The sequence below is a fragment of the Chanos chanos genome, chromosome 4, assembly GCF_902362185.1.
Source record: "Chanos chanos chromosome 4, fChaCha1.1, whole genome shotgun sequence".
Taxonomy (NCBI): domain Eukaryota; kingdom Metazoa; phylum Chordata; class Actinopteri; order Gonorynchiformes; family Chanidae; genus Chanos; species Chanos chanos.
The window spans coordinates 3,072,000-3,124,499 of record NC_044498.1 but is presented as its reverse complement, the minus strand read 5'-3'; the positions used below and the strand labels follow the sequence as shown (position 1 = coordinate 3,124,499).

The window sequence follows — 52,500 nt, the reverse complement described above, 5'->3', positions numbered from 1 at the left end:
TTCCATAAAATGTCAAGTTATCGTTCCTTCATTCATTCTCCACATCCACTGTAAATTATCCGTTTCATAAAGTTCTATTGTACAGTGACATGAGGCCCACACGCTGAGGTGTGATATGATTGTCTTTGTCCCCAGTAAGGAACGCCCCCAAACCCTGGCCTCGAGGGTTTGACTGGAGACCTCATTCACAGTCACAGTGCATTCATATCAGAGTTGAAATTGGGTTGCTAAAAAAGGTTAATTGGGGCATTTTGTCTTTAATAAATGCCATGCCTTTGGGCACTGATTCATTTGTTCCTCTGACATGAACATGGACACAAATGTGTAACGTCAGCTCATTTCTGCAAACCAAATCACTGTCATCACTGGTGTGTGTGTGGACTGGAGGGGCATACATTTGCATACCCCAGAAACGCGATAATAACTAAGACTTATGCTACCATCTAGTGGCTGAAAAGTAGATTGCTCTTTGTCCGAGGAGTTCAAGGCAGTGAGTGCTACTGACTTCGCCACTGGGAAAATCGTGTTCTCAGCTGCATTCAGCAGAATATAGCAGAATATTTTGACCATTGCACACCTCACATAGTACAAATTTCTCTTCAGGAGCAGTCGGTTTGACTCTGAATATAGCCTCAAGAATCCCAAGTTCATTGGTACTCCCTTAAAAGTCAAAGTCTGCAGCCACTCATCTGAAATCATTCAACCCCCCCCCCCCCTCCTACAACACAATGCATCTGTGGAAAGCTCCTTCAAGCAAGCAGACACGGCGGGGCGGGGTGAATAACTGCAGCGAGAATGAATGTCCTGACTTTGGAAGCAACTTTCTCACAGACTTCTGGTGAAACATTGTTTTAATAATGAGTTTAAGCATGTCCAAAGAGCTCAGGGAACATTTCCCTTTATGAGAACATCTCACTGTCATAAAACCACTGGGAGTCAGCCAGATGACTGACCCTCACGTCTGACCTCTGGCCCAAGTCGGAGGGTGGAGGGTACGCTTGGCTGGCCACATCGCTAGCAGACGCTCAAATTGGGTCATGTGGAGTAACCGTCCCGTCGCGTGAGACGGTTTAGACAAGCGTGAATGAATGAGATGGTAATTCAGTGCATACACAAACGAACAGAGCTCAGCGATGATAATTGGCCACTGAGTTTAGTGCCGCACTGATCGGAATAGAGAAAATAGGAGCCATTGCATTGTGTTGATCCTGTCTGATCTGTGACGAGAACACAGAAATATGTTCAAAAACAAACACAGACACAGATAGACACGTGTAATCGTTCATTACCATAACAACAATTCCTCCAAAGGACATACATGCTGATATATTTCCAACGCATTATTTTACATGCAATCTAAATTAATTCTTTTAACTACCCCTGGAACATTTTTGATCCAACAGCGGCAATAGGTCCTCTGTCCAGAATACATTTGCTGTTTGTAGTTTCGTACAGCGCTGCTTAAAAAGAGAGAGAGAGAGGAGAAAAGAAGAGAAAAGAGAAGAACAAGAACGAGAAAAAAAGAAAAGAAAAGAAAAGGTAAGAAAAAAGTACAGTAGGCATTTAGTGATGAACATTGTAACTGCCATTGCTCGTCCCTTATCTGCATCCATTTATCATAATGGATGCAGATAAGGTATTACTGTCAGTTTCATCATGTCACTGGTAACTGAGTGAGCTGAGGTCACTGACGTCATATTCTGAGGTCACCAGAGGTTTAGATGCAAACACAGCCCATCTAGAAAACCCACAAGATTAGAACGAATATATTTGATGTCATTTTACTGCTAAAATGCGAGCAAAAATATTCAAATATTCAGTCTCTTATGTTTTAGGAGAACTAGTGGGTGTACAGTGGAACTAAGTAATTGTTGGTACTAGAAACATTGCTTACAAGATTCGCTTGAGCTGTAAAATTTCCTTTACAAAGAATGACATGCACACTAAGGGCTTATCACAATTCTTGTTTTTACAGGGCAGGGTTAGGGCCCAAAATTTTGAATGTGCCATGAAGAAAGAAAGAAAGAAAGAAAGAAAGAAAGAGAGAAGGAAAGAAAGAAAGAAAGAAAAGTGCTTCATTTCTGATTTTCCGTACAATAACAATATTGAGAGCACCCATACAACTTTCCAGAAACTTCGCGTTTCCCGAGGAAACGAAACGTTGTACAATGCAATTGGTCTTCTTTCTTTGCGCCAGTAGATAGCGCATTTTTCCCATGTCCTCTGGCGAGGAGGAGAATTATAAATTTGTCCAGTAGATGGCAGAGAAAGCCACCTGAGAGAATAATAATTAATTAAACCGATTCTCAGCTAATCGTAGCCTTAAAAATTGTGTTATTAGTCCCCAAGCGAGATGATTAGATATTCTGCCAAAGGCCTATAGATTAAAAATGTTAATGGTGAATTAAGTAATATATTTACGAATGCCTCGTCTGTTTCGAACTGAAGCACTGCCTAATCATGAAAGAACGTGAGATGCTTTTCCCGCTCAGCGGGGCTGTTTATCATGTCCGCATTTATCATCATTAGAAATATTTGTCCTTCGCCTCTTTGAGAGTGCAAGAGAGAGAGGCTGATCCATTTCCCAGCGTCTTAACGGAAAGCCAGTGCTTCTGTGACGAACAAGCCATTTGTAAACGAATAAATGATTGAATTGGGCAGCTAAGGCACCCAGGAGAGCTCAAGGGGCAATACTGCCTGACAGTTCACTTGCGGAGCTGTCCAGCGTGCCGAAAACGAGTGCTCAGATCTTTTCAACATATCGTGCGGGCTGATCTGATTTAAGTGCTTGTTGCAGCAGAGTCCTTTATGACACAGTGGCCACCGCCCACAAGTTTTAGACATAAAAGCCACGGATATTACTAAGCCAATTAAGTGCTCTGAGTAATACGACAGTTGCCGCATAATTACATGAGGCACTTCCTAATCAAACGACTCGTCTGATTTCTAATTTAGTCTGCCGTTCCCAGGAGTTCATCATTGCCACAAGAGTTAACAGACGTGCAGTGAAAATGATAGCAGGGAATTAACAATCATCATTACTTATATGAGGATAGCTAGGACACACATTTACAGACCACTGGGAAAACTCAGTTACATTTTTTGCACATTTGGAATTTCCGTAGTGCACAGGAGATGTTGTTGTTTAAGACCTTTACGTGGTGTGATGCCTCCATGGAAGCTTTCGAGTTCGACATAATGATGTAATTATGTAAAGTGAAGACGGTGTGGTGGTAGGAGAGCCTTGGCGCGTGGACCACTTACTGCCAGTAAACTGCGTCTACCTTATTCAACCTCTTCCGTACGACTGAAGTCCGTCAGTTCAACCTATAGGCCTATATATGGGGGACATCTGAGGATACTAAGGAGAGTGAAACTTTCAAAACCTTATGTATACAATTCTAATTTACTCGCTGCGAGATTCATCTTGGGTGTACTTTCGCTGGCATGAGTGATTTCAAAACTATTCGCAGTAATTTCACAGCACCATTTGGCGCATCCAGCTACAGAGTACGTACGCGTGAGGAGGAGGTGGTGCGACGTGTCAAGGCAATATACAGGGGCCCATTGTGTAATAGTTCGGTCCATCTGAGTCGTGTTGTACTGCAGATATTGGCAGAGCCATTCCAGACGATGTAACCGTGAAGATCACCATCCCCGCTCCGCATGGAGTTCACACACACGCTCTACCACAAAGGAATCGGCCTGTAGAGTGCGGTGCAACTGGCAGTGGGCGGTGTGTACTTGCTTTCCTGGACGCTTCCATCAGGAGACGAAAGCACAGTACAACCAAATTATCAAGGTTTGCATCCCGTCTGCCGTGAGCTACAAAGCCAGAGGGGGAGAAAAAACAGGATGAAGCTGCGTTTTTGTTTTTTCCCGCTCACACCACTGTCTCGTTTAAAAACAAAATCCCCGGGGACACGCGCTGCGTAAGGACAATTTTATTGCGTTCAGTTCTGGGCACCTGTTTGTCGTATTGAATTTTTGAAAATGAAATTTCCCACGGAAACCCCGAGGAAACCTGGAAACTGGAACCCAGCGCCAGGTTTGTATATCGTGAATACATAAATATATAAATATTTGTATCTGTGTGCGTGTGCATGGACATCTGTTCACAGAAAATCTGTCTGATTTCATATTGAAGCGTTTTTTGTAGATACTGACCACCGGTAAAAGCTTTGGGTGGATACTGAAAAGTTCTCTAGTTGTCTAATTGAAAACAACGCCTTGAGTCACTTTCTCGCCCTCTCTACATGATGTGGCGCAACTCACATTAGTGCTGGTTCACACGGCGACACGGTCTGATAATAAGACAAGTGACACTGTATCTGTTCTGAAACGGCAAAAGTACACGAAAACCAAAAACTTGATTAAATTTGACCGTATATTTCTCTTACTGTTTATTGTTTCATCTTCAATGTTTTATTGGGATGTGCGTTGTTCGTGTTCACATACGAGCCAGTGGAAAGCCTGCAGATGTATGCATTTCCCTCACGTATGGGATAATAGCTCATTATTATTATAACTGCGTTTATGCAAGCGCCTTGAATTTATCGCTCCATCGACTTCATTGAAATTCATATCAGCGTTTTCGAAGAACGACTCCTTGCTACTGTTGTGGCGACGGTGTATCCCCGTTTAAATGTCACAGACAACGCGTGCAGAACGTTCCTCTCCCGTGTACGCTAGACTTCAGTGATCTCGTTTGTCAGGCGCATTGTATCATGGCCCTTGTTGCTGTACATAATTGTCTGTCATATACAAACCAATAACGTAAACGCCTAAGACAATATAGGAGAGGGCTGAGGGGATCCATCTGGATGTTCGTACACCATTCGCTGAAATAAATAACAGGACTGTTAGTGAACTGCAGTATTACGGTTGTCGAATCGTGAAGCGTGGAGTTCGGCATTACCTCATCGTGTTGTGGTGGAGGACTGGGGAAGGTCCCAGAAATTCTACATGTTTGGCACGTTTATACCGCTCCGCAGGTGTGAGCACGTTTTTCTCCTGCTCGCTCGCAGTCTCGGGTGTGATCTGTCGTTTTAGATGTGGTGTGACCTTCCGAGAAACTGGCAGTATATGTTTTATTACACGTGTGGTTGTGATTTATTTTCCTGTCCTGAGACGTGAATCCCTTTGGTTAAATGCACTGCACCTTGGCATTGGCGAATCATGACGGTCCGCTCCCTTCAATCCATCCGACTGACTGCAATGCATTTCAGAAACGCATCCGAATTGGACAAAAACAGTTTGAATAACGCAGGTGTCTATGCAGAAATCTATTTGATTTCTCTGCCAAATGCATTTAATTCCCTTTTACAAGAGCTGACGCGTAATTACACACAGAGACAGCGTAGTATCATGCAACCATGCTGCAAGGTTCGTATGATTACACAGTTCGACTCCAGAGTAAAGGCTTGTACACACCAGTGGAAAGAACAAACTACTTGTGAGACAAACAATATATAATGAGACGGTCACAATGTCGAGAGTTGTAAGAGGCAAAAACACAATTTGTTTTGGAGAAATGGGGTTAAATAAATACGGTCATAAGCATCCTATGACATAACTGCATTCCAGTGTTGTAAGATTAGATGTGGTTTGTCTCCTTGAGTTGTATTTCTGATGTCAGTGTGAAGAGGATAGTATCTTGGCATTGTAACTCTGAGCTTCCCTGATTCAGGCTTCTAATGGGTTTTCAGACAGCCCACAAAGTCATTATGGATTCACCTCTCTGCCAGTCTGTGTGTGAGGGTATGTGTGTGTGTGCGTGCGTGTGTGTGCGTGTGTGTGCGTGTGTGTGTGTGTGCGCGTGTGCAGGAATGGGAACTGCGGCTCAGAGCTCCATTACTGTAAAGTGCTATTAGTAGTTGCCTGCCTGATAGAGAGAACGTAATTCTGAAGAGGACCTCTGCTTTACAAGTAGGATCAGCACCGACTCCACAGCCCAACACTAACTGATCCTCCCTTAACATTATCGAATGTGAACTCAAACCTATTTCCTTACATGGATTCTGTTTTCTCTCACATACCGTTCTTTAGTTGGATGTCTGGGTCTATTTCTCCGGTTCCACAGGTCCTCAGCGTCTGTGTGTCTCGTGTCATTTTTGACTCGAGAATAATAGTTTTTTTTTTCTTCTCTCTCCTCAGTGGCTGTGCAGACCAACCTGGTTCCTCCGAAGAAGATCCAACCGGGGATGCTCCAGTCCAGCCTGGTCCACGCCAGCGTGGCGACCATGCAGAACCCCATGGGCTGCTCCATGCCGAGGCTCTCCGTCTGCTCACGGCCGGCCAGCATGGTGGCCAGCATGGAGGCGGTGGCCGACGGCTCGGCCGTCTTCACCGTGATGAAGTGGAAAACGGTCTTGGCCGTGTTCGTGGTGGTGGTGGTGTACCTGGTGGCGGGCGGCTGGGTCTTCCAGGCGCTGGAGCAGCCCTTCGAGAGCAACCAGAAGGACACCATCACCATGGAGAAGGCTGCCTTCCTGGACAAGCATCCGTGCGTGACCTCCGGCGACCTAGAGCAACTCATTCAGGTAACTGACGTTTATGGCCGAGGAGCGTTCTCCTTGTTGCGCCGAGACATCTTAGGAGAAATCCCCAGGGGGGGTGTCAGGTCTTGCGTAACGCGAGTTCTAATCGATCTGAAGACACCCGAGAACCGCCCCGCCCCCCCCCCCCCCAACCCCTTGATGAAATCAGCTTGGGATAGGGGTGAACTGTGAGAGACGAAAATAGAGACAGAGGAGGAAGCATAGCCGCCTGTTAGAGTCGATGAGAATCTGAGAGACAAACTCCAGGAAAGGAGACAGTGCTGGCAGGAGACAGTCACTGACTGCTCATACCACTGGATTAGGGACTGGGAGTGATCCTTAAAGTTGGTTCTTTGTGAACGATTCTTGTGAACACTGTATGGTGACCGAATCTTGTGTTAAATTCCATGTATCCACGTATCGTTAAGGGATGCCAGTAGGCTATCTGCAGAGATGTGCTTAGGTGTATAGTGCATTGAGTGTGTGTGTGTGTGTGCGCGTGTGCGCGTGCCTCTGCATGTGCATAGGTGTATAGTGCATTGAGTGTGTGTGTGCGCGTGTGTGTGTGTGTGCGCTTCTGCATGTGCATAGGTGTATAGTGCATTGAGTGTGTGTGTGTGTGTGTGTGTGTGTGTGTGTGTGCTTCTGCATGTGCTTAGGTGTATAGTGCATTGAGTGTGTGTGTGTGTGTGTGTGCGCGTGCTTCTGCATGTGCATAGGTGTATAGTGCATTGAGTGTGTGTGTGTGCGTGCTTCTGCATGTGCATAGGTGTATAGTGCATTGAGTGTGTGTGTGTGTGTGTGTGTGTGTGTATGTGTGTGTGTGCTTCTGCATGTGCATAGGTGTAGTGCATTGACGGGGTATTGACAACAACAACAGAGTTGAGTTGCATTAAAAGAGAATCTATGATGCTATGATGCCAAATAATGAAGGCAGGAGAACCGGCGCTCCCTGTTATGAAGTGTGCAGAGCAGAAGTGATTGCTCCCTAATAGAATGAGGGAGGTATTCTGCTCAGGTGTCGGAGAAGGAGAAGCGTTTTTGATTCCTGTCAAGCCGCAATTGATTTTCCTCACCCTCGTGTCAAGAATGTAACATTTGACAGAAGGATACTGTTGAGGTCATTCCAGCTCTTAGTACATTAAGCTCTGTATTCTAGCGGTTGTTGCCTTATTTAGCTTTGATATAGAGGGCGGGATGATGAAACAAAACAAAAAAAAATCGTTCTCCTTATTCAATCTCAGTCAATTTGTCCTGGAGCATATGTACCTGTTTAACGAAATTATTGCTCTCGTTTTATTTGTGATGAAGGAAAGGCACAGACATTGCGGTTCTGATCAGGAAGCTCTGTTCTGTCTGGTCTATGTGATAAGGATCTTCACGGATAAAGATCATGATTTTTAACTCACAGAGCGCTACTTCTTTAACTTGGCCTTAACTGATCACAGTTCTCTTAGGTTTTTGGGGTTTTTTTCTGCTAAGGCCAGTCTTATTGAGGACGAGCTTTCATTAGGTCTCATAAAACACGCACTATGATGCCCCAAGTGCTCCTTTCTGCCAGTTATTGACCCTGCAGCTGCCGAGGTCGGCACTTTTATCAGCCAGGAAAGCTGGACGTCATGCCGAAGTCACCCAAGTGTGACTGGAAATGCAGCCAGTGCAGAGCTGTTGGGAGCCGAGCCATTCCAACATGCACAGGCCAGCTTTTTGTCTTACAGTCAAAAGAAAACAGTCTTTCTCTCTTTCTCTCTTTCTTTCTTTTGTCAATATCAAAAACAAAACAGACAATATCAAGGTTAGCTCAGCAGAGAGTAAAACAGAGCGAGAGTCCCGAGGGTCTTTCCATAAATTGTCTGGAATTTATTTTTTGTACCAAATGACAACTCGTACGACTCCCCCTCAACAGTGCATTCATCAAGCAACCAGGGCACGTGAAATGGGAGCAGTGATTATTTTAGTGCTTTCCACTCGGTAAAAAAACAAAACAATAACAAAACCAAAAAAACAAACAAAAAAAAAAAAACGATCATTTATCTGAGTGGATGGCGAAGAGAAAACATCGCTCTGTCGCATGGCAGATCAATTTCCAATCAGAAGCTGCTGCTGAGCGATGCCGGTCAGAAAAAAAACCAAAGGTGTCTGGTCTCAGCACGTCCACGAGGGAGGATGAGGGCGCGCGTTCTCTGAAACGATGAGAAATTATGGGATGCTCTCAAGGGGAGACATTAACAGAACATTCTTTCAAAAAAAGGACAACTTGTTTTGGGCTGACATCCTATCTACCCAGGCAAAAGTGTTCCAAAAATATAGTTTCTGAGCACATCACAATCACGAAGGGCATTTTTTCTGTCCCCTGCTGTTCCGGCCAGCGCTTTTTTGGCTTGGTCCAACACCTCAGCTGTTTGTAACTGGTACAGCGCCAATGGCTCTCCTTAAGTATGCATTCACAATACCCTGTCCTCTCCTCAGAGGCAGGACGAATTAAGCCTAAATAGCATCTGTTGGCTTATAAATTATTCATCAAACAGTCACGCGGTGCCTCTCCAGAGGTAGGCCGCAGCCGCGGGACGGACGACCTCCGGTCCCTTGCTGAGGCTGAGGGGATTTGAGGGAGGTTGAGATAAGACAGAGCCTCCTGCCAATACAAAAAGTCCTAATCTAATAATCTGACTGAAACGAGATCCCCGTGTCTACTGCCGGCCCTGAAAAGATGGCCGAGTTTGTCTCACATCACGGCATCCTGCAGCGGGCCGACTGTTTGACTCATGGAGTCTCCAGCAGGACAAACATATTGCGCGGTACAAACGCAGAGCTGACCTCTACCGCCAGCGACACCGAGTCCTGCTATTTGTTTCGCGGTCCGCCATCTTGCCGCCGCTGAGTTTTGTCGTGAGGAGGTGGAGAGAAAAATCGAGCTGCTAAACAATAAAGAAAGGCGTGTGTGCCCAGTGTGTGTGTGTGTGTGTGTGTGTTTTGATAATTAGTGAGACTGTAATCTATGGCCTGCGGAGTGCCACGGTCTCCGGGAGTTTGACATTAACAGCTTTCAGCCATAGCTCCACAACAGTCACGTTCTGCTTACTCAGACTCTTACATAACCTCAGGAAAACAAACTTCACTGAACCTCAAGGCTACCCCTGTGGCTTAAATGCAACCCTTGTAGAAATTACAATAATAATAACAAACAAAAAAAAAAGAAAGAAAGAAAAAACGGTTGCAGAGGAGCTCGAGCAAAAATGGTTATATCTGTTAAGCGTTTATGTAGGAAGGAATAACTGAGTGGTGCCTTTTCAGGTCTAAGATCGTCCAAAATATCAATCACCTTAGTCATCAAAATGTTCTGTGCAGATTGTTTGTGTCAGCTCTCTGCATTATGTAATAAGGTTTTTATAGACTCCAGTCTAAGAGAGAGAATGAGAGAACCGATGGTTGCTGACAGAAAGCGAAAACGGGACAAGTGACAAACAGCACTGGGACTGTGCCAGTCAGGAACGGCAGAACTGGAAAATCCAGGAGAGGTTCAGCCAGAGGGGTGGACGCAGGGTGGGGGGGGGGGTGGCATCTACTGTGAGATTTACTCAATGCCCTGACTCACGGTGGCATTTTTCTGGCTGAGACGGCGACGGCCGCCAGGGACACGCAGCTGGACTTTGGCTGTTAAACAGAAAAATGAAAAACTGAGCGCGCTCTCTCTCTCTCTCTCTCTCTCTCTCTCTCTCTCTCTCTCTCTCTCTCTCGCTTTCTCTCTCTCTCGCTCTCTTTCTCTGTGCCAATAATATCAGAAAAAGAAAACATGTAGGGAATCGAATGGATTTATCCAGTCATTAAACCTCGCTTTGCTTGCTTTGCTTATTTTAATATCAGACTTACATACGTAAAGAGGACCTGGGCCTGAGAGTGGGAGTGGTTAAAATGTGGACCAGATCAGCTGATAGAACATCAGTGCAGTGACACAGCCGTGAGCCAGGCTCCGGACTCACACGGTTCAATGAACGTTCTATGAATGTTAGAACGTCAAATTAACAGACTCAGGCAACAACTCATTCAATGGTTCACTGCTGCATACATTCACTGAGGTATCCGGGGGCACTCCTCTGACGTACTGGCCAAGGAAAAACTCACCGTCGGCGCATTTTGACAGCGTGCGGAAACTCCTCTGTGATTATGCAGGCATTCCTTTGGAGGGGGGGGGGAAACCCTTCCGGAGTGTTTTATTTATAACATTTGCATACGTTACATATGTATAACTTAGGCTACCGAGGGACAGACGTAACTCACTCCAGACTTCAGCTACGGTGACCTCAGTAATATTAATCATTTGTGTAACTGCAGAGGGGATTGGAGAAATCCAGGAGGAATAGCTAATGAGCATGTACAGAATGAAAGATAGACAGCGGTTTGTATGAGACTGGTTTAAGATACCAAAGCATTGCAGTTTTCACCAATGGCACAGTATTGTATATTACTTTATAAGATAAGTCTTTGATTTTACCGTTGATCTTTCAGCACAAGTTGTAGCCTTTCAGGTGAGCAAGGATCTCATTCAGAGAGTGCGGTGTGGTCCCGCCCACGCAGTCGTTGATCGTTCTGGGGCCATGGTTACCAGACAGCCTCGTTTCTCTTGGCTTGACCTTGCTTGCTTGCCCTTCAGCACCAGACTGCAAACACCCATCTCTCTCTCTCTCTCTCTCTCTCTCTCTCATACACACCTACACACCTGAAGCAGCTTCCTGTTGCTCGTCGCGCCTCACTTCCATCTGCTTGCGCGACGTCCTGTCGGGCAGAGCCAATGAGAGACAGCCTGGCTCCTGCCCCGCCAGCCAGTTTGCCCCTGTCCGTGTCCCGGTAATGATGAATCATCTCCGTGAGAACAGATTAAGCATGGCGGCGGACGCACGACTCCTACCACGCAAATACACTCAATGACCATCTTACCAATCAGTGCAAGAGTCTACTGGGGGGGGGGGGGGGGGCACAGCCTCAAAAAGAAACCAACACTCTGCACCATCAAAGAAAGCTTGAACTGGATTGGATTGAATTGAATTGAACTGAATTGAATTGAATTGAATTGAATTGAATTGAATTGAATTGAATCGATTTGCTCTGATTGTGTCTCACCGACTGAACGAATCAATGAATCATTCTAACCTCTGTCCTCGTGTTTCACTTCACAGCACTCCATTGACGCAGCGAATGCTGGAGTCAGTCCAATTGGGGACACGTCCTATAACACCAGTCACTGGGACTTGGGCAGTGCTTTTTTCTTCGCAGGAACAGTCATCACCACAATAGGTATTCCACCCGTTTCTTACATCCACTCAAAAAAAAAAAATCTCTCCGTTATTATCAATCTCTTTAAGGGGCACAATGCACCGTTCCAGTCATTAAGGCTAATTTGTATTCCTTGCAACCCAACTATTAAAACGGCAATCACGCAGTCAGGCTCTGTTTGTTGCAGCTGTTTGTTTGGGTCCATTTCTGAGGAGGGTATGAGACAGGTTCGTCGTCATGGTATCGGTCATCCGTCAAGTAAAATGAAATGGGGTTCACAGCAGTGGGAATTCATTCACCTCTCGGAGATGGCCCACGTCAGCCTTAATGAGAAGGAGTAAATAAATAATTAAAAAAAAGACATCGCTGCATTGTGTAAAACAGTTGTTTTACAGTACAGCAATTCGAACATGTCTATTGATTTTTTTTTTATTGCTGGGGAGAGATTAGTGTCTAAAACACTAGTAGGAAATGTGTGTGGAAGTGATCATTAAAACGCCTCAGGCTTTTCATACGCAAACGTTTTCACGCCTAAAACGTGGCAAATGTTCCATCTTGATGATCTCTGGCGTTTCTTCACCCTGTCTCTCTCTCTCTCTTAGCTGAGAACAATCACTGTCACGCTCAGGTCTGAACGACACACAGAAACACTCAATGCCATCGATACACCCTGAGCGGTCTGAGAGGGCAGGGTTTTTTTTTTCTGTAGGCACAGATGGCAAACTAATGCCTTATTTTGCTGATTATGAAGAGATGCCCATTTGAGGAGAGCTGACAGAGCTGAGAGAGAGAGTCGTTCCAGACTGAACGTGACATCCGACAGGCAGCGGACAAAAGACACAGACAGGATTAACCATTAAATCTGCATGAGGTCCAATAAGTCTGCCTTTTCTCAGGAGTAATGGGGAGCGGAGAGGATGTGTAAGGCCATAATTAAGTTCTCTACTGTGGCAGAGGATACGTTTAATGCAGTGGGTATTTGGTCAGACTTAATAGCTCTCTATCCCAGACTCTGAATCTACCACTATTATTCGAAAGCCCCGATCGCAAAAATGAGGGATGATACGCAAGTCATGTCACAACAGTCAAAAAATACCCACCCATAAAACAAACAAACAAATAAATAAATAACACAGGTCTTTTTTTTATGTGATCAGAATGTGATCAGCACCACGTTTAGTTTTCAAATCGACGAACGCTGTCCCGTTTCGTTTTCCCCCCAGGATACGGGAACATCGCCCCCAGCACGGAGGGAGGGAAGATTTTCTGCATCCTCTATGCAATCTTCGGCATTCCTCTTTTCGGCTTCCTGCTGGCCGGAATCGGAGATCAGCTCGGCACCATCTTTGTCAAGATTATCGCACGAGTGGAGAAAATGTTACGGGTAAGAGTTGTGAATAAACAAAATAACCGTGATAAACAGAGAGCCAGACGTTTATTGGACATTTATGAGACGTTTTTGTGGCATTTATGTTGGGATATCATGTCCAGCATAGTTTGGTAACACACAAAAATAACTTTTGTATTACACTTTTGTAGTTACTCTTTGTTGATTTATTAAATTACGATTTATACATTTAAAATCATTACTCTTATTACTATTAAAACAAAAACAGGCACCAGCCAGCTTCAATGGAGAAAAATATCCGTAGGAGCATAAGCTCATATTGGCAATGACTCAAAAAGGGAAGCAAGCCTTTTTGAGAAGAAATCTTTTAAGATGTGCAGTTTGGTTCTAACTTATGATGACTCACGCAGAAGCGTAATAACAACAGTCAGCAGAAATCAAATCAACGTTCCAGTCCATGCAATACAAACACAACACACGCGCTTATGTGAATAAGCGAGAGAAAATTCTAACAGAATTGTATAATTGAGAGTCGTAACAACATCACAAGTGCAAATCCGTCCAACAAACTGTGACGTAAAGGTCGTCTGTTAGTCATCACAGTTTCTACTGTATGGTGGGTGTATCCAAATGACAAGGACAATGTGTAGTCTACGGAGGAGCTGAAATACACCACACATGGCAGTGTTGTGATGGAGAGACAGTTTTGCTGTATTTACGGTCTGGCTGATGGACGGGTCTAGATGCTTCTCTTGCCAGGAGACAGGAGACACCAGACTGTCAGATCCAAATCTGGAATCATGGATGATCGACAGGGTATATATGCATCCTTCCAAGTCCTTTGCTGAAGGTCATTTCAAGATCGCTTTCTGTGGCCTGAGACTGACACAGTATTAGACAAGTGCAAACGGAGAAAGTTCCAACGTTTGCTTCAGCTGTAGTCTGTTTCAGGTGTTATCAGCCGGACAAGTATGCTAACTGCTGATATGTCTGAATTATGCGTATGTTTAGTGACTTAGTAAAGTAAACAGACAAGTGTTTAGAAAATCTATCCGGGCACTGTTGTTTTGGATAGATACAAGAAAGACCCTTTGCCTCCATCACTCTCCAGTGCTAGAGTAAAACAGTAAGTGGAAAGGTCATAACTCAATATTTGATAAAGTGACATTTCTGGGGTGTATTTAACGATACCTGTCACGAATGGAGAATTTCCAGTAATACTGAGCAAGCTGAAAATGTCACAGATGAACACATTACACAAACAAAGCATCGGGACCATTTTATATCTGCTTTTCAGGGTAAAACATGGGACATAGTCTTTTGTCACATACATCAGTCTGCTAAAATGTCAGTGAAATACAGGAGTCATTCGTATGTAACAAGCCTTTTCTTATAGTATGTGTCTCTGGTGCTAATCAGTGTCATGAAGGTTCCGTGAAGGTTCAGGGACATTCTAGAACTCACCAGCATTCCTGAGAAGTTGAATGTCTTCATGTGGGTGGTCTGTGTTCTAAGCTTGGTCAGCCTGAGTAGTCCACATAAAAAAAAAAAAAATTCTTTTGTGTAATTTGAGACATTTTTAGTGCTTCTTTATTTGTCAGCATTGATCTGAGTCATGCCGGATATGAAAAGGGTGAGATTTGAATGGAGGGGGTTAAGCGTCTGGTGCCCCGTAGCACAGCACATGTGACCTGTACCATTCATCATCTCCTGCCGGCGCGGTCGGCAGGTGATGCCACAGCGCTGCGTTCTGATTGGTGGACTGCTGGTGTGTGCAGCTGGTCTGGCGAGCAGGTAAACAAACAAAACCACCAGGGGTTTCCAAAAGCCAGCAGGAGAGAACTGGCATCGAACGCGGCCAGCGCGACTCTGCAGGGAGTCATAACTCATTAGATCGAATAAAGTGTCATAAAACATTCATCCGAACGGACACCGCCGTCGTGGCGACAGTCACGGGGCATCGGCCCCACTCACGCCGCAGGCCTTCCGCGTGCCTCTGTCATCGTAGCGTTTCCATCTCTCACCCAGCCTGTCTTCTGTCTTCTCCTCCTCTGCCTCTCACCAGCGCAAACACAGCCAGATCAGCCTGACCAAGTTCAGGGTGGCCTCCACCCTGCTCTTCATCCTGGTTGGCTGCGTCGTCTTCGTCGGGATCCCGGCCGTCATCTTCCAGCACATCGAGGGCTGGACCGGGCTGGACGCCATCTATTTCGTGGTCATCACCTTGACGACAGTGGGAATAGGGGATTATGTCGCAGGTGAGAACTATGGTGGGGGTTGGGGGGCTCTGGAGGGATGGATTTTCTGTTCAGTCATCTTGATGACGACTGTCAGTGTCTTACAGAATGTTAAGCAAATCATGACGCTATTACCATCATTGCCATGCCATCATGAACCTACGATTCTGTGGCTTTTCTCGCCTTGTCACCATGCTGTCAAATGACAAAGTCTGAGTTTACTGTAACAGATCTGAACTGCTTGGTGTGTTTGGAAAATTTTCACCACTAGTTGCACCAATCACAAGTGTTTTCCTGTCCGTGTGACAACCGTAAAGATGATGGAGGTTGTGGTTTTACTGTGGTTACACATATCACTTGCATTGGACTGGGATTTCCACTTCAGTTCCTCTTATCGTTGTTTCTCGGGTTGTAATTTTTTTTTTTCCTGCTGAGGCTAATTTCGTTGGTTTTGGGCGTGTCTTGGTTTGTGGCAGGAAGTGGGATTAATGGATTCTGGTATTGTTTACCGTTGTGAGGCATCAAATCCATTAAGGGATTTGATGCCTCGTATTGTACTGATAAAGCCAGCAACTCATAGACAATTGTGTGTGTGTTTTTTTTTTTTTCTTTTGATATGTGAATGCTTGTCATAGGAAATGAACTGAGAAGTATCCTGCCCTCTTTTGTAAATGCTTACAGTGTGAGATCTGCAGGCAGACAGTGTTCTTGTATCCTTCAGAGAGAGAGAGAGAGGTGGGGGGGGGCGGGGAGTACTGGTTCTTCAAAATGAATGTGTCACTCAAACTTCTTTCTCTTTCAGGGGGCAACCGTAAAAAAGAGTACCGCAAATGGTACAGGCCGTTAGTGTGGTTCTGGATCCTGGTGGGGCTGGCTTACTTTGCCGCCGTCCTCAGTATGATCGGGGATTGGTTACGAGTGCTGTCCAAGAAGACAAAAGAAGAGGTGAGAGTTCACGCGCTGTACTGTCCTGTGGAGGAGCACAGCTGTCCAGTTTCAATGAAGTTCTCACTTAAAAATGAGATATAACCATAGAGGTGTATCGTAGACATACGTATGGACACATATGCGTATTTACACAGGGCTACATCATTTCTATGGAATCTTACACTGTGTACAGATATGCTGTGCACAGCGGATATTGCAGCATTCTCCTTTAATTACTGTAAAATTACTGCTTATCCTAAGTCATCAGTTTTGAGGCACTTTCATTTTTTTCTGCTCTTTGTATGTAGAGTGACTCTGAAAGGCAACATCTTCCTTCTCAAAGCGTACTCATATTTAAAAATAGAAGTGCTAATATTCTCTGTGCTAGCGTGCGTGTTTGTGTCAGCGATGTTTCTCAGGGTGCGAGACTGGCTCTATCGATTTACATAATTCCCAGCCTGAGCTCAGTATCAGCTGTATGTCACATCCTGGAGAAAAAAAAAAAAAAGAAAAAAAGAAAACTGTTTGATGAAGCCACCTTTTGACTTAGGCTCTGCTGTCTCATAGGTTGGGGAGATTAAGGCCCATGCAGCAGAGTGGAAAGCCAACGTACGGGCGGAGTTCCGTGAAACGCGGCGACGTCTGAGCGTAGAGGTCCACGACAAGCTCCAACGGGCCGCGACCATCCGGAGCATGGAACGCCGACAGCTAGGTCTGGATCAGCGTGCCCACTCCCTGGACATGCTGTCGCCCGAACGACGCGCCGCCTTCAACAGCCTGGAAGCCAACCACTACAAGACCTCCTCGCAAGAGAGCATCGACTCCAGCATCATCAACAACCTGCGGCTTCGGGCCGAGGCGGGGGACCGACGCAGCGACCCGAACCCAGCCTGCTCCGAAGACAACGTCTTCAACCGTCTCGGCTCCGTCACCAAACTGGCCAAGCGGAACAAGAACCGGGAGCTGAAGAAGAACATCCCCAGCGAGGGGCGAAAGGCGTTGGACGCCTTCGGCTGCGGAACCCCGACCATGGACGAGGAAAAGACAGAGGAGGAAGAGGAGGAGCTGGAGAAGGAGGTGAACACCAGTATGACGGACCTGCCGCTCTTCGTGGAGAACCCGAAACCTCAGAACGGTTTCTTGCTCACCCAGACCAAAGAGAAGGACGACGGGAACAAAATCGATGAGGAGTTTACGATGGATCTGCAGATGGATCCATAAACATGGCATAGACCTCTCATAAATGAAGAATTTAAAAAAAAATATATATAATAATAATAAATTGAATCACTCGTGCCTTAACTTCACCCTCTACCCAGATCTCAAGTCTCAGTTTGACGCTTTGAGACTTTGAATCTTATTTTTCCTGTGTGTTAAACTGTTCACTGTGCTCTGAACACTTGAGACAGCGTTGACATCGTCAGACTGAAAATCTGAAAGGTCCTAAGGGCCAACTGATTAACTCACAGAATTGTAACTATGGCTATATGCAATGACAAGAGACAGAGAAACCCCGAAAGAAAGAGAGACATCATCTTATTAAAAAGAAAGAAAGAAAGACAGAAAGAAAGAAAGAAAGAAAGAAAAAGAAAAGAAAAGAATAGAAAAGAAAAAAGCAATTAAACTCTTCTGTAGCATTGCAACGGTGAGTCTAATGATCAACAAGGATGGCCGATTCTGTTTGCTATCTTATTCAGTAATTGAGATTCGTATACGTGAAAACGGAAACATTAATTTTGCTGCTATAAAAGAAAAAAGAAACCATGAACAAATCATGAGATTTGATCTAGAGATTCTAGAAGATTCCCCATTCTAAATGAACATGGACCCACAAGGAGGCTGTGTGTGCCCATTTTAAACCAATATATAGATATATATAAATTTAAAAAAAAAAAATATTCCTGAACGTGAACTAACACAATTTAAAGAAACGACATGTTTTATGTGCATGGTCTTGGAGCTATACTGTTGTCTGACCAATACAGCGTGTCGATATGCTTTTCAGTACCAATAGAACCTCAGGGCTTGTGGTCCTACTGTGGCTGTTGTAATGTCTGTTTGTCTGAAGTATGCTGCATTCACAAAAAAAAAAAAAAAAAAAAAAAAAAGAAAAGGAAAAAAAAGACGCATTCGTTACACTCTTGCTTTCTGCATTATAACAGCTTCTCAGCAGTGGAATGGAAACCAAGCCATAAGAGCTGGAGGCACGATTTCCCGTCATGCCGAAACGGAACTGGGGGGCGTGTCCAGTCCCAGGTTTTTACGACGGCCATCACATCTAGGGACCATATAAAACATAAGAAAGAGGCGATTAGACCGGAAACCCATTTATTACTTAACATCACTCAATGAACAAACGGAGAAAGCTGTACACATGATCCCCCATGACTCCCCGTTAGCCATGAATTCACAGATTTGGATTTTAGTGCAGATCTGCATTATAAATATATTAGGATTGCTCATCAAATGATGGCACAGAATTTTAGTTAGTTTAGTTTTGTTTTGGTCTAACCAGTCATATACAGTATTCTCCTTCCCCCTAAGGACGTGCCCTGCTGTCTATCTTTACGATGTTTCATTTCTCAACACACACACACACACACACACACATCCCCTCCACCCCTCCATCCCAACCCCCACTCCCGCTCCTGTGCAATTTTTATTAAAAACATTACACTCGCCCCTTAACAATTATTATGTGAGACAGGCCAGTGAATCATGGTGAAATGTGTCAAACAGATGCGTGCGTGCGTGTGTGTGTGTGTGTGTGTGTGTGTGTCTGTGTGTGTGTGTGTGTCCAAGTCAAGTTTGCTGCATTAAGTCTTCTGTGCTACAGAGTGAAATGAGAACAAATCCCTGAGTGCTGTCGTACCTCGCTAACTGGTCCCCACTTTTCTGCACAAACGCACATTCATTCATTCAGGCATTCACTGTGTATCCTCACACGTTCGGCGTGGGTCCCGTAGCTTTCATTTGCAATAGTTCAGTGTGAATGCAGCAAAAACGGTTCAATTTTTGTGATGGGGAAACCGCTCTAACAACTAAACACTTTCAAAACATCAAAAGAATTTTGAGACGTGGAATCAATTTTTAGAAAAAAAGCATGCTGTTGTGCAAATGTATGATCATGGTTTGGTAATGACTGTACCTCTACATGCTTCTAAAGACTAGCGTTTTAAAAATGTCTATGTTTAAAGCTCAGCTGTTGGTTGCACATGCTCAGTATGTGGAAGTTGTTCTCGGTATAAATTTGTGCAACTATTACATTCAGTGTAGTGAGTGCCTTTTGGAATAAACAACCACAAAACCACCTTCTGTGTGAACTTGTCTTTCTTAAGGTAACAAAGTGATTCCTGCAGCCCTGTACAACTCTCTTCTTTTCTTTTTTCTTTTTTTTTTTTCTTCTCACCACCGAGTGTTAAAATGGCAACCTCATCTGTGCTTTTCATCCAGCCAGAACAAATGCTGTCTTCACCAAATCTTTTTCTTCCTCAGAGGCGTCAACCTTTCTGAAATTGACGTGTCTTGTCTTTTTTTCCCCCCTTTCGTTCTCTTCATTTTTTTGACATGCTCGTCTTTGTAAGAGCCTTTTGCCTTTCAGATAACCTGAGAGAGAGAGAGAGAGAGAGAGCGAGAGAGTGAGAGAAAGAGAGACAGAGAGAGAGAGAGAGACAGAGAGAGAGAGATAAAGAGAGACAGAGAGAGAGAGAGAGACAGAGAGAAAGAGAGAGAGCAAGAGAGCGAGAGAGAGCGAGAGAGTGAGAGAAAGAGAGACAGAGAGAGAGAGAGAAAGAGAGACAGAGAGAGAGAGAGAAAGAGAGACAGAGAGAGTGAGAGAAAGAGAGACAGAGAGAGCAAGAGAGCGAGAGAGAGAGAGAGACAGAGAGAGCGAGATAGAGCGAGAGAGTGAGAGAAAGAGAGACAGAGAGAGTGAGAGAAAGAGAGAGAGAGAGAGAGAGAGAGAGAGAGACAGTGAGCAGCTTCAGGCGAGCTTTCTGCAGCTGCGTCTGCTGATAGCTGACCGACCTCTGGTACACCTCAGCTTTATTTGGGAATATTTCTCTGGAAATAAAAAAAAACAACACATCATAAAAGGGAGAAATCAAAGACTGAAAAGCCTTTGTTTGTTCCTCAGCCCTGAGCCACAGACGAAGCAGTGCCAACATCCCAAGTTTCTGAAACCATTGATCAGAGGTTAATTTAAGGGCACGTATGTCAATACCGGACTGATTAGACTATTTTCAGGCCACTCCACAAGGAGCCTTTTTTTTTTTACCTCCGTCTTGGCAGGTGTTAATGTTTTTGAACAACGACGACTGCTTGGCAGCGTTTCATTTCTCGTTCACAGAGGGACGTGCTTGAGGTGAACGTCAGTGGAGCGGATCTCTCCGGAAAAACTTAAGTTTGAGCTGATATATTGTGTTAAGCTCCGTATGAGCCAGTCTGTAAAACCTCTGTTGTGTGGTTTCTGTGTTTAGACCCAGAAGGCAGAAATCCATCATCTCTCTAGCAGCCTGGCTCGATGTTTTGTGTCCATTAAGCACTTTTGGGTTGCTTGCCATGCCATGGATCATTCTGGTATCATACACTGACATTTTCTTAAAATGTCCTTATATTTGTTCCCTCGCTGTGGCAAAGAAAACCCATATATATTCCATATATATGGGAAGATGAGTCTAAAAAATAAACATGCTTTAGTGAGGAAGAGGCGGCAGAAATTTGTGAAACTAAACTAAAATTTCAGTTCCTGAGGTATTGCTGTCTGAAGTCAATACAAGAAATAACAATAGGAAAAAGGGAGAGAAATAAACATTTTCAAAACGTGTGGTGTGATGTGACTGGACCAGACGAAAAATGACTGATGCTGTCAGTACGATTTCAGGGGGAACGCTGAAGAAAGAAATGGATTCTTCTGAGTGTGAAGGGATTAAATAAATAAATGTTTAAACGTTTGTCTGTAATAGAGTCAGTATGACAGCCACAGTGGGGAGGACAGCGCAGTCCGGAATGATCCGACATTCATCTGCACACTGGAGAGATCATAAGAGAAACTGCTCTTAAATTCTCTTCAAAGAAAAAAAAAAACCATTAGTCCTTAAGCATTATGTATCTCATGCATCAAACCCACCAGTTCTGTCTGGTCCCATGTGATCACGAGAGGCAGTTAAAAAAAAACCACTCTGCTGTGCCATTTGGTCCACACCAGATGCTTTGATGTTTCTCTGACCTTCGCAGAGACTTTGGCGACTGCTCCCACACCCCTACAGAGGTTCTGGCAGCCCCCCCCCCCCCCCCCCCCCCCCCCCCCACACACACATACCCTCTCCTTGGCCTGTTGGCATGGAAATGTTGGTAATAACTTTCAAGACTTTGTGAAACTAGTTCTGTGCGTCTTGCAGCTGTGGCACAGTGGGCTGTTCCCTTTGCTGCTAAGACATGTCCCTCAGTGTGCGTCCGGAGCAGAACTAAAAGCCCAGCAAAGCCTATACCATCTGTTTTCTATTTACACTTCTCAAGAATTGACTGTTCAATGGATGATGATGATGATGATGATGGTGATGATGATTACTAATATTGTTGTTGTTGTTGTTGTTGTTTGTTACTTTTGTCTTGTTGTTATTTCCAACAACAACAATAACAATCATTTTTACCATAATCATTATCGTCATCACCATCATCTTCGTCATCATCGTCATCCTTGTGTTAGTTAAAAGCCATTTATGTTCTTTCTTGTGTACTCGGTGACTGATGACAGATATAACAACATTTATTCACCTGCCACAATACAAAGGTCACAATACAGTTTCTTGGGAATGAGACTAGCTTTAAAAAGGGGCAGTTTTAATTCAGGGCAATTTTATTTCTCTTGGGAATCATCGGTGGTTTTGAATAATTACGCCACATACGTACTCGGGCAAAGTTATGAAAATTAAGTTCGTAACAGTTTTGTGCATCAGTTTAGTAGCCATTTGCAAAATTGGCATAAAACGGCATGATTTTCAAATTTCAGCATAAAATACCATTAAGAGGGTAAATCAGTTCTTGCGTATTAGTAATGATGGGGGTTTGACATGATTGTTGTCCATTTGCTTGATTTCAGTCGTTTTCTGGATGTCTGTGCTTTGTCACTGAGTAAGGGGTGAAATGAGAACATAGAAGAGAACATGTTTGTCCCTTTGATTTTACTGCAGATTTGAACCGGATTTCATTCACCTCGAGCAAACACCTCTCATCTCTCCCGTCTCGCTCTGTGTCGCTTTCCGTGTGTTCAAACAATTAACGGCTGAGAAGCTGCAGAGACGCCTTCACGGCGAGAGGAACGCGTTCGACACCAGCTGAGATACCAGGAAACAAGTCTACAGCTTCAGCACAACTTGACAAAAGATAACAGAACTCTCACAAACGTAATTACCACCTTGAGAAAAAAGCCTCACTTCTGACGATCAGTTCTCAGAGAAAGAGAGGCCAGACTGATTTGGTCAAGGGTGGGCTAACTCAAACCACGAGACCCTAGTGTTTGTTAAGGATGCCAGTGTCTGTCATGCAAAGATGAACATTAACATCAAGCAGCTGATTTTTTGGACAATTGGCACAGTGTCGACTCTTCTGTCTGTTTCAACTAATCCCGACTCAAAATCCCGCCCAATTTCCATAGACTTAAGTCTGACATCTAATTATACAAGAAATACTCATTGTAAATATGGATGTATGGAAAGTTTGTGACTTTACATAACTATGTGATGTATTTAAAAAATATCTTGCAATAACAATATATTTGCTTCGCTGTATCAAGTAGAACCTGTGTCTGATTCCATTGTGCATTTATTTATTTATTTATTTATTTTCTGTGCTCTGCTCATCTGTGGAGCGCACAGAGAAAATGATTGTTGGATAACCCAATTCTCTGACTAATGCAATTCTTTTAAGTGCTTTTCAGATGGCTAAAATCATATCAAATGTCTTCTGGGTAAATATTTCATAGTATTAGGGGCTTCATATTTCTGAGTTGGGATTGATCATTATTTTTTTTTTTGGGGGGGGGGGGGGGGGGGGGACTTCTCTCACTAAAAACAAAATACTGCACAAGTTGGAGATGGGAGAAAGTTTACACCAGTTATCTTTCGTAGGCTACGTTATAACCCAGAGGTGAAGGACAGGTAGACCACAGAGGTTGTGTTAATTGGACATTATTCTTTATGTAGGTTTGCATTAACCCAAGGGTATAGAGCTAAGTTCAACTGTTAGGATAAAACATTTAGGATTTGCATTCCTTGTACGATACCACGATGCCTCTACACATTGAGAAACCAACCATTATACATCATGTCATAAGATGGTCAGGCTAAGTGCTTAGTAACCCAAAAATTCCATTTTAAATGTACTAGCGAAACAACTGGCTAAATAACAAGTTAAGAACACCATCAGCTAGCTTCATAAGAATACAAAAATAAAATTGTTTTTAATAGGAGGCTTGAAGGTGATGACAGTTTATTTGTGAATGAAATTAATTGATTTGATTAAGGAAATTTAAGGTAACGTATGCCTACGTTAATCACTTATTTATTGACTCACTGCCTTGGGCCAAACTGTACTTACACATTCACATTCATAAAGACATTGTAGATTAAAATCTGCATTTGGACCAAAACATCTCTCCAACTGAATCAGAAGGGCACTGCAAAAGAGAGCCATCTTGTTTAGAATTAGAATGTGTGTTCATTCAACTCCCTCTCTCTCTGTACACACACACACACACACACACACACACACTCACATAAATCTTATTCTAAACGTAGTCTAAACAAGTATATATACATGCAAACATATATACCGCTTCGCCCGTCATATGTGTTTTTGGGGGAAATTTTGGAAACTCACTGGGCCTGATAATAAAGTGTATGCCTGTGAGTCAAACAAGCTTTCATATCCATGTTCCAATTACCATTCCTGTTGTATCCATGTTCCAATTACCATTCCTGTTGTTGGTGGTCGCTCTTAACTTGTGTCATTTTTGTGATATCTTGAGTGACATGTTCTCTCAGCCACGTCACCAGGTGGAAGTCTGTGATTAAGATGTCTTATGCTCCGCTGCAGCGGCGGCTCTGACTGTCGCCGGGCACCTGTTCCTGCAACTTTAAAACCGCTCTGTGTAATCACACCTCGTCTCTGGTGTTGATGCCAGCGTCTCGCAGCTTCTTGGCTGTTTAGCATGTTCATCTGTGATTTACCTGTGGGGCTAACACCCTGCTAGCCCAGGGGAATATTCATTTTATAGTCTTGTCTTTCATGTTTATGTTGTTTTAGGGATAATCATTTGGTGCTGCTCTAAGCTAGGTGGTAAATACTCTCTTGTGTCTATTTGTTCTATTTCTGTTATTTCTGAATTTTCAAACATTCAGTTCCAAATTTGTCTGTTGTACTAACCCTGGTCCAGCACAGGGCCACGTTAAGCCTGAGAGAAAAAGCACATTTCTCAAAGCTAAATGTGAAACTTAACTTAGCCTTGGGGTCAAAGCTAGAGAAATTCACCAAAGCCAGAGAGATAAAAATCCCCTTCTAAGATGAGTAATGGAAGAGAAACTTCAATATTTCTGCCGTTTCTGAGGAGCAGGTGAGCGTAACAGGGCCGAAGAGGTAGTTCAGCGTCCTGGTGGGGTCTCTGACGTGTCAGCGTTGGGGTTAGCGTTAGGGAGGCATCCAAACACACTGGGATTTTTCCCAGGGCCCGAGTTTCAGTCAGGCTCCTCTCAGAGAACTGTGTGAGGCTCAGGCTGTTCGTGGCGTTGTTGTTGTCGTTCTTTTCGTCTGGCCCTGAGCATCAACCGTCCTGTTCCTTACATTTCTATCCTTTCTCTCATCTCTTTTTCTTCCCTTCATTCCACACAGGGACATCTCTGCACGCGCGCCCCCCCCCCCCCCCCCCCCCCCCCCACCAGCACAATCTGAGAGACCGAATTCTGCGTAAAATGGTGCCGAATTTCTCAGGAACTTTGTATACACGCACCTGTGAATGCTAACACTTTACACAGCGACACGCAGACAATCGTTAGACAAATCCTTGAGATGCGAGATGAGATATTAGAAAAAAAAAAGAAGAAAAAAGAAAAAAAAAAAACCCTACGAGGCACGATGCGCCGCAGCACAGTTGCTGTGGTAACCGTCGTCTGAACAAAAAATCTCACCATGTGGACCTCAGCCAATGGGACAGTGAGTGGGAGTGAGGAGTGGGGGCAAGAGGGGAGGGTGTTTATTTAAGCAAGACACTCTGCAGGGTCTTGACACCCACCCCTTTCACACACACACACACACACACACACACACACACACACACACAGTTAGTGTCTCATCTATGGTAGGAGCATCTCTTTATGGCTTTCTCTCTCTCTCTCTCTCTCTCTCTCTCTCTCTCTCTCTCCCTCTCTTTCTCCCTCTGTCTCTCTCTCTCTTTCTCTTGCTCTCGCTCTCTCTCTCTTTCTCCCTCTGTCTCTCTCTCTCTCTCACACACCTGCTAATGTATGCGGCTCGATTGATGTGCTACTCTTTCTCATAAGGCAATCAGCAACAAAGACAAAGCACTTGTCACAGTTACTGTGATCCTAAACTGATAACATTACCATAAACCATGATGCTTATTTAATAACATGTTCCTGTAGACATAAATCATGTTCTTTAGCTCATACAATGATCCTCAACCGTGATCTTAACAAATGGTGCTCTTTCTCCATAGCTTTGGTTCTAGTTGTGGACTCTAACTGAAATTAAATATGTCCCTCAGATATTCTGAACATTTTTTCTGCTGCGGGCATGTTCTTCACACTGGGAGAAGACACAAAGTAATGCCAAGGAAAGCATCTGACTGAATGTGAAACTGAACCTGCTGGGAGTTGACTATATATATGAGATTTCTCTGAGAGAAGTTATGTTTGCAAATGCCTGGTTTATCCGCCAAGAGTCCATTCAGCTCATTCCACATTCAATGAAGCCTGCATCCTCCGTCTGAGCCTTGACAGCCTCCATAGACACGCCCGTGTGCCCCTCTTCTCTCTACATCATCTCTCAGACACGCATCTGTGTCTCTCTCTCCTCTCTGTTATTCCTCAGACATGACTCTGTGTTTCTCTTTCTCTCTCTCTCTCTCTATCCCTCTCTCTCTCTCTATCCTCCTCTCTCTCTCTCCCCCTCTCTCTCTGTATCCAGCAGACATCACTCTGTGTTTCTTCGCTCTCTGTTATTCCTCAGACATGACTCTGTGTTTCTCTTTCTCTCTCTCTCTCTATCCCTCTCCCTCTCTCTCTATCCCCCTCTCTCTCTCTCTCTCTCTCACTTATTCCTCAGACATGACTCTGTGTTTCTCTTTCTCTCTCTCTCTCTCTCCCTCTCTCTCTCCCCCTCTCTCTCTATGCCTCTCTCCCCCTCTCTCTCTCTATCTTTCTCCCTCTCTTTTTCTCTCTCTCTCTCTGTACCCAGCAGACATCACTCTGTGTTTCTTCGCTCTCAGTTATTCCTCAGACATGACTCTGTGTTTCTCTCTCTCTCTCTCTCTCTCTCTCTCTCTCTCTCTATCCCTCTCCCTCTCTCTCTATCCCCTTCTCTTTCTCTCTCCCTCTCTCTCTCTCTATCCTCCTCTCTGTCTCCCTCCCTCTCTCTCTCTATCCCTCTCTCTCTCTCTGTATCCAGCAGACATCACTCTGTGTTTCTTCACTCTCAGTTATTCCTCAGACATGACTCTGTGTTTCAAATGACTCTCTGTGCTTGTCCTGTCTCTCTGTGACTCTCAGACATGACTCTGTGTTTCAAATGACTGTGTGCTTGTCCTGTCTCTCAGTTATTCCTCAGACATGACTCTGTGTTTCAAATGACTCTCTGTGCTTGTCCTGTCTCTCTGTGACTCTCAGACATGACTGTGTTTCAAATGACTGTGTGCTTGTCCTGTCTCTGTGACTCTCAGACATGACTCTATGTTTCAAATGACTCTCTGTGCTAGTCCTGTCTCTCTGTGACTCTCAGACATGACTCTGTGTTTCAAATGACTGTGTGCTAGTCTTGTCTCTCTGTGACTCTCAGACATGACTCTGTGTTTCAAATGACTGTGTGCTTGTCCTGTCTCTCAGTTATTCCTCAGACATGACTCTGTGTTTCAAATGACTCTCTGTGCTTGTCCTGTCTCTCTGTGACTCTCAGACATGACTCTGTGTTTCAAATGACTGTGTGCTAGTCTTGTCTCTCTGTGACTCTCAGACATGACTCTGTGTTTCAAATGACTGTGTGCTTGTCCTGTCTCTCTGTGACTCTCAGACATGACTCTGTGTTTCAAATGACTGTGTGCTTGTCCTGTCTCTCTGTGACTCTCAGACATGACTCTGTGTTTCTCTACTCTGTGTCACATCTCAGACATGAATATGTCCCTCTCTCTCTCTTTTCCCTCACATATGTCTCTGTGTCTCTTCCTCTCTCCTTGTCATCTCTCAGATATGTCTCTGTGCTTTTCTACTCTGTGTTATCCCTCAGACACGACTTTCCGCCTCTCTATACTGCTTGATCCCTCACAAATGAAACAGTGGCTCTGTCTGCTGTTTTATCTCTCAGAATCGACTCTGTGTTTCTATCCTCCCTGTGTTGTCCCTGAGCTATGACTCTGTGTCTGCCAAACATAAACCTGTCCCTCCCTCCTCTCTATGTTTCTCTCAGACATGACTCTTTCCCTCTCTCTTCTCTCTCAGACATGACTCTGTGTCTGTATACTCTCTGTGCTCTTCCTCAGACATGACTCTGTGTCTGTATCCTCTCTGTGCTGTTTCTCAGACATGACTCCGTGTCTGTATCCTCTCTGTGCTGTTCCTCAGAATTGACTCTGTGTGCGGGTCTCTTTTTTCTCTTCAGTTCCTGAGACTACACACATTGCTGGGAACCTTTCATGTGCTGATATAAATGCAATGTGATTATGAGCTGCAGCGGTGAAGAGCTCGTTTTGAGTTCGGGGGATCACACACCCATTTAGACGCAATTTCTTACTTTGATATTCACACGCAAACAAAAGCTTTTCTCGACTGTGATCTCCTTTGGTAAGCCAACAAAGGCGTGCTTGTCTGGGGTTTGTTGTTCGGACAAGGCTGGAAGAGAAAAATGATTTGTGTTAGACATTCAGATGAAGTTTGATTGGAGGAGGATTGCCATCTGCAGGGCGTGTAGAACAAGGCGAGAGTCCAGAGGTTTTACAGACAGTGACATCAGAGGGGAAGAGAGGAGAAGAAAAAAAGGTAACGAGGGGGAGAGAATGAGACAGAAGAAGAATGGATGTAACAGCAGGGCCTAAAGGGGGTGGGGGGGGGGGGGTGAGGAGCAGACACCTCTGAATGAAGGAGTGAGGCGACGAGGGAGATGAAAACCAGCCTTGGAGAGAAAGACGGTATGAAAGATGAAGAGCAGTGCTTTAAAGTGAACGTTAAACCATGTGCAAAACCAGTCCATCCATACACTGGAAAACTGGAGAATCCGTCAAAACATTCCCCCTGTGTTCATGCTTGTTTTCAACAGACCTGAAACAAGTCCTTGTCATGAATTTACACGCATCCTGACTGACCAGATCAAAGACCTACCTGTCTCATGCTGTGGTGATGAGAGGTTGGAAATAAACTTTCCTGTTTTTCCAATTTAACCTTTTTATTAGAAAACAAAACAAAACAATCTCTTTCTAAATAGCACCAGAATTTTTCGAAAATGTACATGAAGGACAGATTTTTTTTTTTAATCTATGAACACAACACTCATTTTTAGATGCCTTCTTGTTGTGGTGCCATCGTGTTGAACATCTCTTCTGAGATTTACAGACTCCCTCTTTTGAAAGTGAAGCAAATATCTGCTGTTTTTGATTGGACCTATTCAAAAAGAGGAGAGAAAAAAAAACGCTTTCATCGCTGGCCAGACAAGACGCTGCTGTTTTTACTCTACTGAGAGTAAAGCATAGGAGACAAGGATGAGTAACATGTGTGCATGTTGTAATGTCTGAAAACAAGCACGGCCTCCAGGTACTGAGTCATAACACAAACCACCGAAAACAGTCTGGGAGCTGGACTGATTCGTGCTAAAGCCGTCTGCTTTGACATCTGGACGTGAATCAGACGGCTCCTGTGCACCGTCTCCAGCTCGTTGCCAATTAAAGACGATCCCAGAACGAGGGAAACGGATCCACTGGGACCTCTGAAGGCAACAGGAAACACACAAGTAACACAGAGAAGCCTGATGTGTGGGGGCGGAGTCATGTTTATGTGCAGAACTGGGGTTAGCGTTGAGATGCTAACATGGCGTAAGGCCTCACTCGGGGTATGAAGAAAAAGAGTAAAAGAAGAAGGTTTTTTTTCTCTCTCTCTTTTTCTTTTGAGTCTTTGCCAATCCAAACGCTAAATTATGGCCAGCGACGAGGCCGTGGTGACGAGTTACGACATTCAAAAAACGAGACATTCATTCAAGTGTTCCGATCCCTGGTAAAAATGAATGCACAGTGTAACAGCACAAGACGCTGATGTAATCCCAGCTCCCTTGTTGTGCTCTGCTCCTCTGTGAGCTGTTTTAAATCATGCCAAAGGTCTTTTTCGTCCGTGCCGTTACTCCAGAGGATCGGCGTCCCCACAGGCTCGGGATTTGGATGTCTGAATGGATCATTAGCGGTGTTTTTGTCGAAGGGGCGTCTGTGATGGTTCTCTCTTGCGTGGATAAGGGCGTAAAACACATGGGTGCAGTCCGGACTTTTGATTGGCTGTTCCGTTTCGGGCTTCCAAACACGGCCTGAGGCTAACGTTCCTCGCCGCTCCGAACGAGATCTTCAGCGTGACTCAAGACACCATCAAACGAAACAAAAGTGACGAAATGCAACGTAAAAACCTGACTGGACGCTTGATGTCGAACATTTGAAATGAAATTCAGTTGGGCTGTTTATGGGAAAGAAGGGTCTGTCAGTGGAGGTCCACAAGAACATCACCAATTAACAACTAACCACAACAACACAAAAGTAAGAACCAAAACAGTTCTTTCTCAGAAGAGAAGAGAACAAGTGACCAGAATGAAAAGACTGTAGCTCCAAACTGGTGGAATGAGTTGCCCCTCTCTATCAGATGCTCAGACACACTGTGCACATTACACACACACACACACACACACACACAAAAACGCACTTCTTTGAAATCTGTCAGACCTCTTAAGCTCTAACTTTATATGTCTGTATTTCAGTCGTGAAGAGAACTGTGGAGAACAACAAAAACAAAAACATACCCCTGCAGTCTTTTGCGCTGGTTTTCGGCACTAGTTTTGCTGACTTACGCGTAGCTGCTCGGTAAGTTCTTCTGTAAGCTGCTTTGGACAAATGCATCTATCAAATGATTAAATGTAAATTTTACAGATGAAGGAGCAGATATTAAAATGGCTCACTGTGGCCCAAGGTCCAGAGGTGCAGAGAACGCGTTTGCAGATCACGACAACTACTGAATGTGTCCACGACAAGCAGAATGAACCGGGTACAAATACTACAGCGAACGGGATTTAGACAGGGACATGTCTTGATGCCGGTGTTGAGAGGGAGAATTTGGCTGCTCAAACGCGTGTTGTGATTGGACAGGCGGGTCAGACGATTGCACGTTTTGATTTGCTGAGCTCTGTTGATTTCTGAAAGGTCTTAACCTTTTTGGATAACCTCTGCTTTAATTTTTTTTTTTTTCAAATTTCTGTATCCAAGAACTCAAATTATGACGTGGGAAATTTCAGTAAAAAGCGAGAAAAAAAAAGTTTTTAATAAAGTTGTGTTCTGCTTTGATCTCGTTTCAAAGTTTCTTTACAGCTGTGGCTTGCGCGGACAGAGCGAATCAGAATCTTCCTATGACTATTAGATAATTACATAGACACAGCACTATGGTTTCTTGTGTAGTATTAAAAATCCACGGTCTGTGGGGAGCCAGCAAAACCACAAAAACCTATGGCACTTCGCTTTCTTGGACTCTAGAGGGCGCTGAACGTGCAGTCAACCGATGGTTCACATAAGCTTCGCCAGCAGAAACAGATGATGTCTGAGCCTCAACGGGAGTGAGACTTCACCTCATCTCCCACAAGAAATGGTATTTTTGTTCTCCTTCCATTCGTTACAGTTTTGGTATTGTCTAGCGCTGAGCATCATTTTAAATAAATTAGAAAATCACGGGAGAGATGTTACGCCACATTGTTTTTCAGGGTTTATTATTTGCCTAAGGTTGACGATTTTGTCGAATTTGTCCAGTCGTAACTTAATCGGTTATAATTTATAAGGACAGAGTCCACTGATATTCTACATCTTGCCAGGAAGAGCTGAAAAGATAACACCTTGCCATCAAATAGATATGTATTGTGCTATACTGCCCCCCGCTGGCCAAAAGCACGTAGTGCCTCTACACCACAGATTATACCATCAGTGAAAGGACTCGACTACAACACACTATCCATCGCAGCATTATGTAATCTGCCATAATGCTGGAAGTGGTGTTGAACCACATAGCTAATAGATGCGAAAGCAGATCTGCGCTAATTACAGGGAATCCAGGAAACAAGAAGGTAACGGGATTACAGTATCTGTATCTGAATAACCAGATGCCAATTAAGGCTAATGGGGCGAGCCCCTAACGGAATAATATAAACAATGTTAACGGAAGACTTGACAGTGGTAATTGCCCAGGGGTAAAGAGCCGCAAACACGGAGGAAAACTGTCTCCCTGACTCAAGTCATACTTAGGTGAAGCGCGATAATCGGGACCAGACTGAAGCACCGTGTGGTTCATCTTTTTGAGCGATGATATGCTGAAACCGCGTCAGCTGCTCAACAGGCATGGCGAGCATCAGTCTGTTCTTCATGCCAAATTGTTTCCTGTAGCCAGATAAACACGAGCGAAAGACGTCAACAGTTAAAATCGGCAGAGACTGTCTTCTAGTCTTCTCAGCGTGTTGCCGTCCTCACTCTCCAACAAGTCTTTCATGCTAAGCCAAATTCCACTCTTTTCTTCGAATCAAGTCTCCTCTTTCCGTTCATACCTGCGTTCGTTCCAAAAGTCTTTTACACCAAGAAGCGACCCTGAGGAGTGCGTACATCAGCGAGACGTAAATAGCAGGTCAACGAAACAATTACATCTCTGGTCACTGCATAGAGTAATCGGAAAGTTTGCTAAAATAGATAGATAGATAGATAGATAGATAGATGTGGTTTCTCTTGAGTTGAAACGGTACGCTTTATTTAGACAGATACATAATGGTTGCTCCTGATAAAAATGTATCTCTGAATCTGTCAGTGTTGGTGGAGTGCCCTTTCAGCCTTCAAAACTAAAACAGTGTCTCCATCAAAGACTCTGGACACAAACAGGTGCAGCCCTGAGACAAAAAGCTGTTGAATTGGAAGAGCTGATGTTGGAGGAGAACTGTCAAACCTCCAGGCTCTTTTCCAAAAACACTTGAATGTCTGTTTTTCTGAAAGTCTTGAACGTGTGTTACTCTTTTGGCCAGAACTGGAGAGAGTAATGTGGCCATTTATGGAGTAAAAGCAGGAGAAAATGAGGGGCTTATGATTAATTAGATTATTTAGACAGTGATTAGATTATTTAGACAGTGTGCTCCAACAGAGACACCTCATACATCAACATCAGATTCAGGCAAACTGAGAAAGTGTGTCTGGATGGCTGTGATAAACGCAAGAAAACAGAGAGACAGAAGTGGCAGAAATGTTTTCATTAAACATTTCATGATAGAGGAAACCTTTCTGTCTCTCTCTCTCTTTCTCTCTCTCTCTCTCTCACACACACACACACACACACTAAATTTAAGGATAAAAAAAAAACCATGAATAACCCTAAGTAAATATTTTGATGCTTTTTGTTTAAACATCTGCATCTTTTTGCCCAAAGTGGACGTTATCAAAAAGAAACCATCCACACTAGGACATTTTCGTCAGACATTTCGGGAAGTTTGGTTCCATGTGATGCCATACGAACGTAAACCACACACTCACACACTCTCTCATTTCCAAAGAAATAAATAAAAGAGGAGCCAAAGAGGGGCATAAGTCAAAAGAGACGCCTCGTACATCAACATCAGATACAGTCACACTGAACAAGTGTGTCTGGATGGCTCTGATAAACACAAGAAAACAGAGAAATGCTACGAAACTCTAACAGAAGTGACAGAAATGTTTTCATTAAACGTTTTGTGATAAAGGAAATCTCTCTCTCTCTCTCTCAATCACACACACATACACAGGCTTAACGATAAAAAAAAAAAAGATTGATAACCCTAAACAAATAAATGTTTTGCCACTTTTTGTTTAAACAGACAGATCTTTTTCCTTCCCAAATGGTTATCAGCAAAACTGAAACATCCAACTAAGCCAGATTTGTCAGACATTTTGGGAAATACAGATGACATGATGTCCCAACACACACACACACACACACACACACACACTTGCTCACTCACACTCTTACTTTCAAAGATGACTAATACTTCACTCACCTAATGTTCAGTCTGTGGCTGTAGTGTGTTACAACAAATAAGGAATTTTAGAAATTTCTGGCAATCTTTCAAACTGGAAGACTCATATCCTGAACTCAAAAAGATGCTGTATGTCCAAAGTCCAGAGACTGTATGTCTCTGTGACGGCAGCAGATCACACTGATTAAACCCTTGAGTTGAAACAGCACACTTTTATTTATCAGGCTCCGTTTCCTACCCAACGGAAAAAGATACACAGAATTTAAAATGATATTCAGTCTTCAGAATTACATTTTTTTTAAACCTAAATCTCCAAGTTTACATGATTATGACCAATAAATAGATTTTAAAAAAACAGTCAAGAAAATAACCATAAATACTCTAAAAAAAACAGGAAAATAATGCATACGAAATGAACCTCACTTTTTTCAGTCAAATCACTATACTGGAACTGTTAAACAGTGCAAAATTTGTGTGATGTGTTTTCCCTGGTACACACACACATGTTTAAATGAATTTCAAAGTCAGACAAAAATGTTGGATTTACCATAAATCTCCCTGAGATGGCTCAATACTGCTCAATGATTTATACAGTTATACACAGCTACACGGCAAACAACACAAACTCTGGTCACGAAAAATGAAAAGTTTAGTCGACAATAAAAGACAAACAAAAGTACAGATATGATTCTACACAATCAGTTTACTGGCCCTCTCTCTTTAAAAACAAACAAAAAAAAAACCCCACCTACGTTTCAAGACCAACAGAAACTCAACAGTGTGGAACAGTAAGTCTGAACAGAGCAAACCAAAAAGACCAACAGAAACTCAACAGTGTGGAACAGTAAGTCTGAACAGAGCAAACCAAAAAGGGGCTCTTAAGCGTCCGACTGGCCCCGAGGTAATATTCTGATTTCATTTTCCCTTGATCCCTTCCTGCTCTCTGGCAGTTTACTGACTGTGGTTATATTCCCCTGCTTCCAGTCCATACCCAGCACGCGCCTGAAGGCCCCTTTCACCCTCTTCCTAAAGTGCTTGCCCACGATCACGTACAGGAAGGGGTTCATCGAGCTGTTCCCGTAGGCAAAGTAGCTGGAGACCTGCTCGACAACGTCCAGTACGTGACCCCACAGGCATCCAGGCAAGACCTCAAAGTAATCCAGCGTGTCCAGCAGGCGGTAGACGTGGTAGGGCGTCCAGCAGATCACAAAAACGGCCATCACAATCAGCACCAGAACCGTGGCTCTCTTCTCTCTCCGGACCCCTGGCAGCTCGCCCGCCCGGTGGCGGCCCCCGAGGGCTTTCACCATGTGGTACGTACAGAAGACCAGGACTGGGAGAGGGACCAGGTATCCCAGTACAATGATGGTGAGGTTTCTCGGCACTTTCCAGCCCACGTGCGGGAATACCAAGAAGCAGGCCTGTACGTCCAGGTCCGGGATGTACGAGACGGATCGGAAGATCAGCGTGGGAATGCTGAACAGGAACGCGAGAACCCACACGCTCCAGCAGGCCCGCTTGGCCCAAACCACGCGCCTCAGCCTGCTGGGGTGCATGGGCCGCACCAGCGCCAGGTAGCGGTCCACGCTAACCAGCACCAGAAACATGATACTGCAGTAGTAGTTCATGCTGATGACTACGTTGACCAGCTTGCAAAGCGGCACGCCGTACGTCCAGCTGTAGTCCCGCGCGATGGTGACCGCCCAGAACGGCAAGCAGGCCACCATGGCCAGGTCGGCCGCCGCCAGGTTACCCAGGTAGACGTCTGCCACGGAGCAGAACTTGCGCTGAAGGCAGAAGACGGCGAGGACAAACCCATTGCCCGCCACTCCGACCATGCTGACCAGGAGTATGTAGGTTGGCTGTAGAGTGGACAACCAAAGCCATGCTGTGGTGTAGCTGCAGTTATCCACATCCAGGTATGAGTCCAGAGTGGAAGATCCCTCTTCAGTTGAGTTAGGAGCCATCAGGGCTGGCAAGAGCAACAGAAAAAAGAAAAGAAAAAAAAAAAAAAGTAATGAATTCCGCGTGCCATTTCTAAGCTCCCTGTAACTATGACTACTACAACAACATCATCCACGCTGACTCTCCATGAGCTTCAGTATGTGATCTGTGTAAAGACATTAGAGTTAAGGTGTTCTGTCGTGCATCATAATGATTTTTCATCTGATAGACCGTAACTTTGTATAATGTGAAAGGAATTGAATGGGCTGAACATTTTCACAAATATAGTGTGAAGATATTTCGACATGAAATTCAAAGATACAGTTTAAAATGTAGTGTTTTCTTCACAGTTAGGTTTATCTATCCACTCCTCTACTCAGATGTATTTCAGACTAATGATGTGGTGCTCTGGGACAGTCTTCCCTTAACTCAGACTTAGGTCAGAGAAAGTCCAGTCTATTCACTCTGACTGGTCTCATATTAACACAGGAGTACATACTGAACATTTACAGTAAAACTGTGTAAATCAGTGATTTACAGACAAAATCCAAATGAACTTAAGAATGTGATAGATAGAGAGAGAGAGAGAGAGAGAGAGAGAGAGAGAGAGAGAGAGAGAGAGAGAGAGCTGTTGAGAGTGTCTCTAAAATAAATGATGACATCTTCATAATACTTTTTGTCGGCTGGTTTTCTGTTCTGCATTTTTCTTCCTGACACTAAAGAGAGCCATCATGATGGTTGGAAGCATTTAACTGAACAGCTGAAGTACAATGTTTTTACAAAGTATAATGTTTTTTGTAATCTGTCAAACTCTTTGGCCCAAGGTAGCCTCAGAAAAAAGTTGTCAAGCTCACCGACATTTCTCAAAACCTAATCCAAAACTCCTTCAGCTGATTCAGGAGAGAACAAACAGTCATGGGCTCACTCACCTTCCACTGAGCCTGGAGCTGCGTGGAGTCTGAAGGCAGTAGTACTGGAGGTCATTCCCAGTTTGGGAGTGGTGGATGGTCTCTGTCTAGCTGAGTCAAACAGTCAAAGGGAGTGCATGCTTTTATAAGGGGAGGAAGCAGAGCTGTCGTCAGCTGAGGGGCTTGGATCTGTCTGTGGTGCGCTCTCCCTCCCTCTCTCTCTCTGTCTCTCTCTCTCATTCTTCTGTAAATGCCTGGATCCTAATCAAAGTGACTCCTGTAACTGGAAATGAAAAGGAAAAAAAAGTTGAACTGATGCTTTACTGTAACGGCTGTTCGTGTTATGAAAGAGCTATGAATCAACCCCCCTTAAAATTATTAAATGTATCAAATACCAGCACGATAAGCTGTTACGTTTCGTTTTGTTTTATTTTTCAAAATAGTTCTTTACAATATGTTTTGCGACATTATTTTATTATTCATAGCACAGAAGCACAGTGTAGCTAACGCAGACGTTATTAGGCTGTTTACATTACAAACATGTATTAGCATGTTTTAGGATCGAGTGATATGAGGTGAGTTTCCTTTAAACTTCACGTTTCAGAAAAACCTACAATTCACCTAAAACTCTGTTTGATAAATGAGGTCACAGCACGGGACAAACTGTCAAAAATGCTAAATCCTACCTCGACGTACGGATACGGGACTGCAAACTGAACCGTCTTAATGCTAAATGTTACAGGTACCGCTGACGGTGATCTTAACTATCTCAAAAGAGGAAAACGAAAGACAAATGCTACGCGTTGACTGTGAAATTGAGATTTGGCCGGTCCTTAGAAACGATTCTTCAGGTTCCACCTCCGCCGTTGTGACTGCATCCGCCAGCGTCTCCCAGCCTAATCTTGTAAAGTTTACCCCTCTGCCAAAACGCGCTTATCGTCTCGCCACAGAAAAGCCATTAAATCCGCAAAACAAAACATAAAAACTATAGTTAATATCTTATTATAATAAGAGTTTGCTGTGTATTGGGTCACGTCTAACACTCCGTCATCCACAAAGCCGTAATCTGTTTGAGGGAAATCTGACGGCGAAAAACAACTTTGGGGCTAAATTTATACATTTTCTGTATGAAACTGTTGGTCGCAGCGCTCACATCTATAATTTCAGACGAGATGATATTTACGCGCTAGATTAATGCATTGCCAGATTAAGAACTCTAAGTTTTTTTCACGCTGGGGCAATAAGGTGATCTTTGTTCTGCCTGTAATCTTAAATTTTCCGCTGTCTTTAAATGGGGAAGACAGACACGTTTTATCCGTCTTTTGTGTCGTCTGCGTTTATTGGAGAGTTCCGTGCCCTTGTTCCTTTGCCAGTCAGAGGCAGAGACGGCCCAGGGAGATGGCCCAGGGAGGCATTGCACTAGCAGAAAACTGCCATTATGTTCCGTCCCTATCTAAATGGGTGATGCCGGCAGGGCAGGCCACAGCCCACCATCCTCACATCCACCTGTCACGTGAGATGGATGGCTTCATTAAAGATAGTACAGATGCCACATTGCCACATACACAGGAGCTGGCAAAGAGATAGAAATCAGTGTGTGTGTGTGTGTGTGTGTGTGTGTATGTGTGTGTGAGAGAGAGAGACAAAGAGTTTGTCTGGGGATGGAGGACCCAAGAGTGCTTTTTATTTGGTCAGTTTCTTAGTCTCTTATTACAAGACCATGAATGGTTTATTCTGGTCCAGCTGTGTGGCAGGTATGGTAGATGACGTGAAGACTGATGATCAGTTTGGTCTGTTAATCCGGCATCCCTGAGCTGGATTAAAAAACTAAACTAAACAAAACAAGCAAACGAAAAGCCCAGATTGTATGTACAGTGTATGTGTGTGTGTGTGTGTGTGTGTGTGTGTGCGCGCGGGGAGGGGGGGGTGTCATTCAAGGATAATGATATACTATAATTTTAAATATAATAATCTAGACAATATTGAATCCATAAAAGCTTTCACTGAATCACAGCCAAAAGCTTCACTGGCTTGATTACTCATTTCCTTTATTTATTTATTTATTTATTTATGGCCCTACAGGTGCTGTGAAACTGGAATTTCTAACATTTACATTTTGTGACATAAACGTGGAAAATAACAGAAAATAAGGGCTGTCTATTTTTAACTGTTGGGTTGTAGATGTTGCTATGATACACACACAGACATAAACGTGGCCCTCAGTTTTCAAAACTCTGTCAGAATGATGTAGCATTTTCTGAAACCTTACTGAGTAGCCATTAGAGACTTAAACTGTAAACTGTTCAAGGGTTCAAGTTTCAAGGGGAGGCGGGGAGTGGGAGAGGGGTTATGCAGCGCACACGTTTACAAGGGATTTAATCTGCAAGTCTAAGAAATAAGGAATGCTCACATAACAGAAATGATTTTAACATGAAATCTTTGTGTAAACATGTCTTTAGTGCTGCTTCTGAAACTTCCCAGAACCACTGCATAGCATCTTTTGGCTTCACACAAGAAACCCTGGGTGTGTAAATCTGTTGGACTTTGGTGTCCTGTGAAAATTCTGGATCACAGAACACAAACTAATCGCATAGAGGCGTAAAACTGTTTTATAACGCTCTGCAAGTGGTAAGTTTGAATCTCTGACTCATGTGATCTCGGTAGAGAATTCCTGTTCGAGCCTATGATCTGCGTTCCACATAGCCATGCATGGCAATTCTCTCAAGCCTCTTGCAATTTCCACTCATGAAGCCCTTGTTAACCTGTTTAGTGGAATTCCACCGGGACTGAGACGGAAGCTCTGGATATCCTCTCCTTCTCCCTTTCCATGCCGAGATCTTCAGTATCCATAAGATCTGTGCCCGGCCCGCACTCCACCCTCTACATTCCCCGCACGCAGGATTAAGGCTGGTCCAGAGCTAAAAAGAATTTTCTATGAAGGATTCAGTGGAAAGTGAAATTTAGTCTTTGACTAGGCTTAATCTGTGTTTAACGCCAAAGTGTGTTTGCAGTCACAATGGCATTCAAGCAGTCACTGCCAACAGCAGTTAATTATTGACAGGAGGCTAGCATTAGACGCTCCATTAATAAGACAAACTCAATCTGCTCTACTGTGAGACTTGGTGTCTGTCATAGATGCTAATGCCCGCAATGTTTAACATCTAACCCTTTATCCTTTCACTGACAACAAACAGTGGGTGATGCAAACCAGCGGGAAGACTACATCTGCCAAAACCACTGCTAAAAAGCCTGCTCTTTAGATTCAAGGGGGTTCAATTCATAACTGTTTTTAGAAAACCTTTTTTTTTTTGGCAAAAGATTTGACTTTTTAAATCACCTCTTGAGCAGAAATACATGTCACAGTCCTGTTGCTCAGAGGAATTTCCATAAAAGCCAACCACAGATGGAGCGCTGGTCTCCATTAATGGACTCAATACTCAAACATCCATCATCTAATAATAATTTCACAAACTGAGACCTTGGAGGCAGAGCTGAGTTGTTGCTGGAAAGATGCTTTGTCAAATCTGTGAATTCAGGCACCAATTTCTGCTGGCATACAGGTTTTTTTTTCTTTAAATATACAACTCTGCGAAACTACTGCAAAAAAAGAGAAAGAACAGTAAAAAAAAAAAGTTAAATCAATGCCTGACATATTTTTTACATTCTTGAGAGGCCAGTATCAGACAAAAAGAAGAAAAAAAAGTCAAACACCCAAAAATACCAGAATTTCTCAATACCGATAGATCAACAGATTTGTAACTGAGATGTAATTTTTTCCTGACAGATAAGGCTCTAATATAAGGCTCTGAATTTCCACCAGATCAGCTTTGTCTGGGTTTCCTTTCAGGCCATTCATTTAGGCTGAATCACCCTGGCCTTGACTAAAACCAGATCTGCCTCAACAACCACCCGTCCCCCCAGAGATGCCCCCCCCCCCTCATGCGGACATACACAGGTGGACTCAGGAGAGAAGGAATGAGCTCAGAGAGATTGATAAGATGGACACTCTGGAGTTTTAGAAATATTTGCTGCTGAAGTTGTAGGATTCTCTTGTGTCATACATATTCTGACTCAAGAGGAGGAAGAAGAGAAAAGAAATCACAGTACAAGGGCATTACCTGTTCACCTTTCCCATGTTTCCCCCCTGGTCTCTTTCTGCAATAAAAGAAGGGGGCAGACACGCACATTCACACCCAGGGGAAATTTAGTATCTCTAATTTGCCTGACCTGCATGTCTTTTGACTGTGGGAGGAAACCAGAGCAAACCCACACACAGATAGGGAGTACATTTAAACTCCACACAGAGTGGACCCTGGCTGCCTGGCCAGGAATCAAACACAAGACTTTCTTGCTGTGAGGCAACAGTGCTACCCACTGCGCCACCGTGCGCCCTACAACAGGCATATGAAAGAAAAATTTGAGTAACACATCAGAAATGACTCCAGTACTGACATGAGCTCTTTAAAAAATGCCAGTCTTTAAAAAACGCCAGTCAATATTCTTAACATGTTTCGTTAACATACACGGATCATATGACATTAGGATGAAAAGTACTTTACTTATTCGCTGTAGTAACTGAAGACAATGACTTGGGAAAGGGGAGCTGAAGTATTTCAGGGTAGTAAAAAAAAGAAAAAAGAAAAAGAAATGTTCACAGTGATTTAAGATATGATGAAAGTTGCCAGATTCATCCATTTCAAAGCTGGAGCAACAACATGACAAAGTTTAACGTTTGCACATCAATCCCTCTATTAAATGTGTTTACAAATCAGCAAGCCTTTCATTCTTTCTTTCTTTTTTTGTGTTTAATTACGCAGACATCTAAATAATGATGTAAACAACTCAAAACAAGAATGTAAACCAATATGATTATGACTAAATGGTATGATTTAGGACCAGAGCAGAGATTAGCTTATTAAATTCACTAAGCTGTAGGCTCTAGGCCAAGTTAGAGAAGAAGTTTTTTGTGTGTATAACTTGATTTACATTGTATATGACATCAGTGTTGGACGACGACTGTGAATGAGAATTAAATCAAATTTTACTGCATGGTGGGAGGAGAGACTCTAAAAACGAAACAGAACAAGCATATGGAAACTCAAGAGTGTGTGACCATATAAGGATTTCCGTGTGGCTGCAACTCTACCCAAGTCAGAGCTCTGGGTTGGATTTACATAAAAGCACTTTCCAAATCCAAAACAAACTTTCCTCCCACTCTGGTTAAGATATCCACAAAAATCCTCTCACTTCTCTAAACACACACACACACACACACACACACACACACTAAACTAGAGCTGTGTGGATAGTACATTAATTTTAGTTCATTTCAGTTTTATTGGCATAGTATTTTTTCACAGGAGACATTGCCAGACATTTATAGAATAACAGGCTTAAGATCCGCAATGAGCAAGCTAAAGGTGGCTGCGCAAGGACCAACTCCCTTTGGCTGAAATAGGAAGAAGCATTGACTCAAAAGGGGGAGCCCATCCTCCTCTAGCTGGCATCAAGTCACTGGAGTACATTAATATGTCTAAAATAAGGAGTAAAGAGGTAGAAAAATGATGAAAAATAAAAATAAAATATCTAAGAACAGTTGTTGTGGGAGTGCTGTGTCAATGAGGATATCAATCAGGGATATTTTAGGAATTACAAGGTGGTGAAGTACTTTTTCCTCCCCCAGGGCCAAAGCTTCCCATATTGTCTCAGAGAATGTGTTTTCAACCTTACTGAATTGAGGTCCTGGGGCTCTGGGACCTGTGGTTTTGATAACTCTGAAGTATAAGACTTTAGTTCACTGAACCCTGAAGAGCCTTTTATATATGAAAGCTTCTTTGTCAAAGGACACCTGACCCTAAAAAAAAAAAAAAGATCTGTGAAGTGTGCTGTCCTCTGCCTTCCCACCCATCTTGAGTCATCTTCACAACGAATATCCGGACCGGTAAAAGTCTGCCCGAGACCGCTTGCAAGCACAAGTCAAGGGGAAGACTGATGGATCTGTCCGATCATCTCCTTGGAAACACCGTCCGTACATCACACAGACTACCATGGTTCGTTTGAGTTGTCGGCTCTCTCACCTCGCGAGCGCGTTCACAGACCATCGCTTCGAGTTAGCGTCAAAGTGAAAACACGCCATGCGTCGCAGGGATGAACGCGCGCGCGCGCGCGCGCGCGCTCGCACGCACACGCACACGCACACGCACACATGCATACACACACCGTGGCTTGGGTATAGTGAAGTGGTTCTGCCGGAAAGTACCGCATGCCAGATAGAATTTCAGCAAATACAGCCCTGATGAGCATGTTTCTATGTCTGAAAAGTTTGGTTAGCGAGTGTTCCTTCTCCTCCAAAACAAGTACATAAATAAACACAAGCCAGGCATATTTATTCGATGTGTTGACACACTGCAGTAGCTCATGGAATTAGTCGCACTGTTACTGTGTCCATAAACTTTCCATCAGTTTCGCTTCATACGTTAATAGCCCATAAATTATAAAAGTGAATATTAATAAGACAACCCTTCAAGCGTGACATGCGGTTTCACCGTTAGGTTTAGGATATGACACCACGACAGCAGGACATTTTAAGACTAAGCTGACAGCAGAATTTCCGATGCCTGGCTTTTCTATGACGCATCATAAATTCGGCCACCAACTTACCGCATTGACTTAGAGTCGCCTTCAGTTTTATGTAGTTAAGTTATTCAAGAATGAGAGTTTATCATACGTTTCGCATATTTAAGTTGTAAACAGCACCAAACACAGGATAAATAAACAAAACGCCTCAGTATGGACTTTTATTTTTATTATTGTTGTTCATAGGAACATTTTTGAAAAGTTTGAGTGTTTTTGTCGTTGTTAGTGCATATGAGTTGCTTACATGCCGTGTGGCGTGTAGCAGTGCCGCAAGTAAACCTTGACTCAAAAAAAAAAAAAAAAAAATACAGATGAATAGATTATGGTGTGTGTGTGAACTCTTAGGTAAGCGGTTCGAATCTAACTCTGGGCGTATCCCTCTCACTGAGAACAAGGAATTACTGCTTCTCTCAGGGTGCTTCTGTGCTTTATTTTACCCTTGTATCCAGTCGAGTACATGTTCTTGACAAGGTCTTGTCAAAGTTCTGGTCTGTCTTTAAGTGGGTATGAACAAACAAACAAACAGACAGACAGGCAGACCGTTGTAAATAAAAAGACATCTCTAAATCTTAAGAAGGAACAGACAGTTGTTTTCTGTCAGTAGCCTACATTCATTTTTTAATTAGAAGTTATTAGTATGTTGTTACCGTAAATTCTCAAATAATGGCCACGTCTCAAATTACATGCCTCCTGTTTGGGCAAATAAATGCTGGTTCCAAATACAGGCCGGGTAAAAAAAGAACATAAATTACAGAAAGGCTAAAGTGGTAAATTCATCATATTTCCACATCATTATTTACATTTGCACAGCAACATACAGTAATTATGCTCACCACTCTGTTGCTATTAGTTTCACCTCTTGACAGAAATGCCATACCGATAGTGTTCTAACTCAGGTGGATTGTGTGTCGCTGTAGGACTATGTGTGTTAATGGCCCATTAGTAGTATTCAGGGACGTCAGTGCCAAAACTCTGTCCTTCCTATTTCCTATGTGGTATTTCATTATTTCTATGAGTTATTTCACATAACAGCGCGTCTCAACGGTACTTGGAGAGTGGAAGGGAGAAAATGTCTGATTTGAAATGGCGTAGGTACGGTAGGGACACGTTGGCCGGTGAGCTGGAAACAGAGGAACAAATTTAACCTTTAAACCTGTCACTATTTCAGCCTGTTCTCATTTATGCTCTGTGATTAACAGTAAAACAAATAATTCACAGAGTAATCAACACTAATCGACGTAAATATAGTAAATACTTATCAGTTTCATTTTGTGATAGAATCTCTGTTCTTTGCAAACTATTGCGTCCTTGGCTATATCCACTGATGGTTTTAATCTGTCCATAACTCTGCTCTTCGTTCTCTCTCTAAATTCAGGTAAACTAAGATTGGTACGTTAAAATGATCTGCGAATTTTCTGTTGTTTGAATGCTCATGAAACATCCGCTTTTGTGTGGTCTGTGTGTTAAACTTTACTGTGCATTGCACACAAGCTGATGCAATATGTAGATATGTACATTGCGTCATCTTAATTACACAATCTCACATTGTCGCTTTCACAGTAGCACAGAAACTTAAAACAATCCGCGCTGTTTCATCTGCGTTATGATCTTGCAGATCATAGTAACGTATTAAATAATGGCCTGTCTCTAATGATAGCCTGTCAAATAAAGGCCTGGTTCTTACTTCAGTTGAGGTAAATAAAGGCCCCAGACACTATTTGAGAATTGACGGCATTTCAAAAGTTATCACGAATTTTCAATTCATGACTGATGCACATAGGGCATTCAAAAGCTTAGGATCATAAGTGTTATTCTGACCTCTCAGACGATTTCTGAACATCTGATAAAGTGGATGCGTGGTCTTATGCTGTTTTTAAGAACGCCGTTCATGTTTCTCCCTATGAGACTAAACACCGGCTGAGAGACAAGTCACTCCTACGCTTCCGCACTCAGGATCTGACACGGATAAATCATTCTTAAACGTTTTCCCGATCCACGCGATGAATCATCATAGAATAAAAAAAGGAATGATAATAATAATAATAACGATAGTAATAACATTGCTTCATCTCTAACTGTGTGTGTAGGATATTGCTTCATGAACGGGATGGAGAAAATGAGTCTCCCTGGCAAAACTGTCGGACACAGCACATGACAACTGGAAGTTGTCCATCAGTTCAGCACAACGCAGCTCACCGCAGTAATCCCCTCTCCAGTAAGTGGCCCAAAGACCGGAAATCCTCGATCGCCCCTTTACTCAAAAAGGCAAAGGGAAGGAGAGAGAGAGGACATCATGAAGCTTCTCACGAACTACCAATATATGGGAAACAGAGCTACAGGCGTGTCAAATCACAATATTTTTTAAATTCTTGTACAACTTTGTATAAATTGTGAGAGGCCAGGAGATGGAGCCAACCATGGAGTCTTACGTCTCCATTAAAGGATCCGTCCGCTCTGGGCACTGCCAACAGAAGCCTGCGTCGTCATGGTGACCGCGCCATGGCAACAGGACGTCTGACCTGGGTTGCCGTGCAAACCTCTCTGCTCCTGAATTACATGTGTGAATATTATAGAAGCAAACATGCCCCCGCTAACTGATTACAATAAACCACACATTACACACATAAGAGCGAAGCATAAATTATAACTCCTATGACAATATAAATTTGCATGCTAATTAACAGTCAGGGCGTGGCACCGAGGTAGCAATTAACTGGTTTCTGAGTATATGTTGTTTTCATTGCGACTCTGAGTCGATTTGGGGAGGACTTTAGAATTTTTAATTTTACTGAAGACATTGGTAGGAAACGTGTAGGCTATCCACCACTTCTTTAAAACAGGTTTACATAAACATCTCCTCCTCGTCCCTCAACCAGGTGTAAAAAAATAAAACGTCAACGTATCGTCTCACAGAAACGAAAGAGCACGGATATATTTGATTTACTCCATTCAGGTAAATGTGGACCTACGTCAAAACCGATCTTTTCCAGACTTCGGGTTTCGTGAAAACTGTCAGTTGTAGCCCTAGCGTTTTGACTTGATTCATACTGATGTTGGTGGGAAGACAGCGGTAAAGGATTTGATTTGGTGACCACACGGAACAGATGTCTTTTAAAACCTCTAGAGACGGTAGATGTTAGTGGGAGACATAGTAAATTCCCAGAGTGAAAAATCACCCACAGAACGCATGATGAATCCAATAATTTCTTTTGGTGATCCGGGTTCTGAAAAATGAAGGGAACAAAAGTATCAGTCCTGGATGTCTGAATATTCAATCTATAAAACTGATCTGCGTCAACATTTCTTTATGTTTTTATGAGTTCGTCGATGTTGGGAGCTAATGGGGGGGGGGGGGGGGGGGGGGGGCGGTTGCCATCGAGGAAGACATGTGACTCATCATATCTGTTTGATTTCTAACATTAAGAAAACAAAAAAGCTGTGTGTGTGTGTGTGTGTGTGTGTGTGTGTGAGAGAGAGAGAGAGAGAGAGTGTGTGTTTACCATGTTTGCTGTCCAGGAAGCTGGTCTTTTCCAGTAATGTTGGAAGAAGCACAGCAGGAATTATTAACCTTTAACCAAAAATTAAACACAGACTTACTAACCGGGCCCAGTGTCACTCCCTAATGGAGCCCACTAAGGTATGGAAAACATACACTTTGGTGCCAAGTGACTAGTCACCCCTCATAAGTGTTTGTGTATCAGCAGGAGTGAGGGAGAGAGAGGGGGAGTGAGGGAGAAAGATCTTTAAGACACGTATTAGCATACACCCATCACAGGAGGTGCCTGGGGGAGATCGGAGGAAAGGAGGAGGTGCCGTTTAGGAGTAAGGGCAGTCTTTTTGGGGATGGGAAAGGGGTGTTTTTAGGGATATTTGGGAAATGGTATGAGGTTTTTTGGGGGGTTTTTGTAGTTTTCTCACTCGTCCCACACATTCTGCCACTACACACTGGGCACAGGAGCAGCAGTCTGGCCTTTCCACCTGATCCATCCACCACTGGGGTTCCTAATGTGATGTAATGTCAGCAGTTTGTGTGTGTGTGCGTGTGCGTGGATGTGTGTGTGTGTGTGTGTGTGTGTGGGTGTGGGTGGTTGGATGTGTGTATATGTGTGTTGGTGTGGGTGTGGGTGTGTGTGTGTGTGTGCGCGTGTGTGTGTGTGTGTGTGTGTGTGTGTGTGTGTGTGTGTGTGTGGGTGGTTGGATGTGTGTGTGGGTGTGGGTGGTTGGATGTGTGTATATGTGTGTTGGTGTGTGTGTGTGTGTGTGTGTGCGTGGGTGTGTGTGTGTGGGGGGGGGGGTGTGTGTGTGTGTGTGTGTGTGGATGTGTGTATATGTGTGTGTGTGTGGGTGGTTGGATGTGTGTATATGTGTGTTGGTGCGTGTGTGTGTGTGTGTTTTGCTCTGTGCATCTGTTATCTGTAGCGAGGGCCACTGTCTGTCTGTATGGGAGCAGAGTGTGTAAAGCAGACACTACTGAGGACTTGAGAAAGAGTTCTCTCTCTCTCTCTCTCTGTCGGCACTCTGTCTGAGGAGAGGATGAGGTCATGCCTCAACTCTGGAAGCCCAAATGACCAATATTCATTTAAATCACTGCTTCAGTGTTAAAGGAGGAAAAAAATCACACAAATTAATCCAGTTTCTCGCCCCAAAGGTGAGAAAAAAAAACCCTGTAGTTTTCTAAAGGTTCTGATTGAAACAAGCCACAAGTTAGTGAACAAAACATCATAAGAATGTGAAATACTGTGAGAAAAACGTATTGCTTGTTTGTTTTCAGAGTGTTCCAGACCTTCTGCAAGGCACAGTAATCAGACAAGAGGTACTTACCGATGACAATTTAATAGAACGGCACAATTTAATACAAAAAATAAATAAAATAAACTAACAACAACAAAAAACTCTTCACACAGTCAAATATGATGAACTGTTTTCATTAATCTGGGTACTGCACAAGTCTCATCCATTTCAACAGCATCGTACTGTATTTACTGGGGCCGAATACTTACCCATACAAATCGACATCTTTTGTCGAGTGATACTAAATCTAGTCCAGACGTGCGGGACAGGGACTATGGTGTCTTTTTGAGCATCACGCGATTTTGTGTCGGTTACTCTCATGTAAAACAAAGTAATAAACAAAACTAAAAATGAACACTTAGAAAAACATACACGGAGCATATCTCTAAGAATGAGGAATACGTAATGCTGTCTAAATCAGACATTATAAAACTGGAGAGATATGATTTTTCATACACTGAGTTTTCCTCTCCTTGTCCAAAACACTACTGTACCACTCTAACATAGTCCCATAGAGTTGCTGCGGTCTAACGGCAGTTGTTAAGTTGGACTATATGGTAAAAGTGAAAAACTTTCCAAACATAGACGGTGCTGCTGACTTGCTGTTGTGGAAACCCCCCAAACTCCAAATGTCACATTACTCTGCAGGAGTTGCTTTTGAGTTGCGTGGGCAAAGCGCCTTGTTGTAGACTAATCTACAACACAGCATCTGAATCATGTGTCATCAGGAGTAAAAATATGGCCAGCATGGCTGTTAACTCCGAAGAGCACCGACGACCCATCTTAGAGCGTCGCAAACCACACCCAGGAATACTAAATATTAGTTATTGTTGTTAAAGAATATTGTTCATGAATATGGATTATTGTGATGCCTGAAATTCAGACCACAGCCAAGTTTCCTTTAAAAACAAGGGCTTTACTGAAATATAATGCTGTAAAGTTTTGCGTAGTGAATAAAAGTGATCTAATGTTCTTAAAAAGCTGTCTTCTGTCAGGTGGTGGACTGAGAACGCACCGATTTGTCTTTGTTGTGTCCTGCGGTGTGGTTTTCTCGGAGCTGAGGGATATAAAGTGACTCTGATGCTTACACTGTCTGAACAGTTGGCGGAGTTGACTTTTCTGACTTTTTTTTTTTAATAATAAGAGATGTTACACAGGATTAATATATTGTTATTATTATTATTGGTGTAAATTTAAATAATGCTAAACTGTTTGATAAGAAACAGTGCTGAGAAAAGAATCTTTTTTCTTTGACTGCATGTTCTAACGGTTAGACTACCTTGTCATTCAAGACTTCTAAGAAATTCTAAAATAAATATCAACTATACATACAGTGTGTGTGTGTGTGTATATATATATATATATATATATATATATATATATATATATATATGTGTGTGTGTGTGTGTGTGTATAATAGTCAATAACAACCGAGCTCTTTCCACAGATTTGGGCTGAGACACTGATGCTGGTGGACAAACTGTGGGTTGGACTGTAAGATGGCTGGCACACGCTGATTATTCAGTTACAGTGTCAGACTGGGGCCTGTTGCTTCTGCCCTCAGGAAACAAACAGCACACGGAGACGAGCTTGACATTTCATCAATGTTTGACGAGGGAAATGGCACCTCAGACCTCGGAATGAACCGCAAGTGATAGCTTTTTTTTTTTTTTTTTTCAAAGTCTTCGTGGAGTGTTTCCCTGTTTTGGGAGGGAGAGAAGGGTGGGTTTTATAATCTGATTCGATTCCTCAGCATTCTGAGGACACAAGAGAATATCAGAGAATTTCTTGTAGTTTTTCTTGTTCTTTTCTGTAAGACCTAGCTGAGAGCAGGGTCTGCCTCACAACAGTGAGTCTCTCTGCATCTCAGTGGCCACTGGACTAAAACACTTACCAGTGATGCAAAAGAGTCAGCGTCGTGGAGATTTACATACATCAAAGACTGTTTGGGCTCTAACCCCTGTCACACTTAATCACAGGCACCGTGTAAGTATTAGCATTGTGGGTGTTGGGAGTTTTTTTTCGGGGGGGGGGGGGGGTTGTCTTTGTTTTCGTGGGCTGAGCGAAAGATGTTCAGTAACAGATGTGCGATAGTAGGATAAGAGCTCTCGTCCTCTTCACCAGTCACAGCATGGCGTCGTCATGGAAACCACAGCCTCATTCCAAGAGCTCATTAAATCCAAGCCATTGCTGCCACCCCCCCCCCCCTCCCCACCTCACCCCCCACCCCAACTGGCAAACAAACTGCACAAATGTGAACAGCAATGCCCCCCCCCCCCCCGCACCAACCCCCGAGAAAGCGGTGTCTGCTACTTTTTTAGGGGTTATAAAACAGACTTGCATGAGACATCGAATGGGGGCATTTTCCAGTTCTTGATAAAAGCTCACCAAGGGGGGAAAAAAAACACCCATTTCACCAAACATAAAGGCTCTGAAAGAAGACGTCTGCGCTGTGACGGAACTGTTCTAGAATCAGTAGATGTGACTTTATTGTTCCTCCTCCTGTGACAGGCTGTCATTATGACGAAAAAGCAGTCTAGACCGGTGATGCAACCTACTGCACGAAACATCAGAGAATGTTCAAAAAAGAGTAACTAATCATCGTCATCATCATCATCATCATCATCATCATAAATGACCATTAAAAAGACACAGCACAGATTGATTAAAATACAGCTGTAAATTCTCATCTTTAAGGAATGTAATCAGTAGCTTTGGCTTTCAGATGGAGCCAAAAAAAAAAAAAATGTATCATTGAACGCATGGATTGTCTATTTGGCACTGAAGGTTCACTTCATGGGAGGAGAGGAGAAGGTTATTCCTGCATGACTAACACACAGACGCTTCATCCACTCACCCCATCAATCAGCTCACCTGGATGAAAGCTTGCCATTTACTTAGTCAGGTAGCAAAAAATGTAGAAGATGATCTGTTTTCCTAACATTTTAAAACAGAATTGGACTGTTTAGTGCAAGAATCTAGATTTTTTTTGTTTTTTTTGTTTGTTTGTTTGTTTGTTTGTTTTTGCTGTGGTGTAGCGACAGGATCCTACTGGCAGAGTAAAACTGGACATTGTATTTTGATTGGCTAAGAAAGACTGATTGCGTGAGGGCAAAGCTTAACAACAGGTTGTGTGTTTTACATGCTGCAGACAACAATATGTACAAAATGTATCACACAATATCAAGTTCTGGTGAGGCCAGTCTTTAGGTAGCATGTTTACATGAAAATACTTTTAATGACTTTGTCCACAAAATATCTAATGAAAAAAAATCAACACGGGTTTTGCTCCTATATACTTTGAAGGAAAACAATAATAAAAAAAAAAAATCTCTGTTTAGAATACAAAAAAAAGCAGACGTCTATGTTTAGCGACATGAAACAGTCATCTCAGCTCTCAGCTCAGTCCCAGTTCCTTTATTTCTTCTCTTTCTTTTTTTTTCTTTCCCGAGGACCCCTGTGTTCCCCCGGAGGAACACGGCATTTGAGGTAGCGTCTCAGAACGTGAAGGCGTAGACCACGCCCACCACCACGATGTTGCCGATGGTGGCGGTGATGGCGATCCAGAGCCAGATGGCGTCTCGTGACATGGGCTGCTGCTCCTCCTGCTGGCTGTGGGCGGACAGCGCGGCCGCGTGCACGCTGGCCGAGGAGTTAAACAGCGAGTGGTCCGTGCTGTAGTCGTCGTTGGGCGAAGAGTCCATGAAAGCACCCGTCATGACGGGGATCTGAGGAAGAGGAGGAAGAGGAAGGATAAGATGACAAAAAGCAACTAAAAACATATCGTGCGCTCGGGAAGCATGAAGCGTGACACGCAGCTCGGCTGTCGTCTGCTCTGACTGTCAGCTTCTCATCAACGGAACAGAAACTTAAATGAACATTGTCTAGCGCTGATTGCTGTCACCCTGTCAACCCCAAATGCAGCTTCATTACCAGGCAGAGAAAAGCCTCTGAGAACAAGATGAGAATGGAATGTGTCTCTTTTTACACATAAGAGTTCAAACATTTTTTTTTCTAGAAACAAAGACAGAATGAGTACTGAGTGTTGTCATAGTTTCTGAGCTCGGATTAAATGAGTGTTGTCATAGTTTCTGAGCTCGGATTAAATGAGTGTTGTCATAGTTTCTGAGCTCGGATTAAATGAGTGTTGTCATAGTTTCTGAGCTCAGATTAAACGAGTGTTGCTGGTTTTCACAGTGTAGATCTTAGCACAGATAAAATGAGTATTGCATGGTGTGTTTTGTTTGAACAGACAGACACATCCATGCCTTTTCTGCTGGAGAGCTGGAGATAGCAGAGTCCTCAATGCATTTAAGGCTCAGCCAGGCTTAGTTTTAGCCACCGACCGCAGGGCTAAGATAACACATAGGGCAGATGTGCACTGTCTCATTCCTCCCCTTGTGCGTACA

The 52,500-nt window shown here is 43.5% G+C and overlaps 3 protein-coding genes across 3 annotated transcripts in view; 1 reads left to right on the top strand and 2 right to left on the bottom strand.

The window, feature by feature from the left end:
* Positions 1-3,993: 3,993 nt before the first annotated feature.
* kcnk10a (potassium channel, subfamily K, member 10a) lies at positions 3,994-17,543 on the top strand. Its single transcript, XM_030772600.1, has 7 exons — positions 3,994-4,048; positions 6,157-6,542; positions 11,714-11,831; positions 13,034-13,194; positions 15,224-15,416; positions 16,198-16,340; positions 16,890-17,543. The coding sequence occupies exons 1-7, from the start codon at positions 3,994-3,996 to the stop codon at positions 17,541-17,543; spliced, it is 1,710 nt and encodes a 569-aa protein (XP_030628460.1).
* A 17,147-nt stretch (positions 17,544-34,690) lies between these two features.
* Positions 34,691-35,779, bottom strand: LOC115809210 (B2 bradykinin receptor). Its single transcript, XM_030770781.1, has one exon. The coding sequence runs from the start codon at positions 35,777-35,779 to the stop codon at positions 34,691-34,693; it is 1,089 nt and encodes a 362-aa protein (XP_030626641.1).
* Positions 35,780-51,588: 15,809 nt separating this feature from the next.
* Positions 51,589-52,500, bottom strand: part of LOC115810920 (uncharacterized protein C14orf132) — a 16,136-nt gene continuing 15,224 nt past the window's right edge. Inside the window, exon 2 of the mRNA XM_030772972.1 lies at positions 51,589-51,819. Coding sequence (XP_030628832.1) covers positions 51,589-51,819 — 231 coding nt within the window. The remainder of the gene's footprint in view (positions 51,820-52,500) is intronic.

Coding starts and splice junctions, on each gene's coding strand:
- kcnk10a (XM_030772600.1), top strand. CDS start 3,994: ATGAAATTTCCCACGGAAACCCCGAGGAAACCTGGAAACTGGAACCCA. Junction 4,049..6,156: donor AAACTGGAACCCAGCGCCAG/GTTTGTATATCG, acceptor CTCTCTCCTCAG/TGGCTGTGCAGACCAACCTG. Junction 13,195..15,223: donor GAGTGGAGAAAATGTTACGG/GTAAGAGTTGTG, acceptor GCCTCTCACCAG/CGCAAACACAGCCAGATCAG.
- LOC115809210 (XM_030770781.1), bottom strand. CDS start 35,779: ATGGCTCCTAACTCAACTGAAGAGGGATCTTCCACTCTGGACTCATAC.